The sequence below is a fragment of the Triticum dicoccoides genome, chromosome 2B (genome assembly GCF_002162155.2).
Source record: "Triticum dicoccoides isolate Atlit2015 ecotype Zavitan chromosome 2B, WEW_v2.0, whole genome shotgun sequence".
NCBI lineage: Eukaryota > Viridiplantae > Streptophyta > Magnoliopsida > Poales > Poaceae > Triticum > Triticum dicoccoides.
The window spans coordinates 699,331,781-699,394,421 of record NC_041383.1 but is presented as its reverse complement, the minus strand read 5'-3'; the positions used below and the strand labels follow the sequence as shown (position 1 = coordinate 699,394,421).

The 62,641-nt window shown below is 47.5% G+C and overlaps 1 protein-coding gene and 1 pseudogene across 1 annotated transcript; both read right to left on the bottom strand.

The window, feature by feature from the left end:
* Nucleotides 1–2,502: 2,502 nt before the first annotated feature.
* LOC119365704 (disease resistance protein RGA2-like) lies at nt 2,503–12,488 on the bottom strand. Its single transcript, XM_037631350.1, has 8 exons — nt 11,324–12,488; nt 8,523–11,067; nt 6,400–8,443; nt 6,103–6,317; nt 5,305–5,461; nt 4,582–4,625; nt 4,218–4,494; nt 2,503–3,171 (listed from the first exon to the last, which is right to left on the bottom strand). The coding sequence occupies exons 1-2, from the start codon at nt 11,625–11,627 to the stop codon at nt 9,710–9,712; spliced, it is 1,662 nt and encodes a 553-aa protein (XP_037487247.1). The 5' UTR covers nt 11,628–12,488; the 3' UTR covers nt 2,503–3,171; nt 4,218–4,494; nt 4,582–4,625; nt 5,305–5,461; nt 6,103–6,317; nt 6,400–8,443; nt 8,523–9,709.
* Nucleotides 12,489–17,151: 4,663 nt separating this feature from the next.
* Nucleotides 17,152–27,387, bottom strand: LOC119361171 (annotated as a pseudogene).
* Nucleotides 27,388–62,641: the final 35,254 nt, after the last annotated feature.

Here is a 62,641-nt window from a genome sequence, read left to right as displayed (position 1 = left end):
TAGCGCCTGATAGTTCTTATAGCACTCGTTTCTATTGTAGATAATGTACATGATTAGCTCAGTTGGTCCGCTACAAGCGTCATCCAGCCTGAGGTGCAGGGTTCAAAATCACGCACCCAACTCGTTAATTTCTGGAGATCTTTTTTTACGGTTTTGTCGCAACAAATGGGACGGCCCAGTCGGGGGTTGTTCCTATGCGGCACGCGCGTATCGGACACAAAGAGCGTCATACAGGAGGTCCCGTCTGACAAAGTGAAGTGATCAGCCGTATGGTAGGAAGCGTTTCCCAAGTTGTATCCTAGATGGTGAAATTTGTATCATAGACGGTTGCTCTGTGCAACCATCTAGGATAGTTGACTATCAAGTTTCTAAACAGTGTCTAATATTGATTTTTAAATTTGAAAAGGCGACATTGCGGAGCACTAGAAAGGCCATGCAACTGTTGGCCGAGCCATGCCGTAATAACCCATGCCTCAACCCATAACCTCAACATACATTCCACCATGACTTCCTTCATTCCCACCACTAACATTGTGGGGTCGTTGACCCGGCGCTAGACCTGGCAGAGGTCTTAGATGTTGCCTAGCCTCGCAAACAACACAACCAATTAGGCCATTTGGGTAGATGTGCTGAGCACAGTAAATTTGCACAAATCTTTAAACACCGTGAGTTTTTTAAACTCTTTGATTATTCACTGAATTGATTCATATCAACCAAAATCTGTCTCAGCTGCTTCTAGAATTTCTTCTTGGGCATATCAAACTGCTTCTTCCTCATAGCATAAAGTTTTACTTGAAATTGTAGGGAATAGTAAAATGATATACCTCAGATTGATTACATCAGCGACGCTCGGCGATGATGTGGATATATAGTAGCAGGTGCTCGGTGATGTACGTGTGCGCCCACTCCGGCAATGTTAATTTTTAGGGGCTAGGTGACCATCATGCTGCGTCGCACTAGAAAGGCCATGCAACTGTTGGCCGAGCCATGCCGTAATAACCCATGCCTCAACCCATAACCTCAACATACATTCCACCATGACTTCCTTCATTCCCACCACTAACATTGTGGGGTCGTTGACCCGGCGCTAGACCTGGCAGAGGTCTTAGATGTTGCCTAGCCTCGCAAACAACACAACCAATTAGGCCATTTGGGTAGATGTGCTGAGCACAGTAAATTTGCACAAATCTTTAAACACCGTGAGTTTTTTAAACTCTTTGATTATTCACTGAATTGATTCATATCAACCAAAATCTGTCTCAGCTGCTTCTAGAATTTCTTCTTGGGCATATCAAACTGCTTCTTCCTCATAGCATAAAGTTTTACTTGAAATTGTAGGGAATAGTAAAATGATATACCTCAGATTGATTACATCAGCGACGCTCGGCGATGATGTGGATATATAGTAGCAGGTGCTCGGTGATGTACGTGTGCGCCCACTCCGGCAATGTTAATTTTTAGGGGCTAGGTGACCATCATGCTGCGTCGCCGCTGCGGAGGACGCCAGGAGAGCAACCAGCCCTCTGCGACCTGGGATTTGTAGTTCGGAACCAGGGAACATATCTGCGATTTGGGGTCTGGAGTTTAAAACCAGGGAGCAGATAATAGGAAATTAGGGATGAACTCACGGCACGATCGTTTTTTTAATCACAAGACTATCTCACGATCGTATAAGGAATAAAGAGAAGGGGACGATGTGATTTAGGTGCGTAATGCTGATCCATTTTTTCCTCACGATCGTGCGCTGATTGACGTGATTCACGTGTGTATGTTGGTTACCTGCCGTCCTACTTCCTTTTTTTCACGAGAAGCTATAGCCTATGAGCTAGTTCACCTTATATGTAACATCACAACTAGGAGGGGGCCCCTAGATCTTGGGGATGCCCGGGGCGGCCGCCCCCCTGCCCCCCCTCAGGGCCGGCCCTGATGTGCTCCCGTGTGATGTTTATTCGAGTGTCACTCAATGCCGTTAATGAGTCGTTTTGCTAAAGAGGTGGTGGTGCTTTCCTACCACCAGCCACCACAACACCGATGTGGCACCAATGATGGACGACGATGAGCACATCTAAGGGGGAAAGTAGGTTTTCGACCCTTGGAAGAGGATGGAGGTTCTCGATTGAGGGCATAAAACCTTGTCAGTTTAAATTACAAATTATCTTGGGTAACTTAATTACCATAGGAGGCTTTCAAGAAAGACCCCCACCAGTGTACTATCTCGCACCATGTTACTGATAACGGTTTCGTTGAACTGTCTCGGATGACGGTCTATCATACGAGTTTTATAGTACCAAGGATGCACTATATACAATAAAGGGTAAGATAATGTGAATACTAATTAGGTTGATGTCCTTATTTTTTGCCAAAAAAATAATGATTTCCTTGGCTTGATCTCATCATGTTCTGCAAACAACAATCTTTCTAAGATTCCGTGGTTAGACTTAGCTCTGTCCATGACCAAGTGTGCATGGAGATAATCTACCAAAAATATACATAGAAGTTGTATCTAAGGCACAAGTTATGGGAGCAGATCACCTGCACTTGCTAGTTGCTACTTGCTAGCCATACCCTCCAGCAATGCCCAATCAGATGCAATGCTGAGAATGGAATCTCGGCACAGAAGGTCGCATAGCAAAGTAGAAATTCAACTATTACTGAGTGTTGTCGTGATTCGACTGTATTTCTACTTTCCATCTTTAATTAGGGTGTGGTCTCCCTCTGTTCCACAAATGGTAGCATTTTAGCTTTCAAAATATTTGTTGCCTCATTATAGAAACAGGGTGGCTTCTTTTCTCATCTTTTTATCCAAAGCTTTCTACAAGGCCTAGTATCTCAACACAGGTGCCTCGAGCTCGACGAGAACATCTCCAGCAACGTCAAATTCAGTGACGACCCCACCGTGGACATCCACCCCTATCGACTCGTTCGACGGCGCGGGTTAAGTGTCGCCCACTGCACTGCTGAGAAGCCAGGAAAGGCAGTAGAGGAGGTCGCGAGCTGAGCAGACTATTGAGGAAGCCAAACGAGTTGCGGTGTTGGTAGTCTGAGACTCCTTTAGTTCCCGGCAGGTTCATATATAGATGTCCATATTCCGTATGAGATGGAGATCGTCACCAACTGAATTGCTGTACCTTCCTCGGTTTTTCATGGACATGGCCAACTGCCAATCCACACCTGACACCATCAAAGTTATTCATCAGTGAAATTCATCCTACTTAGGATAGATGCGCGTTGCAGGCTCTAGACTAACAAGGTAAATTATTATTCAAATAAGCTCCTAATTTGCTCTGCTTATAAGATGACGAAGATGTTAACGGGATCCCTAGGGAAATGTCAGATTTATAGCATGTAATTTTATAATGTCACTGCAGTGACATAGTTTTTCTTTTCATTTCTACGAGCAAACTTCTTTTGCAACTTCACTTTATTTTTTCTACTGTGCAATATAACTTGGCCGAAAGCTGAAACAAATGTCCACCATGAAAAGCAAGCAAATACATGGTTAATTGTAAGATAAGGTACGGCGGATGAATCAGAAAAGATGCCTCGCGTGTTAATGAAGTTGATGATAATCAAACAACAAACAGAACGTGCCTGAAATGGTAGAGCCAGGCAACCAGTAAATCAGTCTTGGTTGAACGCAGATTCCAAATGCAGTGATGTAGCATGATAAGATTAAGCATCCTATGTGAGGTTGGTTCCAGCGATCTGCTGTGTGGTTTTACTGAGAAAAATAACAATACTTCAGCAACAAACCTAGTGTAACTGCCAGCCTTTTTTCACAGCGAAACCGCATCATGAGACAGATGGTAGTAACTAGTATAACTTTTATGTTTCTCCTACATTTTAAAATAATCCCATGCTGAACAGTCAGCTACAAATAGAAAATACGATCCAAAATGCTTAATAGAGGAAAGGATAGAACCATGCCAGAGCCGCATTATGAGAGCGAGAGCATTAGTGCATTACGATGTTTCTAGTTAACAGCATTTTTTGGGTTGAACCATGCCAGAGAACCTAGTTAACAGCACTGATAAGTGCTGATCAGAATAAGCACGGGAGGGTGATTACTGGAACTGGATAAGATGAGAGACATATTTAGGTAGCAGAAAACATACTTGGATCTTTTCATCAGTTAATCAGAAAGTAAACAAGAAATAATATCGCAAAACACTGCAGCATGGAGCCACTGAGAAAAAAAGAGATGAAAAAAAGTGTACCTCATGGTAGCTCACGGCCAGTTGATACAGCATAGCTCACAGCCAGCCAGCAACTAGAAGACGCAAGAATGAGGGAAAGGGCATAATGCCCCTGATTAAACAGAGAGTGTTGCCACTTTCAACATGGTGTCCCTGGTCCATCCACCATGCAACTAGAGTAGCTTGTGGAAAGCCAGATGGGTATATGGCACTTGCACAATGTGCTGGTGACACGGAGCACAAATGTGCTGGCAACAGGGAGCGCAGAAATATGTATAACGTCTCGGGTGGCTACAGTCTGCAGAGAGATGAAATACTTTTAGCAAGAAGTGGATGAGCATGTTGACTAACTATGTAGGAGACCGTCACCGACTGATTCCTGTACCTCCTTCGGTTTTTCATGGACATTGCCCACCTTCCAATCCAGACCTGACGCCATCAAAGTTATTCATCATTAAATCCATCCTACTTAGATTAGATGAGTGCTACAGGCTCCAGACTAAAAAAGGTAAAAAAAATCAAATAAGCTCCTAATTCATTCTTCTTATAGGATGATGAAGATGCTAACATGAGCCCTGGAGTGATGTCAGATTCATAACACACAATTTTATACAGTTTCCTGCCATGGAAAGTTTTTTATTTTCATTTTTACGAGCAAACTTATTTTTGAACTCCACTTCTTTTGTTACTATAATAATAAATTGGAAAAATCCTGAAACAAATGCCTACCATGTATATAAAAGCAAGCAAATACATGAATGAATGTAAAGCATGGCAGATGTATCAGAAAATGGGAATTCGCAAAAATTGTGCCTTGCATTTAATCAGAGTGATGATAATAAAACAATGAACAAGGACCTCAATAAGTCCCGAACGTTCGGAATTTAAGCATGCTAATCCGAACTCTTTTCATGGCAACTTTAGTTAAGACGATGTTGACAGACATGGTAATTTTCTGACAAAAAATTGAACTGGAACGAAGTTGCCATGTGTTAACAACTAAAGTTGCCACCTCGCAGCAACTAAAGTTGCCATCAAAAAACATTCGGGATGACATGCTTAAATTCCGAACGTTCGGGATTTATCTATTCCGATAAACAAAACGTACCAGAAATGGTAGAGCCAGGCAACCAGCAAACTAAAGTGTAGTCATCATTCATCAGGTAATCCTGGTGTACCGAAGATTCCAAATACCGTGATGTAACATGATAACATTAAGCATCCCATGTGAGGTTCGTTCCAGCGATCCTTACTGAATAACGAACCTAGAGCAAAATAACAATACTTCAGCAACAAACCTAGTGCTAACTGCCATCCTTTTCTCACAGTGAAATCACATCATGAGACAGATGGTAGTAACTACTCCCTCCGTCCCACAATATAAGATGTTTTTGCAAGCTAAAACAGATTGCAAAAACGTCTTATATTGTGGGACGGAGGGAGTAGTAAATTTTATGTTTCTCCTACATCTAAAATCATATCTCATATTGAACAGTCAACTACAAATAGATAATATAATACAAGCCAATTTAATGCTTAAACAGAGGAAAGGGTGGAATGATAAATTGTCTGAGAGCAAGAACATTAGTGCATTACGATGTTTCAGTTAACAGCAAAAAAAATTATCGAACCATGCAGGAGAACCTATAGTTAACAGCATTGATATGTGCTAATCAGAAAAGGCACAGGCAATAATTAATAGTACTGGACAAGATGGGATGCATAGTTATGTAGCAGAAAACAGATTTCAATATTTTCATCACTCAATCTAAAAGTAATCAAGAAGGAATAATATCACCAACTGCAGCTATGAGCCATTGACAAAGCTCATCAGGATAAAAATAGACAAAAGGAAAAACATAACATGTAACGCTTGCTATAGCATAGCTCACGGTCAGCCACCAACCAGAAGAGTGACAAGAATAAGCTGAAGGTCATAATGCCTCTGATAAAGAAAAAGGACTTGCCACTTTCAACCTATGATTTCCTGTGTTCATCCACCATGCAGCTGGAGTAGCTTGTGGAAAGCCAAATGGGTATATGATACTTGCACAAATGTTCGTGCCGGTGACCGCGAGTGCAGAAATATGTACAACATCTCAGGTGGCAGGTGGCTGCAGTCTGCAGAGAGATGAATAACATTTAGCAAGAAGAGGGTGAGCATGTAAACAAATTCTGTAGGCAAAATGCTCCGAAGGTGTACCTCAGAAGTAAACACCGATGATTAATTCACACACTGACAATCAATCATGACCCTTAGCTTCTCCGTTGCTACAATTCTGCAGTGCATACCTAACTCCTCACTGCAATTGGATAACTGAAGGTATCTGAGTGAAGGTGGGAGGCCCATGTCTGGCAGCCTTCTGATGCACGTACAATGCATGATAGATAATGTCTCAAGGGAGGTCAAGCTATGTAAGTTTGCAGGAAGTAATGAGAGATTTGGGCACATGCACAATCGAAGTTCTTGCAGGGAGGTTAGAAGTTGTAATGCTCTCTCTTGTTCCTCTGTTAAGCTCACCAAGCTCTCTCCCTGTTTACCACCCCGAGAACTGAACTCTAGGTGTGTTAGAGATGTGAGCTGTTTGCAGAAGGGCATGGAAATGACAGATGCATCATCAATCTCAAGAGTTTCCAGTCCAGACCAGATCTCAGAGGCCCCTTGCTGCTGCGACACAAGCTTCAACCAGGAAACTAGGCCAGGGGAGTTAAATACTTTCAAGGATGTCAGGTTTACACAGAACTGGAGGCCCTCGATCGACGCAAGCAAGTCGCAGTCTCCAATTTCCAACTCTTTCACTGCCGTGCAGCATCCCAGCTGTAGAGACGTCAATTCTGGACTTTTCTGTACGGCTAAACTGGCCATGGCAGAAAGGAAGGACAGAAGATGGGACTGGATCCTATCTGTGAGATTCCAGATATAAAGTTCTTCAAGTGATGGAGGAAGCAGCTGAATTTGATTGCTGCACTGTTCTTGCTCCTGCAGTCTGAGATCCCATGCACAAGACAGCTCAGGGTTCATCTCCATCGCCAAGCTTCGCAGGGAGCTGAGAAACTGCAAGCCCTCCAGTACAGCCAGCCCGGCACACCCCGTGATTTCCAGCTGCTTTAGGGCCATACAGGAATGCAGCTCTACAGACTTCAAACATGGGCCATCACGTAGACTTAACTTTTTGAGGTGGAGAAGGCCTTGAGGAGTGAAGGAATGCAAGTTTTCTGGGAGAGAAGTGATACTAAGGTCTTCAAGTGATGGGGGGAGTAATCCAACTTCCACGGTACCATCGTCATTCGTTTCACCCACCAGCGATGAAACCAGCTTGGGGCAACCTTGAAGGACTAGCTCTGTAAGAGACGTGAATCCTGCGAAGTCTCTCTTACCCCCACAGAACTCTAGATCCCAGTGTTCCTGAATCCATAATTTCTTGAGAGAACATACGAGATTATATGGCAGTTTTAGTTCCTGTTCATCTTGGGCTGAAGTCATCACTGCTGAAGCCAAACTGCTGGTTCCTTCCGCTTCTCTAGGTTGACCGATTGATAGAAACTTTATCTGTGGACAGTTCCTTAATTGCAAGTTCTCAAGGGACTTCGAATGTGAAACCATTTGTGTTAGCCACCTCCCTGTTACTCCACATGTTTTAATGTTGACAGATTTGAGAGATGGGAGGACAAGGCTGCATGCAGATGTGCTGTTTTCCTGGGCAATCTCTGACATGATGTTTGACTTGGTAAAAATATGGCAGTCGTGTAAACTTAAATGTTCTAAAGTGAATAACTGGTTGAATTCACTTGAAAGAGAGACCAGATTTTGACAATTTTTTATTTCCAATGATGCTATGCCCCTAAGATTATCAAATGCCAAGATACTATCATCCAGAACACACAACTGATAAGATTCGATAGTGAAACGTCTCCAGTTTATCCTCATTGTTGGAAGTGTAGAAACCTCCCTGATGGACAACTCAGAAATTAGAGCAGAAGGCGGAAGAGGATGAGGCACAATCAGACGAGGGCAATTGTGGATGGTGAGTCTACGGAGGTTAGATGTCCACTCCTTTGGATCTCCTTGGGAAGGTAAAAATTGCAGAGGTGGAGAAGTCGTTAGACTGCTGCAAAATTCCAGGCTTGGCATTTTAGCCAACACCAACTTCTCCAGAGAAGGAACTGACACTCTGACAACATGCAGGTCCATCAACTCCAACTCCTTTAGCGCCTCCATTTCTCTTAGTGGAAGTATTTCCCAGTTTCTGCAACATCATTTATCAATGTAAGTGTGCAAGAATTTGCAAATGTCTTGAACAAGAAAAATTGGAGAGGAAAAATTACTTCATTATATGAGGACACTGCCCGATGGAGAGTTTGCTGAGAGACGGAAACCATGACTTCTGCTCAGCTTCGAAAGAAGAGTAACTCTTGAAAAGAGTGAACTCATTCAGTTGAGGGCAGTTCTTGATCATCAAAACCCTTAGATGGGAGGTCAATTCCATTCCATAAGAACCGATACATTTTTCCAATTTTGGCATATCGATCAAGATCAACTCTTCCAAAGAAGGAACTGAGATTTCCATTATATTCAACATCCTGATCAATGTTAGCTTCCTAAGGGAAGGCATTTCAATAGATCGAAGAATTTTCCATTCCCTGCAATTCTCTAGATGAAGTATCTGCAGTGAGGTAACTGAAAAAGTACTGGAAAGCCAGGTTGGGGAGGTAACGCCACCATATCCAGTTATTTCTAGATTTTTGAGGTTCTGATGTGGTTGAAGACCATCAAGCACATCTTTCGCAGCCTCAGGTTGAAGATTCATGCTACTATTCTCCCATGATAACGACAATTTGTCTAGATACTCTTTGTCTATCAGCCTGGCCCCCCTCGCCTCTTCTTTAGTCTTTGCATTTTCAAGTTGAGAAATTCCAAGTAATACAAGCTTATTCATGGACTGAAGTTGTCCTATCTGAAAACGGCCAACATTTTGAACCTTGAATTTTAACTCCTGGAGAGAGGTCATGTTGCCGACACAATCTATTGCATGGTGCACTTTCTCATGAGCAATAAGATGGCGCAGATTAACAAGATTATTCATATCAGCAGGTACATCAAGATTGCCTGAAATGCCCACATCCAATACTTGAAGGTGATAACAACTTGTCAAAGCTTGACGAAACGCAGGGTTGTTGACTCTGTATGCCATTATATAACGAAGATGGAACAGATTTAACAAGCTGTTTGTAGAGCCGACGTCAGCACCTGACACACTTAGGAACCTTAAACATTTAGCCCTCTTGCATAAAGTACGCAAGGACCCTAATAAATGTATGCTGCTTTGCCCAAACAACATCAAGGTCCTCAATTTGTGCCAAGAACTAACCTTCTGAAGTATTTTGTCAAACTTCTCACTAGAATTGTTGCCATGTTCATCTTTCTCAAAATCAGTAGTTATGATAGACAAATGCCGTACAGTTGCTTGAATTGATTCAGATTTCAATCCATCAATAGTAGCACACTCATTTGCTCAAACCGTCCCAGCCAGTACATGCATTAGGTCATGCATAATATAGTGTGAGCCATCCTTTTGGAAGAAGCCCAAATCCACTAATCTTTCCAAATATGCGTGCCCTGTTTCTTCCAATCTTATGGTAGGATCTTTGCGCTGCACAAAATTTTGTGATATCCAAGCATGGACCAATTCTTTCCCATTAAATTGGTAGTCCTCTGGAAACAAAGAGCAATATGAGAAACAACGCTGAAGGTGGACTGGTAGATGATCATAACTGAGCTTCAAGATGGGTAAAATATCATCATCATATTCTTGAAGAGATTTCCATTTGTCCCGAACTGCCGTCCAGTGTTGATAGCTAACATCTGTGCTCAAAAGTGCACCAACACTTCGTGCAGCTAGTGGGCATCCTTTTAGCACTTTAGCAATTTGTTTCCCAATAAATTGTAAACTAGGATGGTGCTTGCAGTTGACATTGCGAAATGCACATGCCTTGAAGAACAGCCAAAACTCTTTTTCATCCAGACCACTCAATGTGATTTCACCCATAGTTCCTATCATTTTTGCCACTGATTTTGTTCTAGTTGTTGCTAGTACCATGCAACCGTTTGCTTGGTTACTTTTCAATGGAGCCAAGAATTTAATCCATCCACTCCTGTCCTTGTCTTCCCACATATCATCCAATACAAGCAGAAATCTTTTGTTTCTAATATTTTCCAAAAGGATCTCCTGCAATTTATTCAAGCTGCTTTTTTTCTCGTACGGTCCATCTTCACATACATGCTCTAGGATCTGAATTGTTAGCCCCACTATATCGAAGTTAGTGGATACACAGACCCACATTTGCAAATCAAAATGATTTTTAATTCTTTTATCATGGTATACATATCTAGCAAGCGTCGTCTTCCCAATACCACCAATGCCAACCACTGGAAAAACATTCAGATCACTAGATCCCCCCTTTATCAACTGAGCTATTATCTCGTCTCTTTCTGTATCCCTTCCGTACATCTGACATTCAGTTGAAAGAGAAGTTGTCATGCAAGCATTCCTTGAAATATTCTGACACTTACGTGATGTTGCAATGGGGCGCAAGATCTCAAGCTGAAGAGCCCCCTGCACAGAATTGCCATTACTGCGTAGAAGATTCACTATTACATTGATCCTCTTAGAAATGCTATCTTTAATCTCAAAAGGCAGCATGTTACAATGAGCTGGCCCCTCCTCCTCACGTTTCCTTTTTCTGCTGCGTGAGATCCAATCAGTTATTTGGCTTGTGGCGCTGCGTACTAATTTAACAACAGAAGATAGAGGGGATGAGGACACATAGCTTTCCTCAGGCTTAGTGCCAGTAGGAGCACTACAGCCTTTCCCTGCATAAGAGAACACTCAGTTATTTGGGGACAAGCAAACGAAAGCCACTTAAGTAAAAGCAAATATCATCGTGTAAGTACTAATAATTAATAAAAGTTTCAAAAAAAAAGCTGAATCACTAAAAAAAATCAAAATTAAGCAAGAGATAATCTGAGGGGTGGTGACTACAATATTCAGCTGCTCTTGGTTACATATTACGCCTATATAAAGAAACTGAAAGCAATGAAAATGGAAGAAGAGAGGCGGGTGAATTACCTTTTTCGATCTGTTGCTGGAGTCGGTAATAGTCGAGCTCGTCCATCACGTCCTCTGAGTCATAAAGCAGTTCTTTGAGATCAGCCAGTGACTGGGCCAGAGGCATGTTGTCAATCCTCCTTCCCCTGGCAGCAGCAAGAACCATCTCTACGTACCTCATCTCAAATTTGAGCTTCTCCACATCTTTAGCAAGCCCGATTTCATGAGTCCATGCTTCCATCTGTCCAGTGAAGAAGCTACCAAGGATGCTTTCCACCAGCCATCCTATTGCTGTGTCAACAACCGTGCCAAGCAATCCTGACATCTCTCCCGGCACACCTAAGGCATCACAACAACGGCAAGAGCAAAAGCAGGAATATGCATTGGACCTAGCAGGCTTGAATATGTAGACAGCGGACGCACCAAACCACCTAAGACATAGTACGACGCATATTTTCTTGAATAAATGGTACAAGCAGTACAGGACAAAGCATCATTTATATCGCCAGGCTTAAACTAGATCCTCGTTGAGATGCTTGATTATTTCTGATACGTATGTACAACCTTGTATCTATCGACACATTTTGGCATATGTAGAGCTGCTGAAACTATGTAAAATCTCCCACAGTAGTCGGAGGGGAAAACAAAAATTCCTCCAATCTAAGACAAAGCAGAGGCGTCTATTCCAAGGAATGTACAAAGTGCTATGCTGTGTAGGATATTTTTCCAAATTCACAACGTAGTAGGAAACCATAACCAGACAACACATTCAGTTGTTGAATTTGGCCAGGGAGGCAACATGTGATGCCAAATCACCAGCGGCATTTTTTACCTTACCTGTGGGTCGACCAGCTCGGAGCTGAAATGAGCATGGGTCGTCAGGGCAGGGACAGGGACAGGGGAGCCGCGTGGGCACGATGAGCCAGTCAATCATTTGAGAAGATGCTCGGGTGGAGACTGCCGAGTGCCGACGTTGATGCCTGCGGCAAGGGCACCCCACCCGCGCGTGGATCCTGCATAGACCCGGCGCAGGTTCTCCGGCGTGGCATTTCCCCGAACACATCAAGGGCGCAGACGCACCGAACGGCCGCGCGGCGCCAACGTGGGCGGGATGCGGTGAGGCACCGTGCGCGCTTGCGGCATGAGTGGCGCGATGGCGGCCGGGTGGAACGGCGGGGAAGCGCGCGAAGGGCCGAGGGCGAGAAGGCAGCGGCGCCGAGGGCCGAGGCCGTCGTGACTGAACATGGGCGGGAGTTTCTGGCCGGAGCAGCACGCCTGAAGTACATTGTGTTAATCCAAAAAATACACATGGTTTGAAAATATATCCTACCAGGATGAAGCTAATTTGGTGTTGTCGTTGTAGATACCTGTATATTTTTCTACAAATTCGGTCAAACTTAAAAGAAGTTTGACTTAGGACAAACCTAAAAGTTCAAATATTTTGAAACGAAGGGAGTAGCTGCATATCCGGTGTAGTATTGCCAACTTACGTGTGATCGATTTTAAACCTCTACTCCCTCCGTCCCTCTCAACCAACCTGTGTTGCATGGTTAGAGGGACAGTGCTATCCCCAGTCCACCAGGCTTCAAGTCCTGGTGCTCACATTATTCCTAGATCTATTTCAGGATTTTCGGCGATGCGCTTTCAGTGGGAGGAGCCATTCCCGTCGACGACGAAGCGCCTACGGTGACTTCGTAAATCTCAAGATGATATGCCGGAGGTGCTCGTAGGGATAGGGTATGTGTGCGCGCGTTCATAAGGGCGAGTGTATGCGCGTATGTATGAGCACTTGCGTCTGTATTGATGTTAAAAGAAGTGCAGTAGTAGCTGAATGTGTTTCTTATTCAGCCTCTGTCACACCTTTCCGCCATTTGCATTCTTTTTAACGGATTCGCTATTTCTCAAGTGCTTGAAATTTCTTCTAGCGTCGGTCACTTTTTTCCTTCCTCCTTCCTTCTTCTTCTTCCTTCCCTCTTGGCCGGACCTTACCAGAGAAGAACTCACCCCACCATCTATCTTAGGGTGAAGTAACGGCCCAATTATGTATCTTAGGGTTGGGGGTGCAGGGGATCACCGGAGTTCTCCATTGGTTCGGTGGGGCTCAGAGGGATGGCCGGGGGCGGCAACCAACAACGATGGTGGGGGGAGGTCGAGGGAAAGGCGGGGCAGCGAGACGACACGTGGTAGCATCCGCGGGCCGCTGGGGGTGGAGGTCGGCGGATGGGACGGGGTAGGCTGGGGGGTCGAGGGGTGAAGCCTGCCAGGGAAGCAAATGAGATCACTGCATTTCTTGCCACCTACCGGAAGATCAAGAACAGTGCCTCACACTACCAACTCCGGGATGATCTTATTGAACATCACTAGCTACTCTATGGGAGATAGATTCCCATTTTATACATATGTATTTGTGTGTGATTTGAACAATTTGGTGTTGTAATAATTACTTGAATTTGAAGATTTGTTGTAACGAAGACGGTTGTTGTATTGTGAATTGCTTTTCGGACCATTTATACTCGTATGTTTAATTTATATATGATGCTATTCAGTTCATATCGATGAAAATCTAGAATTTACAATGCTAGGGAAAATTTGTGGTACCATGAGGCCTCCGGTGCGGGTCAGATCCAGTAAACTTGTCCTGCAAAACATTTGCAGAACGAGTTTATAGGATTTGTTCTGCCAGAGGCCTCGCGACACTGTAATTTTTTTACAGGCCGCTCGTAAACGTATTTTGCGGGGAGCAGCTTTACCGGATCTTCTAGAGATGCTCTAGAGGAAAAGTAGGTTTTGGGTCCTAGGAAGAGGGTGGAGATTCTTGGTTGAGAGCATAAAACCTTGTCAGTTTAAATTACAAAAATCATCTTAGGTAACTTAATTACGATAGGAGGCTTTCAAGAAGAAGAAAAAACCACGAGTGTACTGTCTCACATCATGTAATTGATAACGGTTTTGTTAAACTGTCTCAGGTGACGGTGAGTTTTATAGTATCAACGATGCACTATTATTATTACGGAAAAAGGCTTTCGCCCCGCTTTATATATAAAGCAAACCGCCAGAGCACAATATCCAACATAAGTTCAACCCACACACAGACAGAAGTAGCACAAGATAACAATAAAGGGTAAGCTAATGTGAGTACTAGTTCGGCCACAACCTACATGAGATTGTTCACGATCTTCACGCTCGGAGAGCTAAAGCGATTATCCTTAAGTTAGATTTTGAGAAAGCTTATGACTCGGTTAGCTGGCCCTTCCTCAAGCAGGTCCTTCTTGTTAAAGGTTTCGACGGTGCTTATGTTCATCGTATCATGCAGTTGGTCTCGGGTGGCCATACTGCCGTTTCGGTTAATGGTTTCGTTAGCAATTTCTTCGCAAATGGTAGGGGCCTTCGCCAAGGGGATCCGTCCTCCCCTGTTCTTTTTAATTTTGTGGTCGACGCCTTCTCGTGCATGCTTTCCAGGGCGGCCCGTTATGGGCACATTGCTCCTGTGGTCTCCCATTTACTTCCGGAGGGTGTTTCCCACTTGCAATACGCGGATGATACAATTATCTTGGTGGAGCTGGATGACGCCTGCATTGCCAATCTGAAATTCATCCTGCTGTGTTTCGAAGCTGTTTCGGGTCTTAAGATTAATTTCGCTAAAAGTGAGGTCCTGGTGACGGGTGTGGATGGGGCGGAAGCCTTGCGGGTTGCCAGGCTGCTTAACTGTTCTTTGGGTTCCTTTCCCTTCAAGTATCTAGGCCTCCCTATTTCTCCTGGTGTGCTCCATGCTAATGATTTCGCTCCTGCGGTCGCTAAAGTGGGGAACAGGGTGCTCCCTTGGAGGGGCAGATATAATTCCAGTGCTGGCAAAGTTGCCCTAATTAACTCCTGCCTATCCTCTCTCCCCATGTTGCTTATGGGCTTTTATCTTCTTACGGATGGCGTGCATGCTGGTTTCGACAAACATAGGGGAGCCTTTTACTGGAATTCCGCGGATAACAAACGGAAATATAGGCTGGTCAAGTGGCAACTTATGTGTAAGCCTAAAAACCTTGGGGGGTTAGGCATTATAAACACTCGGGTGATGAACATTTGTTTGCTTCTCAAGTGGTGGTGGAAAATTTTGACTAGTGGGGCTGATTCGTTGTGGTTTTCGATTCTTAAAGCTAAATACTTCCCACACTCCAACCCGTTGTTTGCCACCGCGAGGCGCGGTTCTCAATTTTGAAAATCCCTTGTCAAAGTCAGACCGATTTTTCTGGAACATGTTAAATTTATTGTTGGTAATGGGCTGTCAGTTCGCTTTTGGTTGGACTGGTGGTCTGGGGATGCCCCCCTAGCCGCGCGCTTTCCGGTTTTGTTTTCGTATTGTCCTAATCCGAATATCTCCATCGTGGAGGTGGCAGCTAATAACTGGGATCTGGCTTTTCGTCGGGCCCTGCCTCCTGAAGAGTTGAAATATTGGCAAAGTCTCTCTACCCTCTTCCCCGTGCTCTCGGAGTCGGCCGATTCTGTGGTCTGGCCTCATTCGGCCTCAGGTAGATTTTCGGTTAAGTCGCTTTATTCTAGACTTATTGGTGGTACTCCTTCGTCCAGATTCTCTTGCGTTTGGAAGTCCAAAATCCGTCCTAAGATTAAAATTTTCCTTTGGCAAGCCTTCCGTGGTCGCCTCCCGGCTGCTGACCAGATCAAAAAGCGCAATGGGCCTGGTTCGGAGTTTTGTCATCTTTGGGGGCCTTGGAGAACTCTGATCACATCTTTTTCAATTGCGTGTTGGTCAAGTTGGTTTGGTGCTATGTCAGATCTTGGCTTCAGGTCTCTTGGAACCCCTCCTCTTTCTCCGAGATTCGAACCCTAGCCAAAGCTTTGGTTGGGGTCACCAAGAGGGTGTTTTGGGTCGGCCTGGGAGCCTTATGTTGGGCTCTTTGGAGCATTAGGAACAAATTTACTATTGAGCTTATTTTCCCATCTAAGCCTGCTGATGTTCTTTTCAAATCATGTATATTATTGCAGCAGTGGAGATCATTGACTAAGGAGGCTGATCGGGATGCCCTGGACCTGCTCATCGACAAAATTCGGGCTTCGGCATCTCACATCTCCGGGCGGGATCCCGTCGTCTAATCCTGGTGGTGCTGTTTGCGGAGTTTAGGTCTTTCTCCTTTCCGGCCCGCGCGCCGCGTATGGCAGTTGCCTGTATCCTTCCTTCTTTGGGTACTCTCAAACTTTTCGCTTTGTGCGCTGTGTGCGTTGTCCTTGCTAACTGGTTTGATTCCTGTTCGGTTTCCGTGACGCTGCCATGTGGCTTTATTTATAAAGTCGGGCTCTGGCCTTTTCTCTAAAAAAAGAGTACTAGTTAGGTTGATGTCCTTGTACTATGTCGCCAAAAGAAAAATGATGTCCTTGTCTTGATCTTATCATGTTATGCAAACAACAATCTTTTCGAACATTCGGTGGTTAGACTAAGCTCTGTCGATGATCAAGTGTGCATGGAGATAATAAACCAAAAAACAAATATAGAAGTTTTGTCTCTACAAGGCACATGTTATTGGAGCAGATCACCTACACTTGCAAGCCATACCCTCCAGTGCCCAATCAGATGCAATGAAGAGAATGGAATCTCGGCACAGAAGGTCGCATAGCAAAGTACAAATTCAACTCTTACTGAGTGGTGTCGTCATTCTACTGTATTTCTACTGTCCATCTTTAATCAGGGTGTGGTCTCCCTGTGTTCCACAAATGGTAGCACTTCAGCTTTGGAAATGTTTGTTGCCTCGTTATACAGTAGAATACAAACAGGGCTACTTCTTTTCCTATCATCTTAGCCAAAGGGCTCTTTCTAGGAAGCCTAGTATCTCAACACGGGTGCCTCAAACTACATGAGCGGCGAGAAGACCCTCTTCGCCCAGCTCGGCGAGAACATCTCCAGCAACTTCAAATTCAGTGACGAACCAACCTTGGTCGCTAACACGGGTTGAGTGTCACCCAATGCGCTGCTGAGAAGCAAGAAGGCAGTAGAGGAGGTCATGAAATGAGCGCCTTGACTTTGGGCTCCAGTGTTTGTAGGAGATCATCACCGATGGAATTGCTTTACATTCTTCAGTTTTTCATGGACATGGCCCAAGTGCCAACGTACACCTGAAACCAACAAAACTGTTCATCAGTAAATTCATCACAGGTCTAAAGCTGATGGGTTTAATTGGGCTCTGGTGGCGGTTTATGGTGCCGCACAACCTGAGTTTAAACCGGAGTTTTTGGCGGACCTGGTTTGAATTTGCGGGTCCGAGCAGCTCCCAATTCTGGTTGGGGTGATTTCAACATCATACGGCGGAGAGAGGAAAAGAATAACGATAACTTTGACGGAAGATGGTCTTTTATGTTTAACACCATCATTGAGAGCTCGGATCTGAGAGAGATAGAGCTTTCTGGTCGAAAATTTACCTGGGCCAACTCTTTGCCTAATCCGACATATGAGAAGTTGGATCGGGTACTAGCAAGCGTCGAGTGGGAACAGAAGTTTCCTCTCGTGACGGTTCAGGCTCTCTCGCGCGGGGTTTCGGACCACACACCTTTGTTCGTGGACTCAGGCGAGCCCAATCATGTGGGAAACAAAAATACTTTCTCCTTCGAACTGGCTTGGTTTGAACGAGAAGGTTTCCTAGATCTAATAGCCAGGGAATGGGCTAAAGATAGAGGAGGCAAATCGTCTGTTGAGCGATGGCAAAATAAGATTAGGCATTTGAGAAGCTTCCTACGGGGCTGGGCTAAACACCTTAGTGGGACTTATAAGATTGAGAAGGACAGGCTTCTTTCTCTTATACAGTCCCTCGATATTAAAGCTGAATCCACGATCTTGCAACCTGCTGGGTTCCAATTTAAGCTGGATGCGGAGATGAGGTTGAAGGAACTTCTCTGCGAAGAAGAGTTGAAGTGGGGGTTGCGAGCTAAAGTTCGCAAAGTGATCCAGGGGGATGCGAACACTCAATTCTTTCATCTGATTGCTAATGGCAAACACAGAAAGAAGAGAATTTTCCAGCTTGAGCAAGAGGAAGGAACAATTGTTGGACAGGACAATCTGAAGCTTTAGATCACCGAGTATTATAAGCAGTTATTTGGACCTCCGGAGGATAGTTGTGTGTCCCTCGATGAGTCCAGGACTGAGGATGTGCCTCAACTAACTGCTAATGATAATGATATACTGGTTGCTCCTTTCTCGGAGAAGGAGGTTTATGATGCCATCACGCAGATGAAAAACAATAAGGCTCCCGGGCCGGATGGATTTCCGATGGAGTTCTACAAAAAATGCTGGCATATTATTAAGGGGGATTTACTTCCTATGTTCCATGATCTCTGGACGGCTTCAGCTATTTCACTTAAATTTTGGAACAATAACACTGCTTCCTAAGAAGACAGATGCTCTGAGGATCGAGCAGTTCAGGCCAATATGCCTGCTGAATGTCAGTTTCAAAATTTTTACCAAGGTTGGGACGAATAGGCTCACGCAGATTGCGCATTCTGTGGTGCAGCATTCCCAAACTGCTTTCATGTCAGATAAAAACATCCTGGAAGGGTTGGTGGTCCTGCATGAAACGCTCCATGAAATCCACTCGAAAAAACTAGATGGAGTTATATTTAAGGTGGATTTCGAGAAAGCGTATAAAGTACAGTGGCCATTCCTACAACAGGCCTTGCGTATGAAAGGTTTCGATGAGGTCTGGAGACGCCAGGTTGAATCTTATACGCAAAAGGGGAGTGTTGGAATTAAAGTTAATGACGACATAGGTCATTACTTCTAGACACACAAGGGCCTAAGACAAGGGGATCCGATGTCCCCTATTTTGTTCAACATTGTTGTGGATATGTTGGCAATTTTGATAGGAAGGGCCAAGGAGGCTGGCCAAGTGGGAGGCCTGGTGCCTCATCTCGTTGATGGAGGGATATCAATCCTTCAGTACGCAGATGATACTATCATCTTTATGGAGCATGACTTGGTAAAAGCGCGAAATATGAAGCTGGTGTTATGCTTATTTGAACAATTGACTGGGCTCAAGATTAACTTCCATAAAGGCGAATTGTTCTGTTTTGGTAGAGCCAATGAGGAACAAGAGGCCTACAAGCAATTGTTTGGGTGTGATTTGGGGGCTTTGCCTTTCACATACTTAGGAATTCCAATCCACCATCGTAAGCTGACGAACAGAGAATGGAAGTGTATTGAGGATCGATTCGAAAAGAAACTGAGTTGCTGGAAGGGTAAGCTCATGTCATACGGAGGCCGTTTAATTCTTATTAATTCGGTTCTCACGAGTATGCCTATGTTTCTTTTGTCTTTTTTCGAAGTCCCAGTTGGTGTTAGGAAAAGACTGGACTTCTATTGATCCTTGGCAGGGTGATGAGCTAAAAAGAAAATACCATTTAGCAAAGTGGGATATCATCTGTAGACCGAAAGACCAAGGGGGTCTTGGGATTGAAAATCTTGAAGTCAAGAACAGATGTCTTCTCAGTAAGTGGTTGTGGAAGTTATCTAGCGGAACTGACGCCACTTGGGCACAAATCCTCCGTAATAAGTATCTTCAAACCAAAACGTTGTCTCAGGTCACAGTAAGACCGAATGATTCACCCTTTTGGAAAGGGCTTATGAAAGTAAAGCTTTCATTGTTTCAGAGGACAAAGTTTATTGTTGGTGACGGTGCCAGTACGAGATTCTGGGAGGATACTTGGCTCGGAGGGGCACCCCTTGCCATCCAATACCCGTCGTTATATCGTATTGTTCAACGATGTGAGGCTTTTGTTGCAATGGTGTTTCATTCAATCCCCCTTAATATTCAGTTTAGAAGGCCGTTAGTGGGTAATCGTTGGGAAGATTGGCTACATCTAGTTAGGAGACTGATGAATGTCCAACTTTCACAACAACCCGATAGATTACGCTGGGATCTCACTAAGTCGGGTGAATTTACAGTTAAATCAATGTATGTTGATGTCATCAATTCGAGCTCGATTCCTAGTTCCAAACATGTGTGGGATGTCAAAGTTCCTTTGAAAATCAAAGTGTTATGTGGTTTCTACACAAACAAGTTATTTTAACCAAGGACAACTTGACAAAGCGTAATTGGACAGGGCCTACTAGGTGTAGTTTCTGTGATCGGGATGAAACAATTAAACATCTTTTTCTTGATTGCCCACTAGCTAGAGTTTTATGGAGGACAGTCCATATTGCTTTCAATATTCCTCCACCGAATTCAGTCAACACGTTATTTGGAACGTGGCTTAACAGGGTAGAGCCCGGGTTAGCGAGACATATTCGTGTGGAGTTTGCGCTTTGGTGTGGGCGCTCTGGAATTGCAGGAATGATTTGGTTTTTAACAGGACAACAAACATTCATTTTTTGCAGGTTATCTTCAGAGCTACGGCGCTGATCCGTTCCTGGTCGCTACTCACTCCGACGGAGGCCAGGGAGCGTTTGGTCACTGGATCTATCCGCTGGGAGACGGTAGCTCGGGATATCTTCAACTGGTTTGGATGGCGGTCATGTAATAGGATAAGCAATTAGTTTCCCTGTCTATTTTTGAGCCAGCCGGTTGTGGTTTATCTCTTTTGGCTAGTTAGTGTTTCTAGCCTTTTGGTTCTGTGTGAGCCTTTTTTGTCTATTTTTCTTTACTTGTGGTGACATTGAGACCTTGTTGAACCTTTTTGTTTGGTTAATAAGATGGCCGTATGCATCATGCTGATGCAGAGGCCGGGGAGGCCCCCTTTTCGGAAAAAAAAATCAGTAAATTCATCCTGCTTAGATCAGATGTGCATTGCAGGGTCCAGACTAAAATACGTAAATAATTAATCAAAATAAGCTTCTAATTCATTCTGCTTATAGGATGATGAACATGTTAAGTGCAGCCCTGGAGTAATGTCATATTCATAACATCCAATTTTATACTATTCACTACAGTGGCATGTTTTTTTTCATTTTTACGAGCAAACTTCCTTTTGAACTTCACTTTCTTTTTTTTTACTAGAATATAACTTGGCCGAAAGCTGAAACAAATGTCGACCATATAAAAGCAGGTAGATACATGAATGTAAGATAAGGTGCCTCACGTGTTAATGAAGGTGATGATAATCAATCGAATGTACCCGAAATAGTAGAGCCAGGCAACCAGCAAGTTAATGTGTAGTCCTGGTTGGCCACAGATTCCAAATGCCATGATGTAACATGGCAACATCAAGCATACCATGTGAGGTTGGGTTCCAATGATCTGCTGCGTGGTTTCACTGAATAACAAACCTAGAGCAAAATAACAAGCATACTTCAGCAACAAACCTAGTACTCACTGCCATCCTTTTTTCACAGTGAAACTGCATCATGAGACAGATGGTAGTAAATAGTGACTTTTATGTTTCTCCTATATTTTGAAATAATATCTCATATGCTGAACAGTCAAGTACAAATAGAAAATACCAACCAATTCAATGATTAACAGAGGAAGTGATAGAATAATAAACTGTCTGAGAGCAAAGCAGTGCATTACCATGTTTCCAGTTAACAGCATTTTTTTATCGAACAATACCAGAGAGCCTAGTTAACAACATTGATTGATATCCCCCGCAAAAAAACAGCATTGATTGATATGTGCTGATCAGAATAAGCACGGGGTGAATTAATTGGAACTGGACAAGATGTGATGCGTAATCAAATAGGATAAAACATACTTGAACCTTTTCATCAGTTAATCAGAAAGTAACTGAGAAGATATAATATCACCGAGTACTGCATCACGGAGCCACTGAAAAAGCTAATCAGGATAAAAACAGAAGCGAGAAAGAAAAGAAAACATACCCCATGGTAAGGCTTGCACTCACGGCCAGTTGATATGGCATAGCTCACAGCCAGCCAGCAACTAGAAGACACAAGAATAAGCGGAAGGTCATAATGCCCCTGATAAACAAAAAGAATTGCCACTTTCAACATGGTTTCCTTGGTCCATCCATCTCGGTGCTTTGTAATACAAAGCGGGGGGAAACCCTTTTCCGGTAACTGATTGTCTAGGCAAAATGCTCCGAAAGTGTACCTTAGAAGTAGGCATTGCTGATTAATTCACATCTTGATAATCAACCGTGACTCTTAGCTTTTCAGTTGCTGCAATTCTGCATTGCATACCTAGCTCCTCACTGCAATAGGCCATCTCAAGTTCCTGAGCGAAGGTGTGAAGCCCATGTCTGGCAGCCTTGTGATGCTACTACAATGTATGATAGATAATGTCTCGAGGGAGGTCAGGCAATGTAGGTTTGCAGGAAGTGATAAGAGATACGTGGATCTCAGAATTGAAGTTCTTGAAGAGAGGTTAGAAGCTGTAAGGCTCTCTCTTGTTCGTCTGTAAGGTTCACCCAGCTTGCACTATACACAGAGCCAAATTGTAGGTGTCTTAGAGATGTCAGCTGTTTGCAGAAGGGCCTGGACAGGATAGATGCGCCACTAGCCACAAGAGTTTTCAAACCAGACCATATTTCAGACCCCTTGCTGGTGGGATAATTAAATACCTTCAAGGATGTCAGGTTTCTAAAGAACTAGAGGCTCCCGACCGAAGCCAGTGAGTCGCATTCCCAGTTTCCAACTCTTTCAGTGCTGTGCAGCATCCCAGCTGTAGAGACGTCAATTCTGGACTTTGATGTATTGCTAATTTGGTCATGCCAGGAAGACCGGAAGAAGACAGGATTAGACCCTGTCCATGAGAGCCCTGAGCCCCTGATCTCAAGTTTGTCAAATGGAGGAAGCAGCTGAATTTGCTTGCCACCCTGTTCTTGCTCCTGAAGTTTGAGACCCCGTGCACAAGGCAGCTCGGGATCCATCTCCACTACATCCAGATGTTCACACCTCCAGATCCGCAGCTCCTCTATGGCCATACAGGAATGCAGCTGTGCATACTTCAAACATGGGCCATAATATAGACTTCTTTCTGTAACCAAGGCCTTGAGGAGTCAAGGACCGATACTACTGAGGTCTTCAAGTGGTGGTGGGAGTAATCTGACATACATGGTACCGTTATCTTCCTTTCTACTTTACTATCTTCTTCCCCACCCCATGTAACTCTATGCTGCTCTTTGTAATTGCTTCAGTTTGGGTAATATAAGGTTCAGGCCGGCGTAAGCCAGCCGTTGATGCATAAAAAAAAAATCTTCCTTTCACCCACTAACGATGAGACCAGCTTGCAGCAACCATGAAGGAAAAACTGCATAAGAGGTGAAGTCTGTGAAGTCGATGTTACCCTCCCGGAACTCCAGATCCAGGAACCTCTGAATCCGTAACTTCTGCAGATATACTGTTTTCCTGGACAACTTCTGGCACAATGTTTAACATGGTCAGATTAGGGCAGCCATACACACATAAAAGTTCTAAAGCAATGAGCTGGCTGAAAGCTTCACTTGAAAGAGAGACCAGATTTGGACAGTTTCTTATTTCAAACAATGTTATGCCCCTAAGACAATCGAATGCCAGGACACTGTCATCCAGCACACGCAACTCATTAGATTCGATGGTGAACCGTCTCCAGTTTATACTCATGTTTGGGAGTCCCAGAACTCCCCTGATGGACAACTCGGAAATCAGAGCAGAAGGCGGAAGAGGATGTGACACTATCAAACAAGGGCAATCATGGATGGTGAGTCTACGGAGATTAGATATCCATTCCTTTTGATCTCCTTGGAAAGGTAAAAATTGCAGAGGTTGAGAAGTCGTTAGACTGCTGCAAAATTCCAGCCTTGGCATTTTAGTCAACACCAACTTCTCCACAGAAGGAACTGACACTCTGACAAGATGCAGGTCTATCAACTCCAACTCCTTGAGCGCCTCCATTTCTCTTAGTGGAAGGATCGGCCAGTTTCTGTAACATCACTTATCAAAGTAAGTGTCCAATAATTCGCAAATGTATTGAACAGGAAAAATTAGAGAGAAGAAAGTTACTTCATTATATGAGGACACTGCTCAATGGAGAGTTTGCTGAGAGACGGAAACCATGATTTCTGCTCAACGTCGAAAGAAGAATAACTCTGGAAAAGAGTGAACTCACTCAGTTCAGGGCAGTTCTTGACCATCAAAACCCTTAAACGGGAAGTCAATTCCATTCCGTAAGAACCAAGACAAATTCCCAATTTTGGCAAATCAATCAAGATCAACTCTTCCAAGGAAGGAACTGAGATTTCCATTAAATTCAACATTCTTATCAATGTAAGCTTCCTAAGAGAAAGCATTTCATGAGTAGGAAGAATTTGCCATTCCCTGCAATTCTCTAGATGAAGAATCTGCAGTAAGGTAAGTGAGGAAGTATTTGAAAGCCAGGTTGGGGAGGTAGCACCACAGTATCCAATTATTTCTAGAGTTTGGAGGTTCTGATGTGGTTGAAGACCTTCAAGCACATCCGTTGCTGCCTCAGGTTGAAAGCTCATGCTGTTATCCTCCCATGACAAGTACAATGCCTCCAGATGCTCTTTGTCTATCAGCCTGGCCCCCCTAGCTTCTTTTTTAGTTTTCACATTTTCAAGTTGATAGATTCCAAGTGATACAAGCTCATTCATGGAGTGAAGTTGTCCTATCTCAAAACTGCCACCATTTTGAACCTTGAATTTTAATTCCTGAAGAGAGCTCATGTTGCCGACACAATTTATTGCATGGTGCACTTCCTCATGAGCAATAAGATGGCGCAGATTAACAAGATTATTCATATCAGTGGGTACATCAAGATTGCCTGAAATGCCCACATCCAATACTTGAAGGTGATAACATCTTGTCAAAGCTTGACCGAACGCAAGGTTGTTGACTCCACACGCTGATATATAGCGAAGATGGAATGGATTTAACAAACTGTTTATAGAGCTGATGTCAGCACCTGCCACACTTAGGAGCCGTAAACATTTTGCCTCCTTGCATAAAGTACGCAATGACCGTAATAAATTTATGCTGCTTCGTCCAAACAACATTAATGTCCTTAATTTGTGCCAAGACCTAACCTTCTGTAGCATTTTGTCAAACTTCTTACTTGGATTGCTGCCATGTTCATTTTTATCATAATCAGTAGTTATGATTGACAAATGCCGAACACTTTCTTGAATTGCCTCAGGTTTCAATCCATCTATAGTAGCACACTCATTTGATGAAACCTTCCCTGCCAATACGTGCATTAGGTCATGCATAACATAGTGTGAGCCATCCTTTTGGAAGAAGCCCAAATCCACTAATCTTTCCAAATATGTGTGCCCTGTTTCCTCCAATCTTATGGTAGGGTCTTTGCACTGTACAAAATTTTGCGACATCCAAGCATGGACCAATTCTTTCCCATTAAATTGGTAGTCCTCTGGAAACAAAGAGCAGAATGAAAAACAGTGCTGAAGGTGGACTGGTAGATACTCGTAACTGAGCTTCAAGATGGGTAAAATATCATCAGCATCTTCTTGAAGAGACTTCCATTTGTCCTGAACTGTGGTCCAATGCTGATAGCTGACACTTGTGTTCAGAAGTTTACCAACACTTCGTGCAGCTAGTGGGCAGCCCTTTAGCGCTTTGGCAATCTCTTTCCCAATAGATTGCAAACTAGGATCACCCTCATGGTTTTCATCCCCAAATGCACATGCCCTGAAGAAAAGCCAAAACTCCTTTTCATTCAGACCATTCACTTCGACTTCAGCCATTGTTCCTATCATTTTTGCAACTGATTTTCTTCTAGTGGTTGCTAAAATCATGCATCCAGTTGCTTGATTACTTCTCAGTGGAGCTAAGAGTTCATCCCATCCACTCATGTCCCTGTCCTCCCACACATCATCTAGTACAAGTAGAAATCTTTTCTTTCTGATGTACTTCAAAAGGATCGCCTGTAGTACATTGAAATTCCTTACATTTTCGTACTCATGTCTATCTTCACAGACATGCTCTAAGATCTCAAGTGTAAGTCCCCTCCCATTGAAGTTTGTGGATACACAAACCCACATTTGCAAATCAAAATGATTTTTAATTCTTTCATCACCGTATACATATCTAGCAAGTGTCGTCTTCCCAACGCCGCCAATGCCAATCACTGGCAAAACATTCAGATCACTAGATCCCCAAGTTATCAACAGCTCTATTATCTTGTCTCTCTCTGCATCCCTCCCGTACACCTTATATTCAATCGGAACAGAAGTTGTCATGCGAGCATTCCTGGGAATATTCTGACTCTCCCTTGATGTTGCAGCGGGGCGTGAGATCTCAAGCTGAAGAACTCTCTGCACAGAATTACCAATATTGCACAAATGTTTCACTATTTCGTTGATTCTCTGGGAAATGTCAAGTTTAATCTCAGAAGGCAGCATCGTACAATGAGCTGGATTCTCCTCTTCACGTTTCCTTTTTCTGCCGAACGAGGCCCAAAGAGTCATTTGGCTTGTGGCACTGCATACTAATTCAAGAGCAGAAGATGGAGTGGATGAGGACACATAGCCCCCCTCAGAATTAGCACCACTAGGAGCACTGCAACTTTTCGCTGCATAAGAAAATCAGTTATTTGAGGACAAGAAACCAAAACCACTTAAGCAAAAGCAGATATTATCATGTAGCTGATAACAGTTAACAAAAGGTTCACTAGAGACTCATCTACCGTTCATCTACAAATTTAACAAAAAGTGAATTAACTGAAAAGAGATCACAGTTAAGCAAGAGATAATCTGAGGAGTGGTGACTATCGTATTGGTTGCATATCAAAACTACAGGCCGAGTAGCTCACAATCACACCAATACGAAATAAGCTGAAAGTGACAAAAAATGGAACAAGAGAGATGAGTGGAACACCTTCGATCTGTTGTTGGAGTCGGTAGTAATCGAGCTCATCCATCACGTCCTCTGAGTCATAAAGCAGCTCTTTGAGATCATGCATTGACTGGGCCAGAGGCTTGTTGTCAATCCTTATTCCCTCGGCAGCAGCAAGAATCATCTCCACGTTTCTCATCTCAAATTTGAGCCTTTCCACATCTTCAGCAAGCCCGATTTCATGAGTCCATACTTCCATTTTTCCAGTGAAGAAGCTCCCAAGGATGCTTTGTACCAGCCATCCTATTGCTGCGTCAACTACCGTGCCAAGCGGCCCTGTCATCTCCCGGCGCATATAAGGCAGCACAGCAACGGCAGGAGCAAAAGCAGGAACATGCATTGGACCTATAGCAACCTGGAATATGTGGACAGTGGATGCACCAAACCTCCTAAGAAATCTTAGCATATATGGAACAATTGGTACAAGCAGTACGGGATAAAACATCACAAAGCGGCATCATATCACTAGGCTTAAACTAGATTCTTGTTGAGGTACTTTCTTGTTTGTGATAGGTATGTACAACCTTGTACCTACCAACAAATTTTGGCATCTAGCTGAGGCGTCTATACCAAGGAGATGATGATTTCCCTAGGAATTTACAAACTGCTATGTTGTGTATGATATTTTCCCAATTTCCAAACGTAGTAGAAAACCATAACCAGACAACTGTGACCGGAGGAAACATGTGATGCCAAATCACGAGAAGCATGGATGTAGATTTCCGATGCTGATGCCTGCGCCACGGGCACCCGCGCGTGGATCCTGCATAGTCCCGGCGCAGGTTCTCCGGCGTGGCATTCCCCCATAACACGAAAAGGGCGCAGAGGCGGGCCGCGGGGAGGGAGCGGGGGCGGGACGCGGGGAGGCGCGCGCTCTTCCGCACGCCCCAGTAGATGGGCTCACCGCGCGCTTGCGCCATGAGTGGCGCGATGGCGGACGGGTGGAGCGGCGGAAGCGCGCGAAGCCGTCGAGACAGAACCTGCAGTGGAGTTCCTGGCCGGTAGTTTCAGACTAGTCAGAATCTACCCCTCGAAAAAGACTAGTCACAATCGGAGGTAACTTGTACTGTACTATGTTATTATCTCTACAGTGTCCCTCAAAAAAATTATCTTTATAGTGGAGAATAACGTATATGTGGTGTCATGTAACACTTCATTTATTAGGTTGTAGACTCATCTTGTCTTGACATGTGTGATATTACAGTAATTAGCTATGTTACCACATGCCTCTATTTCCTCATTACTTACTCGCCACATCATCTGTTTTGCCTAGAGACGTGTGATGTTACCACCTATGTTACTCCCATTGTGGATGGTCTCAAGGTGAGAAAAGTCCACATTTCAACCTTGAACTAACCATCACGTTTGATTTTCAACCCTCAACTCTAAAACCGGGCGGATTTCAACCCTGAACTTGTCACACTGTCCACTTTACCCCCCTTGACTCGGTTTCTGGCAAGTCAAGTGGTTTTGACCCGGTCAAAGCTGACTGGGTAGCCCAGTCAGCATGCCACATGTAAATCTGTAAAATTGATGATTCTGTCAATCTGTAAATCCATTTAAGTTGAAAATTTCCCAGCTATCTAAACATCATATGAGTGTTGTTGTGTAACAATTTTAGAATTTTCTGGGCACTTTTTTTCAGTTCAAAATTTGACCGAATAGTGGCTGAATTTGAAAAATTGATGGTTCCCTCAATATGTAAATCCATTTAAGTTGAAAATTTCCCAGCTATGTATACATCATATGAGTGTTGTTGTGTAAAAATTTCAGAATTTTCTGGGCACTTTTTTCTGTTCAAAATTTGGGCAGCATTTTGGTAGCATTTGGTCATCATATGGAAAAATGATCGCAAACACACAAAGATGTGATCTGAAACAAAATATATAGATGTCTCAAACAGAACACACAGATGTCTCACACACAATACATAGATGAGGTCTCACACACAACTCATAGATGTCTCACACAATACATAATGCATTTCTGGCAAACAGCGATGTTGCTAGCTGATTCATGATTCAAATCCAAGCAACCTTCGAAACCCCGCATACTTCTTTGTGTGCTTGACAACTCTGCTGCTAGCTCTAGCGCTAGAATTGCCGATAGATACATTAACATTGACATTGGAGCTTCTTTGCACATTAATTGTATTTCCGGAGAAATTGTTGGACCTGCTGCTGCTTCCAGTTGGCGCCCTTCTCTTTGGGTTAGGTGCAGCCACTTCCTCAGTGACCTTCCTTTTGCTCTGCCTAGTGTTTCTCTGGTGTGAAGGCTAGAAGAAACATGAAAATGTTAGTTATATATACATGATAGTGTAATCAGGTTTGTTCATACATATTTCCTGGATAGCTTACCATATCTGTCCCTTGACTAGCACATGGTGCTTGGCTACTTGTTGCAGTTTGGCTTGCAGTAGGTTGTTTGGAAGTAGCTGATGGTGCTTTGCTTCTAGCAGGACCTTGGCCTTGCTCAAGAGGCTGCTGCATTGGTGTATATGGACTCCTTGTGCCATTTCTTGCTTTGCATGATGTCTTGTGCCCATATAGCTTGCACATGCTGCATCTTATCTTTGTACCTCTCTTAGAAACCCTAGTGGCACATTGGCTTCTCTTGTTGCTCTCTTGTCCTTTGCTTTTTCTTCCTACCGGGCATCGTAATCTCCCCTGGTGGATTAGGTCTTGGCCTCTCAGACACAGGCCATGCAGGTCTGCCTTCCACAGGTTGAAGGCAAAAGGTATAAGTTTTCTTGAATGCTTCTATGCTATAGCACTTGTCAATGTAATCATCTATATTGTTGGTTTTAAAAAAATGCATGATATAGCATGAGGGCATGGAAGACCAGATAGTTGTCAATATCTACAACTACATTTCCACTCTTCTAGATTCACTTGGAACCCATGTTCTCTATGAGTCACCTCATATAAATCTTCACCATTCCAAACAGCATGACAATAGGCAGAGGCATTTATTCTTTTCTTCGGTTTTCTAAGTACCGTGGGACAAATGGTGCCAGTCCACTTGTCCGACTTGGTTCTTTGATATTCTATCCTAGCCATTATCTTCACCCTAATGGCATGAAGGAAGCAGTTTTGTCCTTGCCCTTGCGCTTGCCCTTGCCCTTGCTCTTGCTCTTGAAATCCTTGTACTTCTACCTAATCTCCTCCACCTCATCATCGGATGTTGAGCAATCCCATAACACAAAGTCACTATCGGATGAAGAATCGGTACCATTGCCATCAACATCATCACATTGATTTGATTCCTCTTTACCACCAGCAGGTACTTCATCATCCCCAAAACTTTGCTTTGAATTCTCATCATCGCCTGCGGGTACTTCATTATCCCTATAACTTTGTTGTTCTGGCTCATTACTACTAATGTCCTCAACATATATGTCCACTACACCTCCATCTGTTTCATATGAGAGCATGTACTTCACAGAATTTTCATCAACTAATGCCATCAATCCATCAGACAATTGTTTTCTAGGATATAACCAATGCAGCATCATGAATACTCCTCGTCGAGCAACACTATAATGCACTTTCAGATTCAGAATGAGAGTGAGTAAGGACAAACTGCGTCGCTCGACATGAGCAATTTCCTCGCTGCCTCCAACATATTCCAAATTTTGACCCTCACGCACAAATGCACCATTGAAATGGAATTGCACAACAAATAAATCCAAAGGATCCATTCAATCTACAAGAGATGAAAAAACAAAAGAAGAAATCGTTACTAGGGTTTTAGCAATAGAGAGGGGGGAAATCACTATGAACGAGGGGTGCAAGGGTAGGACCAGCAGCACCAGCTAGCTCAAGCTAGCAGCTAGCTCAAGCTAGCAGCTTGCCGGCGGTCGCAGCACCAACAACTCGCCCAAGCTAGTAGCAGCTGTTGGGGAACGTAGTAATTTCAAAAAATTTCCTACGCACACGCAAGATCATGGTGATGGCATAGCAACGAGAGGGGAGAGTGTTCGTCCACGTACCCTCGTAGACCGTAAGCGGAAGCGTTAGCACAACGCGGTTGATGTAGTCGTACGTCTTCACGATCCGACCGATCCAAGCACCGAACGTACGGGGCCTCCGAGTTCAGCACACGTTCAGCTCGATGACAATCTCCGTGCTCCGATCCAGCAAAGCTCCGGAGATGAGTTCCGTCAGCAGGACGGCGTGGTGACGATGATGATGCTCTACCGGCGCAGGGCTTCGCCTAAACTCCGCGACGATATGACCGAGGTGGAATATGGTGGAGGGGGGCACCCGCACACGGCTAAGGAATGATCCGCAGATCAACTTGTGTGTCTATGGGGTGCCCCCCGCCCCCGTATATAAAGGAGCCAGGGGGAGGAGGCGGCCGGCCAAGGAGGGCGCGCCAAGGGGGGAGTCGTACTCCCACCGGGAGTAGGACTCCCTTCTTTCCAAGTAGGAGTAGGAGAAGGGGGGAAAGAGGAGGAAGAGGGGAAGGAAAGGGGGGGCGCCGCCCCCCTTCCTTTGTCCTATTCGGACTAGGAAGGGGAGGGGCGCGCGGACCCCTCCTGGCTCCTTCCCTCTTCTCCCTCGAGGCCCATGTAGGCCCAATAACCCCCCGGGGGGTTCCGGTAACCTCCCGGTACTCCGGTAAAATGCCGATTTCACCCGGAACGATTCCGATGTCCAAATATAGGCTTCCAATATATCGATCTTTATGTCTCGACCATTTTGAGACTCCTCGTCATGTCCGTGATCACATCCGGGACTCCGAACAAACCTCGGTACATAAAAACTTATAAACTCATAATAAAACTGTCATCGTAACGTTAAGCGTGCGGACCCTACGGGTTCAAGAACTATGTAGACATGACCTAGAACTATTCTCGGTCAATAACCAATAGCGGGACCTGGATGCCCATATTGGTTCCTACATATTCTACAAAGATCTTTATCGGTCAAACCGCATAACAACATACGTTGTTCCCTTTATCATCGGTATGTTACTTGCCCGAGATTTGATCGTCGGTATCCAATACCTAGTTCAATCTCGTTACCGGCAAGTCTCTTTACTCGTTCTGTAATGCATCATCTCATAACCAACTCATTGGTCACATTGCTTGCAAGGCTTATAATGATGTGCATTACCGAGAGGGCCCAGAGATACCTCTCCGACGATCGGAGTGACAAAACCTAATCTCGAAATACGCTAACTCAACATGTACCTTCGGAGACACCTGTAGTACTCCTTTATAATCACCCAGTTACGTTGTGACTTTTGGTAGTACCCAAAGTGTTCCTCCGGTAAAGGGAGTTGCATAATTCTCATAGTTACAGGAACATGTATAAGTCATGAAGAAAGCAATAGCAGTATACTAAACGATCAAGTGCTAGGCTAACGGAATGGGTCATGTCAATCACATCATTCTTCTAATGATGTGATCCCACTAATCAAATGACAACACATGTCTATGGTTAGGAAACATAACCATCTTTGATTAATGAGCTAGTCAAGTAGAGGCATACTAGTGACTATAGGTTTGTCTATGTATTCACACATGTATCATGTTTCCGGTTAATACAATTCTAGCATGAATAATAAACATTTATCATGATATGAGGAAATAAATAATAACTTTATTATTGCCTCTAGGGCATATTTCCTTCAGTCTCCCACTTGCACTAGAGTCAATAATCTAGATTACATAGTAATGATTCTAACACCCATGGAGTCTTGGTGCTGATCATGTTTTGCTCGTGAGAGAGGCTTAGTCAACGGGTCTGCAACATTTAGATCCGTATGTATCTTGCAAATCTCTATGTCTCCCACTTGGACTTGGTCCCGAATGGAATTGAAGCGTCTCTTGATGTGCTTGGTCCTCTTGTGAAATCTGGATTCCTTTGCCAAGGCAATTGCACCAGTATTGTCACAGAAGATCTTCATTGGTCCCGATGCACTAGGTATGACACCTAGATCGGAAATGAACTCCCTCATCCAGACTCCTTCATTTGCTGCTTCAAAAGCAGCTATGTACTCCGCTTCACATGTAGATCCCGCCACGACGCTTTGTTTAGAACTGCACCAACTTACAGCTCCACCGTTTAATAAAAACACGTATCCGGTTTGCAATTTAGAATCGTCCAGATCAGTGTCAAAGCTTGCATCAACGTAACCATTTACGACTAGCTCTTTGTCACCTCCATATACAAGAAACATATCCTTAGTCCTTTTCAGGTATTTCAGGATGTTCTTGACCGCTGTCCAGTGATCCACTCCTGGATTACTTTGGTACCTTCCTGCCAAGCTTATTGCTAAGCATACGTCAGGTCTGGTACACAGCATTGCGTACATGATAGAGCCTATGGCTGAAGCATAGGGAACATCTTTCATTTTCTCTATATCTTCTGCTGTGGTCGGGCATTGAGTTTGACTCAACTTCACACCTTGTAGCACAGGCAAGAATCCTTTCTTTGCCTGATCCATTTTGAACTTTTTCAAAATTTTGTCAAGGTATGTGCTTTGTGAAAGTCCTATTAAGCGTCTTGATCTATCTCTATGGATCTTGATGCCCAATATGTAAGCAGCTTCATCGAGGTCTTTCATTCAAAAACTTTTATTCAAGTATCCCTTTATGCTATCCAGAAATTCTATATCATTTCCAATTAATAATATGTCATCTACATATAATATCAGAAATGCTACAGAGCCCCCACTCACTTTCTTGTAAACACAGGCTTCTCCAAAAGTCTGCATAAAACCATATGCTTTGATCACACTATCAAAGCGTTTATTCCAACTCCAAGATGCTTGCACCAGTCCATAAATGGAACGCTGGAGCTTGCACACTTTGTTAGCACCTTTTGGATCAACAAAACCTTCTGGCTGCATCATATACAACTCTTCTTCCAGAAATCCATTCAAGAATGCAGTTTTGACATCCATTTGCCAAATTTCATAATCATGAAATGCAGCAATAGCTAACATGATTCGGGCAGACTTAAGCATCGCTACGGGTGAGAAAGTCTTATCGTAGTCAACTCCTTGAACTTGTCAAAAACCTTTCGCAACAAGTCGAGCTTTATAGACAGTTACATTACCATCAGCGTCAGTCTTCTTCTTAAAGATCCATTTATTCTCAATGGCTTGCCGATCATCGGGCAAGTCAACCAAAGTCCATACTTTGTTTTCATACATGGATCCCATCTCAGATTTCATGGCCTCTAGCCATTTTGCGGAATCTGGGCTCATCATCGCTTCCTCATAGTTCGTAGGTTCATGACTTCCAGAATTGGATTACCGTACCACTCTGGTGCGGATCTTACTCTGGTAGACCTACGAGGTTCAGTAGAAACTTGATCTGAAGTTTCATGATCAATATCATTAGCTTCCTCACTGATTGGTGTAGTTGTCACAGGAACCGGTTCTTGTGATGAACTACTTTCCAATAAGGGAGTAGATACAGTTATCTCATCAAGTTCTACTTTCCTCCCACTCACTTCTTTCGAGAGAAACTCCTCCTCTAGAAAGGATCCGATTTTAGCAACGAAAATCTTGCCCTCAGATCTGTGATAGAAGGTGTACTCAATAGTCTCTTTTGGGTATCCTATGAAGACACATTTCTCCGATTTGGGTTCGAGCTTATCTGGTTGAAGTTTCTTCACATAAGCATCGCAGCCCCAAACTTTAAGAAACGACAACTTTGGTTTCTTGCCAAACCACAGTTCATAAGGCGTTGTCTTAACGGATTTTTGATGGTGCCCTATTTAACGTGAATGCGGCCGTCTCTAAAGCATAACCCCAAAACGATAGCGGTAAATCAGTAAGAGACATCATAGATCGCACCATATCTAGTAAAGTATGATTACAATGTTCGGACACACCATTTCGTTGTGGTGTTCCGAGTGGCGTGAGTTGCGAAACTATTCCGCATTGTTTCAAGTGCAGACCAAACTCGTAACTCAAATATTCTCCTCCACAATCAGATCGTAGAAACTTTATTTTCTTGTTACGATGATTTTCCACTTCACTCTGAAATTCTTTGAAATTTTCAAATGTTTTAGACTTGTGTTTCATTAAGTAGATATATCCATATCTTCTCAAATCATCTGTGAAGGTGAGAAAATAACGATACCCGTCGCGAGCCTCAACATTCATTGGACCACAAACATCAGTATGTATGATTTCCAACAAATCAGTTGCTCGCTCCATAGTTCCGGAGAACGGCGTTTTAGTCATCTTGCCCATGAGACATGGTTCACAAGTACCAAGTGATTCATAATCAAGTGATTCCAAAAGCCCATCAGTATGGAGTTTCTTCATGCGCTTTACACTGATATGACCTAAACGGCGGCGCCACAAATAAGTTGCACTATCGTTATCAACTCTGCATCTTTTGGTTTCAACACTATGAACATGTGTATCACTACTATCGAGATTCAACAAGAATAGACCACTGTTCAAGGGTGCATGACCATAAAAGATATTACTCATATAAATAGAACAACCATTATTCTCTGATTTAAATGAATAACCGTCTCACATCAAACAAGATCCAGATATAATGTTCATGCTCAACGCTGGCATCAAATAACAATTATTTAGGTCTAAAACAAATCCCGGTGGTAGATGTAGAGGTAGCGTGCCGACCGCGATCACATCGACTTTGGAACCATTTCCCACGCGCATTGTCACCTCGTCCTTAGCCAATCTTCGCTTAATCTGTAGTCCCTGTTTCGAGTTGCAAATATTAGCAACAGAACCAGTATCAAATACCCAGGTGCTACTGCGAGCATTAGTAAGGTACACATCAATAAAATGTATATCACATATACCTTTGTTCACTTTGCCATCCTTCTTATCCGCCAAATACTTGGGGCAGTTCCGCTTCCAGTGTCCAGTCTGCTTGCAGTAGAAGCACTCAGTTTCAGGCTTAGGTCTAGACTTGGGTTTCTTCTCTTGAGCAGCAACTTGCTTGCCGTTCTTTTTGAAGTTCCCCTTCTTCTTCCCTTTGCCCTTTTTCTTGAAACTGGTGGTCTTGTTAACCATCAACACTTGATGCTCCTTCTTGAATTCTACCTCCGCAGCTTTTAGCATTGCGAAGAGCTCGGGAATAGTCTTGTTCATCCCTTGCATATTATAGTTCATCACGAAGCTCTTGTAGCTTGGTGGCAGTGATTGGAGAATTCTGTCAATGACACTATCATTAGGAAGATTAACTCCCAGTTGAATCAAGTGATTATTATACCCAGACATTTTGAGTATGTGTTCACTGACAGAACTATTCTCCTCCATCTTGCAGCTATAGAACTTATTGGAGACTTCATATCTCTCAATCTGGGCATTTGCTTGAAATATTAACTTCAACTCCTGGAACATCTCATATGCTCCATGACGTTCAAAACGTCGTTGAAGACCCGGTTCTAAGCCGTAAAGCATGGCACACTGAACTATCGAGTAGTCATCAACTTTGCTCTGCCAGACGTTCTTAACGTCGTCAGTTGCATCAGCGGCAGGCCTGGCACCCAGCGGTGCTTCCAGGACGTAACTTTTCTGTGTAGCAATGAGGATAATCCTCAGGTTACGGACCCAGTCCGTGTAATTGCTACCATCATCTTTCAACTTTGCTTTCTCAAGGAACGCATTAAAATTCAATGGAACAACAACACGAGCCATCTATCTACAAACAAACATAGACAAGCAAAATACTATCAGGTACTAAGTTCATGATAAATTTAAGTTCAATTAATCATATTACTTAAGAACTCCCACTTAGACAGACATCTCTCTAGTTATCTAAGTGATTACGTGATCCAAATCAACTAAACCATGTCCGATCATCACGTGAGATGGAGTAGTATCAATGGTGAACATCACTATGTTGATCATATCTACTATATGATTCACGCTCGACCTTTCGGTCTCCATGTTCCGAGGCCATATCTATATATGCTAGGCTCGTCAAGTATGACCTGAGTATTCCGCGTGTGCAACTGTTTTGCACCCGTTGTATTTGAACGTAGAGCCTATCACACCCGATCATCACGTGGTGTCTCAGCACGAAGAACTTTCGCAACGGTGCATACTCAGGGAGAACACTTCTTGATTATTTAGTGAGAGATCATCTTAAAATGCTACCGTCAATCAAAGCAAGATAAGATGCATAAAGGATAAACATCACATGCAATCAATATAAGTGATATGATATGGCCATCATCATGTTGTGCTTGTGATCTCCATCTTCGAAGCACCATCGTGATCACCATCGTCACCGGCGCGACACCTTGATCTCCATCATAGCATCGTTGTCGTTACGCCATCTATTGCTTCTACGACTATCGCTACCGCTTAGTGATAAAGTAAAGCAATTACAGGGCGTTTGCATTTCATACAATAAAGCGACAACCATATGGCTCCTGCCAGTTGCCGATAACTTCAGTTACAAAACATGATCATCTCATACAATAAAATATAGCATCACGTCTTGACCATATCACATCACATCATGCCCTGCAAAAACAAGTTAGACGTCCTCTACTTTGTTGTTGCAAATTTTACGTGGCTGCTACGGGCTTTAGCAAGAACCGTTCTTACCTACGCATCAAAAACCACAACGATAGTTCGTCAAGTTGGTGCTGTTTTAACCTTGGCAAGGACCGGGCGTAGCCACACTCGATTCAGCTAAAGTGAGAGAGACAGACACCCGCCAGCCATCTTTAAGCATGAGTGCTCATAACGGTGAAACCAGTCTCGCGTAAGCGTATGCGTAATGTCGGTCCGGGCCGCTTCATCTCACAATACCGCCGAACCAAAGTATGACATGCTGGTAAGCAGTATCACTTGTATCGCCCACAACTCACTTGTGTTCTACTCGTGCATATAACATCAACGCATAAAACCTAGGCTCGGATGCCATTGTTGGGGAACATAGTAATTTCAAAAAAATTCCTACGCACACGCAAGATCATGGTGATGGCATAGCAACGAGAGGGGAGAGTGTTCGTCCATGTACCCTCGTAGACCGTAAGCGGAAGCGTTAGCACAACGCGGTTGATGTAGTCATACGTCTTCACGATCCGACCGATCCAAGCACCGAACGTACGGGGCCTCCGAGTTCAGCACACGTTCAGCTCGATGATGATCTCCGTGCTCCGATCCAGCAAAGCTCCGGAGATGAGTTTCATCAGCACGACGGCGTGGTTACGACGATGATGCTCTACCGGCGCAGGGCTTCGCCTAAACTCCACGACGATATGACCAAGGTGGAATATGGTGGAGGGGGGCACCGCACACGGCTAAGGAACGATCCGTAGATCAACTTGTGTGTCTATGGGGTGCCCCCCGCCCCCGTATATAAAGGAGCCAGGGGGAGGAGGCGGCCGGCCAAGGAGGGCGCGCCAAGGGAGGAGTCCTACTCCCACCGGGAGTAGGACTCCCTTCTTTCCAAGTAGGAGTAGGAGAAGGGGGGAAAGAGGAGGAAGAGGGGAAGGAAAGGGGGGGCGCCGGCCCCCTTCCCTTGTCCTATTCGGACTAGGAAGGGGAGGCGTGCGCGGACCCCTCCTCGCTCCTTCCCTCTTCTCCCTCGAGGCCCATGTAGGCCCAATAACCCCCCGGGGGGTTCCGGTAACCTCCCGGTACTCCGGTAAAATGCTGATTTCACCCGGAACGATTCCGATGTCCAAATATAGGCTTTCAATATATCGATCTTTATGTCTCGACCATTTTGAGACTCCTCGTCATGTCCGTGATCACATCCAGGACTCCGAACAAACTTCGGTACATCAAAACTTATAAACTCATAATAAAACTGTCATCGTAACGTTAAGCGTGCGGACCCTACGGGTTCAAGAACTATGTAGACATGACCTAAAACTATTCTCGGTCAATAACCAATAGCGGGACCTGGATGCCCATATTGGTTCCTACATATTCTACGAAGATCTTTATCGGTCAAACCGCATAACAACATACATTGTTCCCTTTGTCATCGGTATGCTACTTGCCCGAGATTTGATCGTCGGTATCCAATACCTAGTTCAATCTCGTTACCGGCAAGTCTCTTTACTCGTTTTGTAATGCATCATCTCGTAACCAACTCATTGGTTACATTGCTTTGAAGGCTTATAATGATGTGCATTACCGAGAGGGCCCAGAGATACCTCTCCGACGATCGGAGTGACAAAACCTAATCTCGAAATACGCCAATTCAACATGTACCTTCGGAGACACCTGTAGTACTCCTTTATAATCACGCAGTTACATTGTGACGTTTGGTAGTACCCAAAGTGTTCCTCCGGTAAACGGGAGTTGCATAATTCTCATAGTTACAGGAACATGTATAAGTCATGAAGAAAGCAATAGCAGTATACTAAACGATCAAGTGCTAGGCTAACGGAATGGGTCATGTCAATCACATCATTCTTCTAATGATGTGATCCCACTAATCAAATGACAACACATGTCTATGGTTAGGAAACATAACCATCTTTGATTAATGAGCTAGTCAAGTAGAGGCATACTAGTGACTATAGGTTTGTCTATGTATTCACACATGTATCATGTTTCTGGTTAATACAATTCTAGCATGAATAATAAACATTTATCATGATATGAGGAAATAAATAATAACTTTATTATTGCCTCTAGGGCATATTTCCTTCAACAGCAGCTCGTCGGAGGCTAGGATTAGCAGCAGCAACAAAACCTAAGGGAAACAGAGGGAGGAAGGGAGGGAAGAGAGGGCAAACCTGCGGTGGAGGTGGAGGTGGTGGCCGCGGGCGGCGGCGGCCCAGGCGGCGGTAGAGGTGGTTGTCGCGGGCGACGACATCCCAGGCGGCGGTGGCGGCGGCGTCCCAGGCAGCGGCGGCGTCCCAGGCGGCAATGCCCCTTGTGTCCCAGGCGGCGGCGCGGCCAGTTATCGGTCGCTGGCGAGGAAGTGGTGGCCGCGGGCGGCAACGTCCCAGGCAGCGACGACCCACACGGCAGCAGGGTCGATGTGGGTCGGGGGTGAGACTGAACAAACGAGAGAGGGAGATGGGGATAAGGTTGGATCTTGTCTGCGTGGCATGCTGACTGGGCAGTCCAGTCATCTTTGACTGGGTCAAAACCACTTGACCAGCCCGAAACTGAGTCAAGGGTTGAAATCTGTACCCTGTGACAAGTTGAGGGTTGAAATTCGACCGGTTTTAAAGATTGGGGTTGTAAATTAAACCATGTGGTTAGTTGAGGGTTGAAATATGGACTTCTCTCTCTCAAGGTAGCACGCCTGTAGGCTGTACTGCTTCCAAATTTTAGCTGCAAATCCCGTGTGGTGTTGCCTCTTAATCATAAATAAGAAGTCGTGTACATTATGGAAGCTACAAATTCCATGTAAAGTTTCAATACTTTACTGGCATTTACTGCACGGAATTCTGCCCCTAAAAGGTATACTCGCTAATAGACACGTCGGGGTAATTGGAGGTGCCCAATTTGCCACCAGAGCTTTGAAGATATTCGCCATCTATTCTCCACATGTATTCACTCAAGAGATATGTGGAACTGGCTTGGATTGGCAGATTTTATCAACACTGCAGCAAATGTTGATAGATCTGGGTCGGTCATTATGGAGTATATCTTGTCTATTGATCAAACACCACTACTTCTAATGCCAACATTGGAGATTAAAGAGGTTGTGGTGGTGGGATGTTTGTATCTCTGGTGGACACGCCGCCTTATAACACATAATGAGAGTTGCCTGCCGGTGGTAAGATGGCATTTGTCGGTCTTGGCGATTACAAGCAACTATCAGCGAGCCATGGCGAAGATAATTGTGACAGAGGAGGCAAGATGGTTGAAGCCAGACCCAAAGTTCATCGAACTTAATGTGGACGTGGCCTTTTTTGTGGAGGAAGGAGTTGAAGCTACGACATCAATTATTAGAGATGAACGAGGTATTTTCCTTGCAGCTCAATGTAAGTTTATCCCCTTTGCAGCGAACGCAATGACATCAGAGGCAATGGTTCCAACGGGTTGAAGCGGAATACGACTCTCTAACGGCGATCAACTGTTGTTCCGGTCAGAGTACTTGGTGGGACACGCGGCGGTACCGATATTCGTGGAACGCGTGGACATCTCTACCTTGATTGGGAAGGCCGAGTTTAAGCATTGTTTTCGATCAGCAAAATCAAGCGGCGCATGTGCTAGAGGTTTAGTTATTGTAATAAAATTTCTTCTAGTTGGATTGACGAGCCTCCAGATTGTCTGGTGAGCAAGCTCGTGGATGACGTATCTCTATTGATTAATCAATCAAGCTAGCCATGAAGTCGTGTACTAGTAGTTGAATTTGTTTCTTATTTCCCGTCACACCTTTCAGCCATTTGCATTTTTCTAAACACTTGCAATAAAGGCGGAGAGGCCCGTAAGTTGCGAAAATTGCTTTTGGAGGCCGAGTTCCATGAAAGGTCTCCAAATGCAAAATTCAAAATTCATGAAGATTCATATTTTTACATTACAAAAAATTCTGGAAAATATAGATATAGATGAAGGTGTAATGCACAAGTGTGTAAATTTTCGGGACGAGATATGTTGAAATGAGGGTTGTGCAAAAGAAATATATGAGGCTTTTTAACACATGATATTATTCATCCTCACAAACCATGAATTGGTCTTTTTTGTACAAGGTCTTATTTCAACGTATTTCATCATGAAATTTTACACACATACACCTCACATCCTTGTTTACTTGTACACAAAAATTCAGATTTTTTTGAAATTAAAAATTTTGAATCCTGGATTTTTCAAAAATTCGACCTCCATAGAGGCCGAGATCCAAATCACCATTCTCTGTAAGTAAAAGAAGACATCAAGGAAACTGAACTGATAAACACTCAACAATTCAGGTGAACCCAGAGTTAAATCTGCTTACAAGGATGACTTACTGAAATGGATCTCTTTCCTCCCCCCTTAAGTTAGTTCTTGTAAGCTTTCATTCTTTTCTTTTGTTTTCTGGTTACTCCTTGTAATCAACCTGTTGTAATTGTTCTTTATTTTAATAAAATTTGATCTGTTGTGGGGACTTTGCCCCACAGTTCCCAGTCAAAAAAACAATTCAGGTGAACCCCATGTGAAACTTTTCAAAATTACAAAAGAACCCTTTGTTTGAAATGTTGTGTGTTGATCCCTCATTGCCGCTTCAGCTTATTTCAAGAGTCGGGTATCAGAATTCAAATTCTAGATGTTGAATCGAAACTAGTAGTTCCTGCATGAAATTTCCAAAATTTCTCCCGAAGTTTCCTTTGCTCCCCCATCAGTTCTGTGTCGATGATGAAATCCTATTCATTTCATTTGCCCTATGTGCCTGAAATTTGATATGGGAGAAAAAAGGTGGACATATCATCATGAGAAAAACACATGAGCTAGGATCCAAAACGAAGTAAGCATGTAGCGGGACTCCATAGCATAGGGACACCGATATGGACACGTGCTAGACACGACAGCACTCCGATCCAGTTAGACTTTCCTGAAATCTGGCATAACACACCATGTCAATACTGAATGTACTTGCAAGCTCACAACAAACAAAACCATAATGGCAAACAACATCATGACATTTAAACAAGTTCAATGCAAGTATCAACATGCTACTCATGCAGTGACCAGACTTGTGCATCGATTCACTCGGACTCTCTTACCAACAGGTTGCCTCGCAACCGAACAGTGATCACAAGGATCACGAACAGAACCACACTTGGTTCAACAGGTTACCTCGTAACCCCACAGTGATCACTCCCGGATCACAAGTAATACCACAACAGTCAGTCTCACTGACATCATCATAACTCAACCAGTGCAATGCAAATAACTTAGTGTGCAAGATTATTTATGAAAATTAATCCATGGTGTGACTTACTTACGAACCGGGCCCTTATCCGCAGGCGTGGCTATCGATAGATTAATACAGTCTGGAGAGGTAGCACACTTTACCCACACCACGGAACCCATGGCCTCGCACTCCCATTCGGGTGGACCAACGACATTCCGACAGAACCCTCCCATTGCCATGACACTCTTACGACCACTACGACCAACTCTCCTCTGGGATCAGTCATGGGTGACCGAGCCTACCAAAGGCAAAACGACCACCGTCGTGGCAAATAAACAGCCCCCAACGGGGACATATCACTTTAATTTAGGGTTAAGATGTATTGAGAAATCACCTCATTCCCCTAAGTTATATAGGCATCTCATAAAACCATTTTAATTTCGGAAATGTTAACGCCCACACGTGTGGGCGTTTGCATCTCGTCCACACGCGTGGATCCGCGTCCGTTCGTGAGCGCACGAATCTTGGCATATTTCTAGTGCCACGTAGGACTGGCCTGGTGTGTGGGCGTTCACCCGGTCGCCCACACGGCCGTTTCACCACACGGGAGGGGCTGGTGTGTGGGCGTTCAGCAGTTCGCCCACACGCCACTTATTTCCATGCACGCACAAGGGCTAGTGTGGGGGCATTTGCCATCTCGCCCACACGTCCGTCTCCTCTTCCACACCCAAGCTGCTAGTTGCCATATGTTTTGCAACGCACATGGCAACTGCCCTAGTGTGCTTTATAAGCAGGTGGCAACTCTTTTTTTACCCGAGTTGCCATGTGTTTTGCAGGGTACACGGCAACTGCCTAGTGTGCACGTAAGCAGATGGCAACTCTCTCTTTACCAAGTTGCCATGTGTTTTTGCATGGTATATGGCAACTGCCCTAACGTGCACGTAAGCAGATGGCAATTCTTCCTTTTTACATGGCAACTGCCCTAGCATGTTTGTGAGCACATGGCAACTCTCTCAACTGCCTAGTGTTAGTATGTGGCAACTCCTAAAGTTTTGAAATCATGACAACTACAGTAGACCAGACCATACATGGCAACTGCAGTTGAGCAACCATGGCAACTGCAGTTGTCCGACATGGCAACTGCAGTTAAACGAACATGGACGAGGGTCTGGACCATGGCAATTGCGGGCGCGCGGTGACTGTCGACGTGACGTGCGGGACCACGAGGTACGAGGCCTGACATACGGGGCGTGTGGGCGTTATCTACTTCGCCCACACGCACGCGTGTGAGAGAGATCGGGAGGGGAAAAAAAGATGTATGTGGGCATTACTTGTTTTGCCCACACGTAGGTGTGTGGGCTGTTCCTCTTATACACCACACAAAATGTGTGGGTAGTCTTCCTAACGTCCACACGTGTGGCACTTATCGGCGTACTTTAATTTAGTGGGAGTTCTGTTCGAGACCCTCTAATCGAATCGAAGATAACTTACGTGGGAACGTTCAGCAGTGCTCCACGTCTGGTTTCCAGATGAAGAAGAAGATATCCGATCCAGAATCCGCTCGGCCGATTTGGATACACATGCGCCCGTGGGTAACTTACGTGCGAACGTTCAGCAGTGATTAATGAGATTGGTGCGCGCATGCAAACCTTATCTTGTCGTCGCGCGAGCAGCACCCACCCTGCATGCGCAGCGCGCACTACACGTGCAGAAGAAGACATCCGATCCAGAATATGCTCGGCGTGAGAGGGAAGAAGCTGGCGCCATTGTAGCTCCCGCGGACGACGCGGAGCTTAGCCACTTCCATGCTACATTGCTGGTATCGATCATTAATGCGTGCCGTCCTTCTCCCACCCACCACCGCTCCACGGCCGACGCCGCCGCCATGGCCATGGGGACCCAACCTCAGCTCACAGTCACATGCTCACAGCTCCTCGTGATCCCGAGCTATCTATCGTATCCAAGTCCTCCATGTGCCTCCCCCTCCTATAAATTCCCTTGCTTGCATGCTAATCTGCATCTCATCCATCACACTGGCCAGCCAGTAGCCACTACGACCACTGAAGAAGAGGCACGGATCACGGATGCCAGGCATGGCATCCAGCAAGGGTCTTCTTGTGTTCGCTCTCCTGCTTGCAGCTGCTGCTATCATCGTAGCCTCGACTGACGAACACCCTGGTGAGCTAAGACACTAAGAGCATCTCCAATAGCTTGTCTATATGGATGTCTATACTCGTTTTCCACGATGTGAGCCCAAAACAGGCGTCCAACAGCTTGTCTATATGGTCGTCCAAATATACACATCGTCTAAATCGACCTCGACAATGTCCACGCCTGGACAATGTGAAGGTGTTGTCTAAACTGAGCTGTAGTCATGATTTCTTTCTCTCCCCAGCAACGGCCCACCTGTCATGGTCCCTGTATATAGACGTTCTGATGCAAAACTGAATGTGTATATGAGGGAATCTTTTTAGACCATTGTCTATATGAATATATAGACATCCAAATATACACATGCTATTGGAGATGCTCTAACTCCTCAGAGCAGTTTTGAACGGGCAGGAATTGAATTAATTGCTCTCGTCAGTAGGCTAAGAAAAAACTTGCTTTGCTGCGTTCTGCTACTGATCTCCATGCACAATTTTTGTGTGTTCATGTAGAGGCCAAGAAGGAAGAGAATGAAGCCCGCGTAGAGAACTTCTTCCACTTTGGCGGAGGCCACCACGGGCACGGAGGCGGCGGAGGAGGTTACGGCGGAGGCGGCGGAGGCTACGGAGGAGGCGGTGGAGGTTATGGCGGCGGCGGTTACCCAGGCGGCGGAGGAGGCTACGGTGGCGGTGGCCGCTACCCTGGCCACGGTGGGGAAGGCGGAGGAGGCTACGGTGGCGGTGGTGGCTACCCTGGCCACGGTGGGGAAGGCGGTGGAGGCTACGGCGGCGGTGGTGGCTACCCTGGCCACGGTGGGGAAGGCGGTGGAGGCTACGGCGGCGGTGGCGGTGTAAAACAAAGTATTTTGGGAACTGCACGACACCCCTAACCGGGGTGTGGCTATCTCATTATATAGAGGTACCCAAGGGGTACAATACAACGTACAATACAGATATACAGAGGCTACGTATATACAGTCTAACACCCTCCCTCAATCTTAACTATGACCTGAAGTACAAAGCAAGTTAAGATTGCGCCTACAGCCTACAAACTGTGGTTGTGGTAGAGGCTTTGTGAAGATGTCAGCAAGTTGATCCTTTGATGAGATGAACTTGATACAGAGTAGCTTCTGTGCAACCCGTTCCCGAACAAAGTGATAATCCACCTCAATGTGTTTTGTCCTCGCATGAAACACTGGATTAGAAGAAAGATATGTAGCACCAATGTTGTCACACCACAGAACTGGAGGACGAGCTTGAGGAACACGCAACTCTCTCAACAGAGACTGTACCCATATGATCTCAGTAGTTGCATCAGCAACAGCTTTATATTCAGCCTCAGTACTGCTGCGAGACACAATTGCTTGCTTGCGAGCATTCCAGGCGATCAAGTTAGGACCCAGAAATACCGCATAACCCCCCGTGGATCGCCTGTCATCCGGACTACCAGCCCAGTCGGCATCAGAGAAGGCCGAGAGCTCATATGACGGTGCAGGCTGAAGATGCAGACCATAGGCAGCAGTAACACTGACATAGCGCAAAATACGCTTGACGGCTGACCAGTGAGACGTCCTGGGTGCATGCAAAAACTGACAGACACGGTTAACTGCATAGGAGATATCAGGCCTGGTGATAGTGAGATATTGCAGACCACCAACAATACTGCGATACTCAGTAGCATCATCAGCCGAGAGAGAATCACCATCAAGAGCAGACAACCGATCAGTAGCAGACATCAGAGTGGAAACAGGTTTGCATTTGAGCATTCCAGCATGACGCAGAAAGTCCAAGGAGTACTTTTTCTGAGTGAGAGCCAAACCTGCAGAGGACCGTGAAACCTCAAGACCAAGGAAAAAGTGAAGAGCACCCAAATCCTTGACAGCAAAATCATCACGAAGAGCAACCACAAGGCGATCAGCTGCAGCAGCCGAAGAACTGACAAGGATGATATCATCAACATAAACCAGGATATACATCGTAACCTCAGGGCGCTGGAGGAGGAACAGTGATGTATCAGCAGTGGAGGGAGTAAACCCAAGAGCTCGAAGAACAGATCCAAGGCGAGCATGCCATGCACGAGGAGCCTGTTTCAGTCCATACAGCGCCTTGACCAGACGACAGAGATGGTGAGGTCGTGTCGGATCAACAAAACCAGGCGGCTGACGCATATAAAGCTCCTCCTCCAAAATGCCGTGGAGAAAGGCATTCTGTACATCAAGCTGACGAAGGAACCATCCACGAGTAATCGCAAGAGACAGTAGTAACCGAATGGTAGTAGGCTTGATAGCTGGACTGAACGTGTCTTCATAATCAAGACCATACCTCTGTTTGAAGCCCTTGGCGACTAACCGTGCCTTGTAACGCTCAATGGAACCATCAGCATGGCGCTTGACCTTGAAAACCCACTTGGAATCAATGATGTTGACGCCAGACTTTGGAGGAACAAGACGCCAAGTATCATTCTGTTGGAGGGCAGAAAACTCTTGTTCCATTGCAGCCCGCCAATGAGGAATACTCAATGCAGCCTGAAAGTGACGAGGCTCTGCAGTAGGGTCAGCAGCAGTATGAGCCATGCACGCAGCAAGCCACGCAACCGTGCCATCTGTCCACTCTTTCGGGCGAAACACACCAGACTGGCTCCGTGTGCGCGGTCGAAGTGTGACAGCAGAATCCGCCGGAGCCGGAGCTGGAGAAGAATCAGCAAAGGCCGGAGCCGAGTCCGGCGAGTCGGGCTCCCCGGTGGCTGGGGCAGGCGACGAGGCCGCTGGGCTAGCGACAGCACCAGCCGGCCCAGGGGACGCACCCGCCAGTGGCCCAGGCGAGCCATGCAGGGCTGGTGACGCCCGCAAGCCAGGCGAGCCGGGCGAGGGTCCCGCTGATGTGGACGAGGCCCGCGGGTCAGGCGAGGTGGCCACTGGCGAAGCCCGCGGGTCGGGCGAGGCGGCCACTGGCGAAGCCTGCGGGTCGGGCGAGGCGGCCACTGGGGTGCCCGGGTCCCGCGAGTCGGACGAGGCGGGCGAGGCACCCGCCACTGGCGCTGGCGTGGGCGAGCCAGGCGGGCTGACCGCCTCGGGCGACCGGAGAGCGGGTTGGCGGGTGCCGCCCGTTATGCATGGCACATGCACGTCCCGGCCAGGAGAATCATCGGCGACCTGTTCATCAAGGAGCTCGAGCCGAGCACCGCGTCCAATACCTGCAGCATGATTAGGAAGCAACGCAGGGGCATATGCAACATCCACAAACTGATCAGGCGTAGGTGTAGACACAGGCATGTGTGGTGTGGAAGTGGTGAGGTCAGTCGGAAGTGCACGAAAGGGAAATACATTTTCGTCAAACACAACGTCACGAGAGATGTAGACGCGGTTGATAGGAACATGGAAGCACTTGTACCCTTTGTGAAGAGAACTGTACCCGAGAAAGACACACTTCTTAGACCTGAACTCGAGCTTGCACTTGTTGTATGGACGGAGATGAGGCCAGCAGGCACACCCAAACACTTTGAAGAAAGTGTAGTCCGGAGTCTCATTAAGCAAGAGCTCAAGCGGAGTTTGCATTTTCAGAAGCCTCGAGGGGAGCCTGTTTATAAGAAAACAAGCTGTAGAGAAAGCATCACTCCAGAACCGAAACGGGACGGAGGCATGAGCTAGCAAGGTTAAGCCAGTTTCAACAAGATGACGATACTTACGCTCAGCAGCACCATTCTGCTGATGTGTGTGAGGGCATGACACGCGGTGCGAGATCCCAAGCTTATTAAAAAACGAGTTGAGGTTGTGGTATTCACCCCCCAGTCGGATTTTGGATATGGATGATTTTCTGCTTAAGAAGGCGCTCAACGTGTGCTTGAAACTGAATGAAGACATCAAACACATTAGACTTTCGCTTAATAAGATATAACCAAGTGAAACGGCTATAAGCATCAATGAAACTGACATAATAATTGTGACCACTAATGGATGTTTGGGCATGACCCCATACATCAGAAAACACAAGCTCAAGAGGATGTTTCACAACACGACTAGACTCTGAAAACGCAAGCTGATGACTCTTGCCCTGCTGACAGGCATCACAAATTGTTTAAGCAGTTTTATTGGACATAACTGGTAGATCGTGACGATGCAAAATATGTCGAACTACGGGAGTCGCCGGGTGACCAAGGCGCGCATGCCAGTGTGTAGGCGACACACGAACACCACTGAACACCTGAGGAGCGGACGACGTGGAAGAGGAGCGCGGCGCATCAAGTGCATACAGGCCATGGCGAAGACGACCGCTAAGCAGAACGGCCCTCGTGTCCTGATCCTTGATAAAGAAACGAAAAGGGTGAAACTCAGCAAGGACATTATTATCACGGGTAAGTTGAGGAATGGACAACAAACTACGTGTAGCAGAAGGAACACGAAGGACATTAGATAGATGCAATGTGCGAAAGTTGTGTGCAAGGAGAAAAGCCTGACCAACATGAGAGATGCGCATACCTGCTCCACTAGCGGTGTGCACCTGATCATGACCGCGATATGGCTCCTGAGTAGAGAGCTTACCCATCTCACCGGTGAGGTGGTTGGTAGCTCCAATGTCCATGTACCATGCAGGATCAACGGAGTATGACGGAGTACGACCATGATCATGGCCCGTCACAGCAGCGGCGGCCTGCTTGTCGTTTCCCTTTCCGTTGTTGCCGAGGCCCAGAAAATCCTGCTTGTAGCGACGATGACAGCGAGAGGCAATGTGGCGCTCCAAGCCACACAACTGGCACGCCTGTTGGGCACCACAAGAAGAACAACACGCCACGGGCCGGTTACCACCTGTGATGGTCGGAGCGCTGCCCCTCGAAGCTGGTGATGAGGGCAGCGCCGGTTTGCCTCCGGACGAAGATGACCGCTGAGGCTTGCCGCGAGTTGCGGCATTGGCGGAGGCGAAACTGGGAGAGGCTTGGCGCGCCTTAATGCGCTGCTCGCGGCCAAGCAGACGGGCATAGAGCTCACGAGGTGGTAAACTCCTGATCCTGTACCGACTGGCCGTCGGAGGCCAGTGTGTCGGCGAGACCCCGCATCTTGTTGAAGTAGTCGGTGATGCTGAGGTCACCAAGCTTCGTCTCACCCAACTCGGTGCGGATAGCGTGAGCACGCGCCTGAGACTGAGAGCAAAAGCTGGTGTGAAGCGCCGCCCACGCCTCCCGAGATGTAGCGGCGAAGATGACCAGCGACGAGACGCTCGGGGTGAGCAAGGACTGGATGGCGGAGAGGATGGCCTGATCCTGAGCCACCCAGGTGTGGTACGCCAGGTGGTGAGGTGGTGGACACGGTATGGACCCGTCAACATATCCCTCCAAGTAGCGGCTCCGCAGAAGAGGCAACACCTGGGCACGCCAGGACAAGTAATTATTCGGCGCAAGCTTCACCGGTAGCAGATGTGAAAAGTAGAACGGTGACGACGCGACAACCGGGTCGGTATGAGCAGCAGGCACCGGATACAGTGCGGGAAACCCGAGAGGACCAGCAGCGTGGGCCCCGTAGGGCGGGACGACCGCGGCCCCGGGAGGAGGCTGCTGTGGCGCAGCCGCAGCCCCGTACGACGGCTGCAGCGAGGCAGCCGCCTCCCCTGCGTAGGAGACCGCAGCCCCGTGCGGCCCTGGGAAGGCTGCGTAGGGGTGCTGGGGAGTCAACGGCGATGATCCATAGGGGTGGCTGGGTGGCGCCGCCGGTGGTTGGTGTAGAGGCGGCGCACCAAACGCCGGCCACGAAGATGGTGGCAGCGGCGGAACCATCGGAGCCATCGGAGGCGCACCATACGGGTAGTAGCCGTAGGGCGAGGGCGCGGCAGCGCCATAGGACGGCGGTGCGGCGGTGCCGTAGATCGGTGGCGCGGCGGCATCGGCCGCGACTGGGGCTAGGTCACCCGAGGTCTCGCCATGCGGGCGAGATTGGATCGGGGACCCAGGCGGCGGCGGGGCCCCATAGGCCGCCACGAGAGGCCCGGAAGCGAGGAACGGCGAAGAAGGGGCAAGGACCGGCGCGGCGGCGGCCGCGACGATGGAGGTCGGCGCGACGGCGGCGGCGGCGGGAGCAGCGGAAGACATCGTGATCGTGACCTAAACTGATACCATGTAAAACAAAGTATTTTGGGAACTGCACGACACCCCTAACCGGGGTGTGGCTATGAGGTACCCAAGGGGTACAATACAATGTACAATACAGATATACAGAGGCTACATATATACAGTCTAACAGGCGGCGGCTACCCAGGCGGCGGAGGAGGCTACGGCGGCGGTGGCCATGGCGGAAAAGGCGGCGGAGGCTACGGCGGCGGTGGATGTCACTGGTGCTGCTGCGGCCACGGGCTGTTCCATCACCATGGCTGCCGCTGCTGTGCGCGCGCGGACGAGGTTCCAGAGCCCATGTACCGGGCGCCGGCAGAGGTCCGCAACTGATGAGCTAGCACACGATCGCGACGAAATGCAGCCATGCATACGTAGTACGTACGGTAGGCAGTACTGCTGCCCGATGCCTACCCTGCGTCGAACTCTACGTGCATGCCGTTGCTCTGCACGCCTACGTGCATATATAGTAATTAAATTACTCCTGAATAAACATGGTCCCTGCATGGTGAGCAAAAGGAAGGTGCATATATATGCGCGTACGCATACGTACGTGCGCGTTGCACAGTGACCTTGTAGAAGAACACATGCATCCGGCCCTCTGTGTTCTTGCAAGTTTGTATGTCCCGTATCAATATATACCCCCCGCTTTATCTGTTAGTACCGTGGAATAAATTCACTCTGGAATGTAATATATATAGCCTGGTTCTACTCGGTGCACTTAATTCCTTCTGTGATCACATCAGTGCTGTATTTCAATGTTGCAAAAAGGGGTCACTGAGTTTGCAATTTTGCTCTACAGTCACCGGTCGCTACTCCATCGTGCAAAAACGGGTCACTCGGGATTAATTAGGTTTGCTGGATCTGGCAGCAGCAACCGATCGACTGTCACTCAAAATGGTAATGGGAAAAGTCTGATCGGGTGATGCCTACGAAGCACTTGCCTTGTCCTCGGTGGCAGGGAAATCTTTTACTCCACCCTCAACTCAATAAGGGCCCGTAGCAAAACGAAAATGAACGAAACTGATTTGTTTCCGGTTTTTTGTCAGTGGAAGCTGATACCACCGCGGAAATTCAGAAGGCGAATATGTAATCGGATATAGCGAAAACGGATACTAAGTTTGTTTTTTCTGCCACGAGAACGAATACTAATTTATTTTTGCAAAATAGAACAAATACTAAGTTAATTATATGGTGAACATGAAATACAAAGATGAAAGTTTGCTAGAACTGGAAAATCCCTAAAGCACATAGAAAAAAAATACAACATAACCAACAAAGTTGTGCAATTGCGCGCGTACCAAAGAGAAGGTCGCCAGTGAGCAGCAGTGAGTCTACTAGACAAGCTTAAACAGGCTCAAGCCTGCCCTCCAAAAAACAATACTTTTTTACTAGTACTACTACTACTTTCATCCCAGCTCAATATTACATATATTATCGCGACATGCACAGCGAACAGGCACCTCAAACGAATGCCCAGCTTCCATCTACTGTGTAATTACTAGTTCATGTATTGTTAACCAATTTAGTGTCCAATGCAACTTATTTGCAAAAAAGAAGAGTACAAAAAATGAGTTGCATGAATGTACCCAACCTATCCCAGCTAATATAAACCCAGATACCCTTCCCTTTGCTATTGTGATTGTAATCCCTCCTCCAACTTAATGGTTATTTTGCAAGATAAATTCAAATTTTGGTTCAAAATTTTATATATTTTTTCAGAAATACTAGAAAAAATCTAGTTAATGCCAAAAAATAGTAATTTGGGAAATTCTGAACTTATTTTGACAATAAGATTAGGACATTGTGGTTAATTTTTCTCTCCACAAGAGCTTAGTTTTCTCGCCGTTGACTTGAGCCTAACCTTCATTTTCTTCCTAAATTTGCCACTGCCTGTGAGCATGCGTGGAGGATAGGAGTGGAAGGCTTGAAGTCGATCGGAGGGCCAAGGATCACGAGGATCAAGACACTGCGATGGATTAGGTTTTGGTGGATGGGATTACATTGGACTACAAGTGTAGCGAGCTAAGAGCATCTTCAGCCGTGCCCTCAACAAGGCCCTCCAGGCGATTTTTCGGCTGCCGGCGCCAAAAAATCGGCCCAGTCGCGCCTCATGGGCCCAGTTTTCACCGACTCAGGCCGAAATTGGCGCCGGCGGACCTAACCTGAACCCGGCGCGCTGGGGGCGCTCGGGGGCGCCGGGCGAATCATTTTTGGCGCGAAGAGCCGTGGGCCCCCCTTGTCAGCGACTCGACTCTCTTCTCGTTGCTTCGTCGTCCTCATCGCCTCGTTTCCCGCGGCGAATCAATGCCAAAGCCGCGCGCGCTGCCGCGCCGATCAGCCTTCATTGATGCCTCACGGGCGGCGCAGTGAAGGCCGGGCGACGCGCGTCCCCTCGCCCGCCACGCGTAACGCGCCGGCCAAGCCTACCACGCGGCGCCTTCGCCTACATAAGCCGACCACCAGCGCGCTGGAGACACGCACAGATACTCCACCACCGACGCACCCATTTCTCCCCCTTCCTCCTCTCGCCGTCTCCAGTTCAGAAGAATGGCCGAGCGCTTCCCAGGCGACGGCGCGGCGGCGAATGGCTTCGGGCGCCGCCATCTTCACCAGGACGAGGCTCGCCTCCTTTTCGAGGCCGAGTACCCGGCCCCGCCGGACATGCGGGTGCCCGGGGCATGGAGGATCAGTGTCGGCGGCGTGCCGGTGCTACCACCACCCACCGGGGCTGCGCGGCGTGCGGAGATCGCACGTATCCGCGCGTCCCTGCCGCGGGCGGCGAGGGAAGGCCCGCGGTACACCCCCGACAGCCCGCTCTGGGAGCCCCACTTTCGCCGCCGCCACGCCGAGCAGCTCGAGGCGACGAACGGCGTCGTGCCCTCCGGCAGGCTCAACTCCGAGGGCGGCGCCGGTGGTGGGGCACCGCACGTTGGAGGCCGTCCTCGAGTACATCGAGGGCGGCAACATGCCGCGCCTCGAGTACCCCGCTCCCCCGTCCTTCTCACGCCGTCGTGGGAGCTCCTAGACGCCGAGGTGCATGGAGCAGCCCGGGGCGTCCTCCTCCTCGTCCGGCCGCTCGTCGGGCTCTCCCTGCCTCCGCCCCGTCAAGCCGGAGCCCCAGGACACGCCTGTCAGCGCGCGCACCCGCAGCTCCGGCGTCCGCATCGGCGACTCCAGCCCCCCCCCCCTCCGACCGCTTCGTCCTCGTCGAGCCCAAGCCGGAGCCCGGCCTCCCCGCGGAGTACGAGGAGATAGCCCGGCGCGGCTTCTCCGATGAGGACACCCTGCAGTGGGCGCGGGACGACTATCTCCGCGACGAGATGGTCCGGCAGCGCCGGACCCTGGAGGAGATAGAAGCCCGCAAGCGTGGGCGCGAGGACGAGCACGACGTCGTGATCCTCGACAGCGATGACGACGAGGACGCCCCCGGACCGTCCAACCCGCCGCACCAACCGGGGGAGGGATGCAGCAGGGACGGCGGCGGCGGAGGCGGCGACGCCGCCGCCGCCGCCGCCACTGACGACGATGACGGCGGCGACTACACGCGGTTCTACAGCCTCCTCGGCATGTAGAACTGCAAGGGCGGGCGGCGGGCGGCGGGGAGCGGCGAGGTAGACGGCGAGGAGCGGCGATGGAGACGGCGAGGGGCAGCCCCTAGTAGTTTTTTCTTTTCTTGTAAAATATGTTTAAATTTGAACAAACTCGCCGATGTTTGTGTTAAATTTGAGCCGTGTTTGCGCCATATTCAACTTTTTTAAAAAAATGTTGGCGCCGCGACTGGGGGACATCACGCCCCCAGCACGCGGTTTAGCGCCGGTGCGCCTCCAGGGGGCGGTTTTTAGCCCCTCCTGAGGGGCCAACGGCTGGAAATGCTCTAAGCTGTGTCGGCTACATACAAATGACAAATGAGGTTTTTCGCAGCCTTCAAAATTTTCATTTCTGCATGACTAACATCCGAAAATGCCATTCTGCTTCTGTTCAGAAAGATTTCTGTTTCTTTTTCTATACTTCTGTATTGTTTAACCAGTGCTAACTTTTAGCTTCAGCGTTCAGAATATATATGGTCTTATCTTACAATGAAACCATACACAACGACTTTAGGGATCAGACAAGCCATCAAGCTCACTACCAAGTTTTATCGGCCCTACAGAATTTTAGAGAGAATTGACAGTGGGTGAAGATGGATGAAAAGGCACTTAGGCACACATGCAGTACCGAGCTCAGATCTACCTTTAGTGGGTGAGCGTCTAGCAGTTCTGGAAACAAGCTTTCTCCAAATTACTGGAGCTGGAGTTCGTGTTACTACCGAGAAAGGCTTTCGCCCCGCTTTATATATAAAGCAAAGACCAACAGTGCCCGGTACAACCGCACTCACCCACCACAAACGCGCACACACACATCCAAGGCAGGATATATAGGCGCTGAGCGCAGCAACATACTCCCTAGCACTACAAGAGCAGCCGGGGGCTTCAGCCGTGAACACCGCGAAGAAGTGAAGCCGCATATGACGGACTGTGGGCGTCAAGGCGGCGCCTTCAGGAAGGATACGACACCAGAGCCCGCCACTGCCCGATCCGAGGATCAGAGTTTCCCCTGGAGCAACACGATGGACAATGATAGCCGCGACGACGCCTTCAAGAAGGGAGCGATCTTCGCCGCCACCAGTCCTTCCGAAGATAGAGTAGGTTTTCACCCCGACCAACAGCCATCGCCACCGAACGCCACACCCCGGCTACCACGCTACCCACACGGCCGTGGCAGCTGGGCAGCACCGAGGCACAAGCTCTGCCCATGAGCACCGTGCCACCACCACCAGGGCCGCCGTCCCGGAATCCAAGACCTTGACACCAAGTCCCCCGAGCCCCACCGCTACCCCAACCGCAGAGATGGAAGGAAAGGATCCGCCTTTCGTTCCCCTAGCGGGACCCAGCGTCGAGACCCAATAGGCCGGCCACAACAAGCCTCCATCGAGCCGTCCTGCTACACCGGGCGTGAGACGAGCGCAGTCCTGCTGCCGGGCGCGAGACGAGCGCAGTCCTGCAGCCGGGTGCGAGACGGGCCGGTCCTGCTGCCGGGCGCGAGACCAGCTTGGTCCTGCGGCACCGGGTGCGAGGCGTTGTTGGACCTCAGCCGGGAGAAGGCTAGCCCTCCGGCGAGAAAAGCCCACGGATGCCGAGGAGAGGGGTCGAAGGCCGACACAGGCAGCCTACAGACGAGCCGATGCCAGAACAATCTAGCTGCCACCACCACATCACCTGCGCCTCCACGCCCTGGTCAGAACCATCTGAAGCCCCGCCACACCGCACCGGAGCAACGCAGACATTGGCCGCCACACCACCACCTCCACGGGGTCGCCGGCCACCCCCGACATCAAAGACCCCCACATCCACCGGATCTGGTCCGGAATGCCCAGATCCACCGCCAGCACGACCTTGACCACCAGATCCCACGAGCCGCAGGGGGAGGGGGGAGGGGAGGAGGAGTCGCCGGCGGGCCACAAGGGCACGGGGCGGAGCGCCGGAGCAGGAGTCGGCCGGGACCCGACGCCGCAGGCGGTGGGAGGCGGCCTGCGACGCCATCATCTGTGCGCAGGGGAGCACCGCCCTGCCGCTGCCTCGGCCACGCGGCCTTTGGCCGGCGGCGCCCCCGGCGACGGCGAGGGAGGGGGAGGCGGGGCGGAGGACCGGAGGGGAGGCGTGAGGGTTGCCTCCCGACGGCGCTCGCGGGAGCGCCTCGGGAGGGAGAGGGGAGCGGGGAGAATTATTCTGCTAGCTTCGAATTCTTGTTACTCAGGGCATCTCCAGCCGTTGGCCCCCCAGGAGGGGCAAAAAATCGCCCCCTGGGGGCGCACCGGCGCTAAACCGCGCACTGGGGGCGTGATGCCCCCCAGTCGCGGCGCCCACGGTATTTTAAAAAATTTAAACACGGCACAAACACGGCGCAAATTCATTGCAAACTTCGGCGAGTTCGTTCAAACTTAAACATATTTTACAAAAAAAAACGGCGGGCTACTCCCGCCGTCTCCCTCACCGCCCGCCCACGCGGCTACATGCCGAGGAGGCTGTAGAACCGCGTGTAGTCGCCGCCGCCGTCGTCGTCGTCGCCGCTGCCGCCCCCGCCTAAACCTCCGCCATCCCTGCTGCACCCCTCCCCCGGTTGGCGCGGTGGGTTGGAAGGTCCGGGGGCGTCGTCGTCGTCGCTGTCGAGGATCACGACGCCGTGCTCGTCCTCGCGCCCGCGCTTGCGGGCGGCGATCTCCTCCAGGGCCCGGCACTGCCGGACCGTCTCCTCGCGGAGGTAGTCCTCCCGCGCCCACCGCATGGCGTCCTCATCGGAGAAGCCGCGCCGGGCTATCTCCTCGTACTCCGCGGGGAGGCCGGGCTCCTTCTTGGGCTCGACGAGGCCGGGCTCCGGCTTGGGCTCGACAAGGACAAAACGGCCGGTGGGGCTCCGGCTTGACCGGGCGCCGATACGGACGCCGGAGCTGCGGGTGCGCGCGGCCACAGGGGGGCTCCGGCTTGACGGGGCAGAGGCAGGGCGAGCCGCCGGACGAAGAGGAGGACCCCCCGGTCTCCATGCGCCTCGGGGTCCAGGAGCTTCCCCGGCGGCGTGAAAAGGAAGGGGGAGCGAGGTAGTCGAGGCGCGGCGTGTTGCCGCCCTCGATGTACTCGAGGACGGCGTCCAGCGTGCGCCCTGGCACGCCCCACCATCGACGCTGGCCGGCGGAGTTTTGCCTGCCGGAGGGCACGACGCCGTTGGTGGCCTCGAGCTGCTCGGCGTGACGGCGGCGGAAGTACGGCTCCCACAGCGGGCTGTCGGGGGCGTACCGTGGCGCCTCCCTCGCCGCAGGCGGCAGGTTCGAGCGGATGCGGGCGATCTCCGCGCGCCGCACCGCGCCGGAGGGTACCGGGGGCACCGGCACGCCGCCCGCGCTGATCCTCCACGTCCCGGGCACCCGCATGTCCGGCGGGACCGGGTACTCGGCCTCGTAAAGGAGGCGAGCCTCGTCTTCATGGAGATGGCGGCGGCCGAAGCCGTTCGCCGCCGCGCCGTCGCCTGGGAAACGTTCGGCCATTGGAAGACGGCGAAAAGGAGGAGAGGAGAGGGAGGAAGGAGCGACGGCGGAGGGAAGGAGCGACGGCGGAGGGGAAGTGTGAGACGACCGAGTGCGCCGGGGCGCGGCATATATAGGCCGACGCGCCGCCCACACGCGTGGCACCGTGCGTACGCGTGGCGGGCGAGGCGAGGGCGAGGGACGCGCGTCGTCTGGCCTTCACTGCGCCGCCCGTGAAGCATCAATGGCGCAGGCTGACCGGCGCGGCAGCGCGGCAGCTTTGGTATTGATTCGCCGCGGAAACGAGGCGATGAGGACGACGAAGGGCCGAGAAGTAACCCGGTCGCTGACGCGTCGGGCCCGCGGTTTCTTCGCGCCAAAAAAGTTCGCCCGGCGCCCCCGAGCGCCCCCCAACGCGCCGGGTTCGGGCTGGGTCCGCCGGCGCTGTTTTCGGCCCAAGCCGGCGAAAATCGGACTCCTGGGGGCGCGACTGGGCCGTTTTTTCGGCGCCGGCGCGAAAAAATCACCTGGGGAGGCCTTCTTGGGGGCGCGGCTGGAGATGCCCTCAGTGGCTAGAGGAGTGGGAAAATCTCGAACCAGAAGAAACCAGTTGGGAGGGTGCAAACTTCAGGGGCGGTACTGTCAGCTGAATCCTATTCTGCAAGTGTCATGTTATTCGGTTAACTGTCGTATACCGGTTCAGCTACAGTTAAGAAGATCTTATGGTGGAGGTTGGCGATGATGAGATGAACGGTGGATCCGGACCAAGAACTAAACTAGTGTTACTTTTGCCCCGCTTAATCACTGTTTACTTTCATCAATCAATTACTTACCGCGGCTGTAACTCGCTATAAAGTGCCTGCATGCGAGTGAGTGGTTATATATCGAATGTATTGAACTATCAAATCTCTGTATATTTCCTTAGCAAATAGCAACTGCAGAAAATTCCCCAATTGATCCAAGGGTCTCCACATCAGGAGCTTATCTCTGTATTTGATTTGTGATTTCTTCGATTTACAAGTCTGGTCCTCAGTAGGATGTGAGACATGTGATTATCAGCGACCCTGCCCAGGCTGATGTTGCACTTCAGCCTAAACTTTTCGTCGGACATCGTCACCGACTGATTGCTGTACTGTCGTCAGCTTTTCTTGGACATGGCCCGATTGCCACCACACCTGACACAATCACAGGATTCGGCGGTCAGTAAATTCATCCTACTTAGGGCCCGTTCGGGGATCCACCAGCTCCTTAAAATACACATAGCTGGACCGTTTCGGCCGCTCTGAATTTTCTAGCGGCAGCTCCGTCCGCTCCGGGAGCGGAGGGCCTCCGAACGGCCCCTTAGGTTAGGTGCATGTTTCATGCTTCAGACATTTTGAAATATGTATGATCTTTTTTTTTTGAACGGTCACCGGGGGAGAGAGCTTCCCCACCTGAATATATTACCACTCAAAAGGGGGTTTTGAAGATTACAACCAGTTTTGTTACAGAATCAGCTCTTAGGGAACAACTAAGGAAAGGAAATGAAGCCATTGTTTTGCAAATAAATTGTCTTCCTTGTTTTTGAATCTAAAAACCCACAGAGAGAAGTCAGCAACAATGTTACGAATCGTAGTCTGGGTAGAGTGATCTTCATTTCTGAAGAATAGGGCGTTTCTTGAATCCCAAAGTTTCCAGGAGATAGACAGAGCGACACAGGGCCAAGTGTTGGGGTTGAGGCCTTGGAGTGTTGGGTGTTGAAGAAGATCATCAAGAGATGTAGGAGGCTGTAGTCGTAAAGAGGACCAAACTTGGGTAGCATAAGAGCATCTTGAAATTAGGTGCAGAGCGTCTTCATGAGGGTCTTGACAGCGTGGGCATGCGGCAGACTGTGAAATGTTCTTATGGAACATGTTGGCCTTTGTGTTTAGTCTGTCACGTAGGAGCAGCCAAGCGAAGATCTTGACTTTGATTGGGACTTTGGAGGCCCAAACCAGATCATGGTATGGGTCAGTTGCATCTTCAGCCACAATGGAGGAATAAGCATTCTTGGCAGAGAATGGAAGGCCATGTGTGAGGGACCGTTCGTCCGGTTGGTTCACCTGTTGAAAATCCTGCAGCAACAACAGCACACAATCCAGCTCTCGAGCTGCAGCATTAGACAGACGGTTCCGCAGGTTCGCTAATAAGCTGGTTTGCCAAATAGTAGCCACTAGCACCTTGTCATCAATGGAGTGAGAGTATAGGTTCGGGAAGGCTGTTTGGAGTGGTGAGGGTAGTAGCCATTTATCAAGCCAGAAGAAGGTGGAGAGACCATTGTAAGTGATGACAAAGGAGTGTTCAATTAACAGTGGCAAGTTGTTGTTGATAATCTTCCATAAAAAGGAGGGAAGTGTGGTTTTTGAAGTAATGCCAAAAGGGTGTTGTTGGTTATACCACAAGGTCCACGGGATGTTTGGGTGTTGGAGGATTTTGGAAGAGAATTTCATGAGCAGGCATTGATTCTGAATTTCAAGATTTTTAATGCCTAGACCACCATAGTCTTTAGGTTTGCAAACGTTTTTCCACGCAACTAAGCAGCTTGCCCCAGTGCAGGTCGACTCATTAGCCCAGAAGAACGCCCTCCGAATGGCATCTAGTTTAGCTAGGATTGATTTTGGTAGACGGAAAACTGACATAAAGTAGATTGTTAAGGAGTCCAAGACCGCAGTCAGCAGAATATGTATGATCTTTCACTACGATATAATTTGGTCGGAAGCTAGAAAAGACATCCACCATATACAATACATGAATGTAGGATAAGGTACGCAAAATGAATCAAGAATTGTGCACTGGCATTGTGGTGATGATAAAAGTGATGGACAGCGTACCTGAAGTGGTAGCGCCTGCCATCAAGCAAAATGTGCGATCATCTCACCAGTCGTCACTAATCAGTTACCCCTGGTTGACCGAAGATTCCAAGTGCCCTGTTTTGGCTTCAAAAAACTGATGAACAAACAATGCAAACGGTGTGCATATGAATCAAATAGTAATAGTGTGAGAGAATTTAGCATGGTGATATGATGTTTATGCACAGGCCACAACACTTCATCGCCCGCTGCAGCCCGACGCACCTAGCAATAGCATCGCCCTCCCACCCGCAAGGGTACGTAGCATTCCACTAGGTGTTCTTCAGCAGTACTCCTAGAAGAGTACGTCCCTTGAAACAGTATCTGGGAGGACTGTACATGCCCGCAGTTTCAGCTGAGCGACCTCGACGGTCCTCACCTCACGATCAATCAAGCCTCCCTGCCGTCGAGCCCGACCGGCTTTCGCACAATCGATCTGCTGCTGATAAGTGAGGAGGCAGCAGAGGAGGAGATGGAGGTCGTGAGCCGACCAGGTGATGGAGGAAGCGAAACGAGACGGTGTGTTTGCAAATTAATGATGGCGTGCCAAACTGCCAATACAATACTTTGATAGTTCTTTTAAAAAAAAAACTTCAATAGTTCATTATCTCCAAAGAAAAAAACTTAGATAGTTCTATGGCAAAGCCGTTGATGATCGGCTTCCTATGTGTGGCTCCGCATTCAACACAAGCGAAAGCGGCACCAGGCAGCTGCCTTCTCGGTGCCTCCGTGAAGAAATGGTCTCCCGTCTCCATATATGGTTCCATCATGGGTTTGTGTGTGATCACTCGCGATTGATCTTCATAGATTTGCTCTTGAATCAGTGGTCGGTGCCATGAAACTCCATGGAGTTCAGTGTTCGAACATACTCGTATTTGCTAGGCCGCAGTTCGTATAACAGTCCACCCCACCTCCGACTTCAGCCTCCAGTTTAAGTCACAGATTGTCACCGACTGATTTGATTGCTGTATTGTCTTCAGTTTTTCTTGGACATTGATCAACTGCCAATCCACACCAGCACACCTGACACCATGATTAGCGGCTCATCAGTAAATTCATCCTACTTAGATTAGATGCGTGTCGCAGGCACCAGATTAACAAATGTGAAGCAATAATCAAATAAGCTCCTACGTACTTGATTCTGCTTGGAGTGCTGCTACACGTGTGATGATTTTGGTACGATCTGCGTACGGCACTGCATAACAGCCGCACATTTGTGTTCAGTTCACTGTGGACTGGGATGATACGCAGAGCAATTCTATTCTGCTTATAGATGTACAGGACGCAGGTGTTAACAGAAGGGTGAGTGGCGTAAGATTCATAATAAATACTTATAATTTTATTTCTTTTTAAAACACGCTTTCTTTTCTTTTCTTTTTCACTACGATATAAAATGTCGAGAGCTGAAACATATGATCGACATTTAAAATCAGGCAAATACATGCATCTACGATAAGGTACGGCAGATGAATCAGAAAAGGTGCACTCACGTGTTAGTGGCCGTGATGATAAACAAACAATAAACTGGACATACCAGAAATGCTAACGTCATCACTCATTTAACATGATAACATCCTATGTGAGATTGGGCTCCAGCGGTCCGCTG

Bases quoted from the DNA above. Each gene is read 5' to 3' on its own strand.
- LOC119365704 (XM_037631350.1), bottom strand. From the start codon at position 11,627: ATGTCAGGATTGCTTGGCACGGTTGTTGACACAGCAATAGGATGGCTG. The intron at 11,068-11,323 runs GTAATTCACCCG...TCTCTTATGCAG, and splicing joins CCAGCAACAGATCGAAAAAG to GGAAAGGCTGTAGTGCTCCT.